Source organism: Panulirus ornatus, chromosome 2 (assembly GCF_036320965.1).
Source record: "Panulirus ornatus isolate Po-2019 chromosome 2, ASM3632096v1, whole genome shotgun sequence".
NCBI lineage: Eukaryota > Metazoa > Arthropoda > Malacostraca > Decapoda > Palinuridae > Panulirus > Panulirus ornatus.
In genome coordinates, this window is record NC_092225.1 from 72925523 (window position 1) to 72986863 (window position 61341).

The 61341-nt window shown below is 42.2% G+C and overlaps 1 protein-coding gene across 1 annotated transcript; it reads left to right on the forward strand.

Moving 5' to 3' along the window:
* Positions 1-1730: 1730 nt before the first annotated feature.
* Positions 1731-29467, forward strand: LOC139757174 (hemocyte protein-glutamine gamma-glutamyltransferase-like). The gene is made up of 15 exons (XM_071677304.1): positions 1731-1814; positions 4534-4645; positions 7795-7930; positions 14643-14806; positions 16285-16476; positions 18497-18632; positions 19838-20064; positions 20375-20558; positions 21046-21155; positions 21973-22114; positions 22680-22845; positions 23148-23328; positions 26298-26434; positions 26774-27011; positions 27715-29467. The coding sequence occupies exons 2-15, from the start codon at positions 4535-4537 to the stop codon at positions 27991-27993; spliced, it is 2403 nt and encodes an 800-aa protein (XP_071533405.1). The 5' UTR covers positions 1731-1814; position 4534; the 3' UTR covers positions 27994-29467.
* The last annotated feature ends 31874 nt before the right edge of the window (positions 29468-61341 follow it).

Sequence of the window (61341 nt, forward strand, 5' to 3'; positions counted from 1 at the left end):
TTGCACCTCTCAGCACATTAACATCCAAAAGTCTCTCTTTCGCGCGCCTGTCAATTAACACGTAATCCAATAAGTATACTTATGTGTATCTCGCTTTTTAAACCAGGTATTCCCAATCATCAGTCCTTTTTCAGCACATAATTCTAGAAGCTCTTCACCATTTCCATTTACAACACTGAACACCCCATGTATACCAATTATTCCCTCAACTGCCACATTACTCTCCTTTGCATTCAAATCACCCATCACTATAACCCGGTCTCGTGCATCAAAACCACTAACACACTCATTCAGCTGCTCCCAAAACACTTGCCTCTCATGATCTTTCTTCTCATGCCCAGGTGCATATGCACCAATAATCACCCATCTCTCTCCATCAACTTTCAGTTTTATCCATATTAATCGAGAATTTACTTTCTTACATTCTATCACATACTCCCACAACTCCTGTTTCAGGAGTATTGCTACTCCTTCCCTTGCTCTTGTCTTCTCACTAACCCCTGACTTTACTCCCAAGACATTCCCAAACCACTCTTCCCCTTTACCCTTGAGCTTCGTTTCACTCAGAGCCAAAACATCCAGGTTCCTCTCCTCAAACATACTACCTATCTCTCCTTTTTTCACATCTTGGTTACATCCACACACAATCTGAGCCTTCGAGGAGGATGAGCACTCCCCGCGTGACTCCTTCTCCTGTTTCCCATTTTAGAAAGTTAAAAAAATACAAGGAGGGGAGGATTTCTGGCCCCTCGCTCCCGTCCCCTCTAGTCGCTTTCTACGACACGCGAGGAATGCGGGGGGCATAGGGGACATAGTATAACAGGGACATAGTATAATATATATATATATATATATATATATATATATATATATATATATATATATATATATATATAAATATATATATATATATATATATATATATATATATATATATATATATATATATATATATATATATATATATATATATATATATATATATATTTTTTTTTTTTTCAAACTATTCGCCATTTCCCGCGTTAGCGAGGTAGCGTTAAGAACAGAGGACTGGGCAATTGAGGGAATATCCTCACCTGGCCCCCTTCTCTGTTCCTTCTTTTGGAAAATTAAAAAAAAAAATTGAGAGGGGAGGATTTCCAGCCCCCCGCTCCCTCCCCTTTTAGTCGCCTTCTACGACACGCAGGGAATACGTGGGAAGTATTCTTTCTCCCCTATCCCCAGGGATATATATATATATATATATATATATATATATATATATATATATATATATATATATATATATATATATATATATATATATATATATATATATATATATATGAATATAAATTAGAAAATATAAATCTTAATGTATGCTTTTATTAGCTGTAACATCTAGTGGTTGAAAAGTAACTTCATCCGGGTCAAGCGACTTCTCTGCACAAAACTGGTTTATTGGGGAGAATTCTAAGCCAAACCATATCTCGTGTATAACATTTTATAAGTCAATTTTCTAATTAATGGTGGGGAGTTTTTTAATTTGCATCTAATGAAGTTATGTAGTATTATAGGTGAGCCATTTAATTCATCATGTGCCCCAAATTATCATAGAATCGAGACAAAAGTGTCAGAGTAACTGTAGTAGTTTGACGTAGCATGTCGGGCTCAGCTTTACCCCAGCCAGTGTAACTGATCCCTTGTTCACTGGCTGGAACATTCCGTATATAAACCAAGCCGGACTTGGCAAACCCGCCCACGTTGCCACTGGCCTTCACCACCAACGCCCACACCCCATCGTCGTCGCTGGCACACGCCCTTCTAGTCATCAGGTGAGTCTTATCAGCACTAATTAAAGTCTTGACGAACTAATTTTACCATCATAGTAGACAAACCTAGATTGCCAACTCACCAGGTACGCAAACTTTACAGAATAACTAAAAAAGTTGGACGGTATTAGAGGTGTGGTAACCAAAAGAAGAAATCACCGAACTAACTTAATAATCATAAGTAAGTGTATATTCTAGTAATGTCATTCACATTATATATGCTTACCTTACGAGACAGAGCAAAGGAGTTCACAAAGCTAGGAAGACACACTGTGCTTCATTCTGTAGGTAAATTGTTAACCAGGTGAGAAAGTTTATCAACTATTCCAAATGACTGAGTACACAGTGGTGAAAAAGATGTGCTTTTTTTTATTAGTTAATAGGACAAAATGTTATCATCCTTGTGAGAAAGCTCATCTTTCATTCCCATTAACTAGATAATAGTATAGAGTGGTGAGGAATGATATATAAGTTACTAATCAAATGTGAGAAAGTTCATTAACCATTCCAACTCTTTGTATAAGATTGTAGACCAGTAAGGAAAGATATGTATATCTGCAAATCAATCAGTCGAATTGTTATTAGGAAAGGAATACAAAGTAATTCAAAAAGCAACAGACCACTGGGTCCTTGCGAGGCCGTTTGTGGTAGTGGAAGGGATCAGAGACTCATAGATTAATGTGGTAAATGATGACATACAGAAAATTCAAAGAAACAACCTGTTATTGTGACTATTGAGGTGCAGTAAGTCGTGGACTTGCGACACTTACCAAGTCTATTCTTAAACGTATCTATAGTACCGTTTTTAACCACTCTAGCATATCGTTCCATATCTTAACATTCCTGCTAAAGAAAAAGTACTTCACCTCGTTCGAAGTAAAACTTTTGCCAACGAGTTTGTATCCATTACTGGAAGTAAAATCAAACGAATCAAGTAACGTGAGAGATCAAGATTTTCAAAGCCTTTGATCATTTTGATTACTTTTATCGGATCACATTTTACATTTCTATTTTCTAAGTTGAACAGATTCAAGTCGTTTAATCTACTTTCGTAGATGTGGACGAACTAACGAATTGTAAAGAGTGTGGATTTTTTCCCTGGACTGAAATTCGAAGTTCTTACCTATGAATCCAAGAATTTTGTTCGCTCTTTTCACTGCTTCTGTGCATTGTATAATTTGTCTTAGGTCACCGAAGATGATTACATCTAAGTCATTTTCCTCATTTATTTTTCATAGTTCAACAGAATTTATGCTGTAACTTGCTTTTTCATTTCTTCTACCATGTAAAACTTTGCGTTAATGAATTACAAAATTCATTTGCCAACTATGATCCTAGTCCACCACTTTGTCTAAGTCAGTCTGAAGCTGTAAACGCTCAAGTTCATTTGTAGATGTATTTCCCAGCTTTGGAGAAATTTCATCAAATGTTCCAGCTCTCTGTATAAGATTGTAGACTAGTCAGGAAAGATATGTAAGTTTAGTTAATCTGACAAATAAGCTGTGAACCAAGTGAGTTGATCAGGTCAGTCATTATAAGAATATTGTATGAAGAGATTACTCAAATTCGTTTTAAAAACAATGATCCAACTAGATTCAGATTTTGCTGTAGTCTCTAAACTTCATATGTTTGTGGGAATTTGATATCAGGCATATTGAATTCCAGCTTCCGTGAAGTATTACACTATACCTATCCTGCATTATAGCATTAACACATTAATCGTCTTTACTTTACAGAAGCCTCGTGCTAGACGCCGTATTTTGTGAAATCTTAAGTGTTTGATCAAAGGACCCGTTTTCTGGGATCATGAGGCTGTTTAATATAAATCTTTTAAACATATCAGCTTGTTCACCAAATATATGAATTTAAATCGAAGAATAATTCTTTATATGATAGTGCAACCTTCTAAAGATTATGATAAAAATCAAGCTTACTTAAGTGGTTTTAAGGAAGTGCCACAGTTTTGTTCCTAAGTAGAATAAGCCGTTCGTATCATGTTACGATAATATTCACAAAACAAAATTGACACCTTTTTGAGCCCCAGCTGACCCCTTAACACGGAAGAGGATATCATCGTAACTTGACCCTTTTATGTTGTAGTCTCTTCTAGTGACGCATCTTTCTCCATTGTTGCTATCTCTTCCAGTGTCATTTCTGTATCAATTGTTGCTGTCTTTTTCACCGTCTTTTTCCAGTGGTGCTTTCATCTTAATTGTTGCCGTCTTTTCCTATGTCGGGTCTACCTCCATTATTGCTGTCTCCTCTAGTGTTGCTTTCATCTTCATTGTTGCTGTATCTTCCAGGGTCGCTTCTATCTTCTTTGCTGCTGTCTCTTCCAGTGTTGCTTCTATCTTAACTTTTGTTGTCTTTTCCAAGATTGTTTACCCTTAGCAGTACTAAAGAAATCGTTACGAAACTGGTGTAGTCGTCCTTATATTTTCTATCAGAGTAACCCACATGAATAAGGAGAAAATCAAGAGAATTACTTCTCAGTCGAAGGGAATCCACGTTGAGTCTAAAGAAACTCATGCGGTGGGTCTCCGGGATATCCAGAAACTCACATCGAAATAGGGAGAACCTGGCTTCCCTTTACATGAATTAATTCAGGATTTAACCCGAGCTGACGTGAGGCTCTAATTTGACTGAATCCATATATTTTATGTAATAGACAAAAGTTCTCAAGAGCAGCAACTCACACCCATTATATTGTTTCTCTATGTAGGATGCACCCGCCCGGCAGCAAGACCAGCCAGCAACAGCAGATGCAGCAGCAGCAAATGCCTCCTCCTGTCCCGCCCTTTTCCCGCCCACGGCCCTCCTATCCACCCCAAAATGTAAGTTTTATCTACTCTTAGTACCACCCAGCTTCAGGGTCATACGCCCTCAATACCACCCACTCTCAGTGCAGACAACCCTTACGGTCATACACTCAGTACCATTCAGTCTCAGTGCAACCCACTCTCATTACCACCCGTCCTTGGGGCTATGCACCCTCGGTGCCTTCCACTCTAAACCATTCACCTTCAATTTCACCAGTCCTCAGTTCCACCTACCCTCAGGAACATACATATTCAGCACACCTACTTTCAGCACAAACTTCCTTTGATGGTCGTATAGACAGTGAATGTGTGTTTGATCTTAGAAAGATAGTGAACACATGAGAGAAGCGTTGAGTACCTTGACTGGTAACTTGACGATGACGACCCTTACAGTGATAAGCCTAAAGCCCAGATACTCAATTAACCAACCATCTACAATGCTAAATACCCTCATTATCATCCACCATCAGTACCACACACCTTAGTCCCACCCATCCTCAATGCCACCCACCCTCAATGCCACACACACCCAGAAACATCAACCCTCAGCGCCACACACCCTCGGGACCGTCTGCCCTCAATTCCACACACCTTTAGAACCATCCACCCTCAATGCCACCCACCCTTAGTGTCACATACAATTAGCTACATCCACCCTTGGTTTGACATACCTTCAGAAACATTCACCCTCTGTGCCACACACCCTCAGTGTCACACTCCCTCAGCAACATCCACTCTCAGTGTTACACACCTTTAGGACCATCCACCCTCTGTGCAACACATCCTCAGAACCATCTGCCGTCAATACCACATAACTTCAGAACCATCTGCCGTCAGGACTACACAACTTCAGAACCATCTGCCTTTAATACCACACAACTGCAGAACAATTCACCCTCATTGCTTTACACCTCCAGAATCATCCATCCTCAATGCAACATACCTTCGGAACCATCCTCCTTCAGTATCGCACACCCTCAGAATCATCCACCATCTGAACCATCAACTTTCAATAATGCATTTCTTCAGAACCATTCACCTGCACCACTTACCCTCAGTACCACATTCACTTAGCGTAATACAGCTTAAAAGCCATATTACTCAAAACCATATCCCCACAATGCTACAGAATCTCAGTATCACTAACACTCATTACCATTCACCCTCAGTGCTAAACACCCACAGTACCACACATACCTCACTGCCATCATATATATATATATATATATATATATATATATATATATATATATATATATATATATATATATATATATATATATATATATATATATATATATATATTATCCCTAGGGATAGGGGAGAAAGAATACTTCCCACGTATTCCCTGCGTGTCGTAGAAGGCGACTAAAAGGGAAGGGAGCGGGGGGGCTGGAAATCCTCCCCTCTCATTTTTTTTTTAATTTTCCAAAAGAAGGAACAGAGAAGGGGGCCAGGTGAGGATATTCCCTCAAAGGCCCAGTCCTCTGTTCTTAACGCTACCTCGCTAATGCGGGAAATAGCGAATAGTATTTCCACACATCTCTCTTACCCTGTCATTACTTACTCGATCAAACCACCTCACACCACACATTGTCCTGAAACATCTCATTTCCAGCACATCCATCCTCATGCGCACAACTCTATCCATAGCCCACGCCTCGCAACCATACAACTTTGTTGGAACCACTATTCCTTCAAACATAGCCATTTTTGCTTTCGGAGATAATGTTCTCGACTTCCACACATTCTTCAAGGCTCCCAGGATTTTCGCACCCTGCCCCACCCTATGATTCACTTCCGCTTCCATGGTTCCATCTGCTGCCAGATCCACTCCCAGATATCTAAAACACCTTAGATATATACATATATATTCATTCATTTATTTATTTTGCTTTGTCGCTGTCTCCCGCGTTTGCGAGGTAGCGCAAGGAAACAGACGAAAGAAATGGCCCAACCCACCCCCATACACAATGTATATACATACACGTCCACACACGCAAATATACATACCTATACATCTCAATGTACACATATATATATACACACAGACACATACATATATACCCATGCACACAATTCACACTGTCATTCCCATCGCCACCTCGCCACACATGGAATACCATCCCCCTCCCCCCTCATGTGTGCGAGGTAGCACGAGGAAAAGACAACAAAGGTCCCATTCGTTCGCACTCAGTCTCTAGCTGTCATGCAATAATGCCCGAAACCACAGCTCCCTTTCCACATCAAGGCCCCACACAACTTTCCATGGTTTACCCAAGACGCTTCACATGCCCTGATTCAATCCACTGACAGCACGTCAACCCCGGTATACCACATCGATCCAATTCGCTCTTTTCCTTGCCCTCCGTTCACCCTCCTGCATGTTCAGGCCCCGATCACACAAAATCTTTTTCACTCCATCTTTCCACTTCCAATTTGGTCTCCCACTTCTCCTCGTTCCCTCCACCTCCGACACATATATCCTCTTGGCCAATCTTTCCTCACTCATTCTCTCCATGTGCCCAAACCATTTCAAAACACCCTCTTCTGCTCTCTCAACCACGCTCTTTTTATTTCCACACATCTCTCTTACCCTTACATTACTTACTCGATCAAACCACCTCACACCACACATTGTCCTCAAACATCTCATTTCCAGCACATCCACCCTCCTGCGCACAACTCTCTCCATAGCCCACGCCTCGCAACCATACAACATTGTTGGAACCACTATTCCTTCAAACATACCCATTTTAGCTTTCCGAGATAATGTTCTCGACTTCCACACATTCTTCAAGGCTCCCAGGATTTTCGCCCCCTCCACTCCTATATATATATATATATATATATATATATATATATATATATATATATATATATATATATATATATATATATATATATATATATATATATATATATATATATATACGTTTCATATTGTTATGAAATATCACTCAGGAACAGCTATTATGACAACACGCTAAAACATATGCTCCTGACTTCCACATTCACTTATGAAGCCCGACACACTCCCTTTTACTCTCTCGTCTACAGATACTAGAATACATTACCAAAAGCATAGGGAAGCACCCTCACTCAATCTACATACATATTCGTGACTCTAAGCTCAGGCGCTCACACCAATACACTATTTCCAGGAGCATGATTATGAAGATGGACGCGTCATTCAGCGGTACTACGCCCGCGATATGGCTATGCGAGCGTGTTTTGACATGATGCGACGTCGCTACAGCGAAACACCAGCTGATCCGGCCCAGAACTATGCTCCCCACAGTGAGTGAAAGCAATTATGTCGTACAAGGGAAGGGGGGAGTGTTACGCCTCCTGTGAACACAAGATGATGATGATTAGAATATAGAGACGGGAGGGGAGTGGTAGAAATGAAGGGGAAGTCTGTAGCATCCTCTACTCAGCGTCATTACCTTTAGTTGTGAGAACGTCCATGACAGTTTCTTATTCTCGTCCATGATGTATATCACTGAATGAGGTACAGTAGTGTTGAGAGCATATTATCCAGGACGGCAGGGAGAAGTAGGGGACTAATTCCAAAGCCCCTCCTGACGCTTCACTTCCCGACAGTCTCTTCTGCTCGAGGAAATATTGACGTGAATTGGTTAACTATATATTCTTCTATAGAGATTCCAGTGTTTGTGACTGTTGAATTTATACTCTTCCATTGAAAGATTCCGGTGTTTATGACCACATTTTTACATTCTTTTATGGAAGGAACCTGATGTTTAGGATTTAGATTCATACTCTTCTATAAAAAGATTCAAGTGTTTAGGACTGTTAGATCTATACTCATTTATAGAAAGACTCCGATGTTTAGGAGTATATCAAGAATCTTTTTTTTTTTCATGTTCACTGGTTAAATGTTTACGTGTAACTTATTATTTCAACAAGAAACATAACACACTTTATAACATTCTTGATACTAATAGATATCAGGCTAAAAGAGCAGAAATCTTTTCTGTATGATTTCTGGGATCGATTCGTTCTGTTCTCAGAATGGTTGTTCAGCCAGACGGTGCATGGTCCAAGTAGGAGTAGCTATTGTTACGATCGAAACATGGGCCTCCAGAAGTGGTTTCCCAGTATGCTAGTTAACTCCTGGGTTCACTGTGACAAAGCAATTTACATCCATGAAGGGAAATGTACGTATGATGTGGTAAACAAATATATGAAATATTTTAGATCCAACAAGACAAACACATGTGACCGCTTGAATATTTGATGCCTACCAACTATTACACAGTTACTTACTCACATGAATGTATAATTGCATCTTCTCTATTGATAGGGATTTACATATATATATATATATATATATATATATATATATATATATATATATATATGTATATATATATATATATATATAGTTCTTTCTTTCAAACTATTCGCCATTTCCCGCGTTAGCGAGGTAACGTTAAGAACAGAGGACTGAGCCTTTTTTGGAATATCCTCACCTGGCCCCCTCTGTTCCTTCTTTTGGAAAATTAAAAAAAAAACGAAAGGGGAGGATTTCCAGCCCCCGCTCCCTCCCCTTTTAGTCGCCTTCTACGACACGCAGGGAATACGTGGGAAGTATTCTTAATGCCCTATCCCCAGGGATAATATAAATATATATATATATATATATATATATATATATATATATATATATATATATATATATATATATATATATATATATATATATATATATATATATACATACAAATGGATTTGTATGTAGCATTTATGGATCTGGAGAAGGCATATGATAGAGTTGATAGAGATGCTCTGTGGAAGGTATTAAGAATATATGGTGTGGGAGGAAAGTTGTTAGAAGCAGTGAAAAGTTTTTATCGAGGATGTAAGGCATGTGTACGTGTAGGAAGAGAGGAAAGTGATTGGTTCTCAGTGAATGTAGGTTTGCGGCAGGGGTGTGTGATGTCTCCATGGTTGTTTAATTTGTTTATGGATGGGGTTGTTAGGGAGGTAAATGCAAGAGTTTTGGAAAGAGGGGCAAGTATGAAGTCTGTTGGGGATGACAGAGCTTGGGAAGTGAGTCAGTTGTTGTTCGCTGATGATACAGCGCTGGTGGCTGATTCATGTGAGAAACTGCAGAAGCTGGTGACTGAGTTTGGTAAAGTGTGTGGAAGAAGAAAGTTAAGAGTAAATGTGAATAAGAGCAAGGTTATTAGGTACAGTAGGGTTGAGGGTCAAGTCAATTGGGAGGTGAGTTTGAATGGAGAAAAACTGGAGGAAGTGAAGTGTTTTAGATATCTGGGAGTGGATCTGGCAGCGGATGGAACCATGGAAGCGGAAGTGGATCATAGGGTGGGGGAGGGGGCGAAAATTCTGGGGGCCTTGAAGAATGTGTGGAAGTCGAGAACATTATCTCGGAAAGCAAAAATGGGTATGTTTGAAGGAATAGTGGTTCCAACAATGTTGTATGGTTGCGAGGCGTGGGCTATGGATAGAGTTGTGCGCAGGAGGATGGATGTGCTGGAAATGAGATGTTTGAGGACAATGTGTGGTGTGAGGTGGTTTGATCGAGTGAGTAACGTAAGGGTAAGAGAGATGTGTGGAAATAAAAAGAGCGTGGTTGAGAGAGCAGAAGAGGGTGTTTTGAAGTGGTTTGGGCACATGGAGAGAATGAGTGAGGAAAGATTGACCAAGAGGATATATGTGTCGGAGGTGGAGGGAACGAGGAGAAGAGGGAGACCAAATTGGAGGTGGAAAGATGGAGTGAAAAAGATTTTGTGTGATCGGGGCCTGAACATGCAGGAGGGTGAAAGGAGGGCAAGGAATAGAGTGAATTGGAGCGATGTGGTATACCGGGGTTGACGTGCTGTCAGTGGATTGAATCAAGGCATGTGAAGCGTCTGGGGTAAACCATGGAAAGCTGTGTAGGTATGTATATTTGTGTGTGTGGACGTATATATATACATGTGTATGGGGGGGGGTTGGGCCATTTCTTTCGTCTGTTTCCTTGCGCTACCTCGCAAACGCGGGAGACAGCGACAAAGTATAAAAAAAAAAATATATATATATATATATATATATATATATATATATATATATATATATATATATATATATATATATATATATATATATCAACTAACAACCAGCCAGCGATAAACCAGTTACCTCATGTTTCGTGTCTTAACTGCCATAGCCATTATGAATCACTAGTGAGTCAACTGATTGGACGTATCTAAAATATGATCCAGTTCTAGGATGTTAGTTATATTCGACATTTAACTGGTAACATGCTGTAAAATTCGTTAGCTTTATGATTCTATAGTCTCACCTCGGCAGCACATTTATATTTTGCACATCACCTGGAGGTTCCAAATACGACCTCTACGTCATAGTGGAGCTGCTTGGCGGGCAATTCAAAGTTGAATCCCTCATTCATACAACTATTTAATGATTGTCTAAGAAGCAGGAGGAGTGTAGAAATAAACTAATGTTGTTTAGACATTCATAAAACTTACTTTATTACAGAACTGAAAATATTGTAATAAACTCTTGGAAAAGCGTAAGAACTATTAGACACATTGGCATTAAGCCATGACTTTTTCTGTGATTATTAAAGTGCTGACAGCAATCATCAGCCCTTATGTTGATATCTGCATGCCTTTTGATAGACATTTAAAAACTAACATTGTAAAGTGTAAATCCTATTGTTCTTGTACCTCCCATTGATCTAGTGCCACCCATTGTTCTAGTGTCACCCAGTGCTTTAATACCACCTTATGATCTGCTGCTATTGATTTCGTGCTGTACACTGCCCTTGTACTTCCCACTGATCTACTGCTACCTATCATTCTAATACCACCCATCGATCTAGTACCAACCGCTATTCTAGCACCGCCCACTGATCAACCGCTGTTTTAGTACCACCCACTGATCAACCACTATTCTAGTATCATCCACTGATCAACCATTGTTCTAGTACCACCCACTGATCAACCACTGTTCTAGTATCACCCACTGATCAACCGCTCTTATAGTACCACCCGCTGATCAACGACTGTTCTAGTATCGCCCACTGATCAACCACTGTTCTAGTATCACCCACTGATCAACCGCTGTTCTAATATCACCCACTGATCAACCGCTGTTATATTACCACCCACTGATCAACCGCTGTTCTAGTATCACCCACTGATCAACCGCTGTTCTAGTATCACCCACTGATCAACCACTGTTCTAGTATCACCCACTGATCAGCCACTGTTCTAGTATCACCCACTGATCAACCAATCCTCTAGTATCACCCACTGATCAACTACTGTTCTAGTATCACCCATTGACCAACCACTGTTCTAGTATCACCCACTGATCAACCGCTGTTCTAGTATCACCCACTAATCAACCGCTGTTCTAGTATCACTCACTGATAAACCGCTGTTCTAATACCACCCACTGATCAACCGCTATTCTAGTATCACCCACTGATCAACCGCTGTTCTAGTACCACCCACTGATCAACCGCTGTTGTAGTATCATCCACTGATCAACCAATATTCTAGTATCTCCCACTGATCAACCACTGTTCTAGTACCACCCACTGATCAACCGCTGTTCTAGTATCACCCACTGATCAACCGCTATTCTAGTATCGCCCACTGATCAACCGCTGTTCTAGTACCACCCACTGATCAACCGCTGTTCTAGTATCACTCACTGATCAACCGCTATTCTAGTATCACCCACTGATCAACCGCTGTTTTAGTACCACCCACTGATCAACCGCTATTCTAGTATTACCCACTGATCAACCGCTGTTCTAGTACCACCCACTGATCAACCACTGTTCTAGTATCGCCCACTGATCAACCACTGTTCTAGTATTACCCACTGATCAACCACTGTTCTAGTATCACCCACTGATCAACCATTCCTTTAGTATCACCCACTGATCAACCGCTGTTCTAGTGCCACCCACTGATCAACAGCTGTTCTAGTATCACCCATTGATCAACCGCTGATGTAGTATCACCCACTGATCAACCACACTCTAGTATCACCCACTGATTAACCACTCCTCTAGTATCACCCACTGATCAACCACTGTTCTAGTATCACCCACTGATTAACCACTGTTCTAGTACCACCCACTGATCAACCGCTGTTCTAGTACCACCCACTGATCAACCGCTGTTCTAGTATCACCCACTGATCAACCGCTGTTCTAGTATCACCCACTGATCAACCGCTGTTCTAGTATCACCCACTGATCAACCGCTGTTCTAGTATCACCCACTGATCAACCGCTGTTCTAGTATCACCCGCTGATCAACCGCTATTCTAGTATTACCCACTGATCAACCGCTGTTCTAGTACCACCCACTGATCAACCACTGTTCTAGTATCGCCCACTGATCAACCACTGTTCTAGTATTACCCACTGATCAACCACTGTTCTAGTATCACCCACTGATCAACCATTCCTCTAGTATCACCCACTGATCAACCGCTGTTCTAGTGCCACCCACTGATCAACAGCTGTTCTAGTATCACCCATTGATCAACCGCTGATGTAGTATCACCCACTGATCAACCACACTCTAGTATCACCCACTGATTAACCACTCCTCTAGTATCACCCACTGATCAATTACTGTTCTAGTATCACCCACTGATTAACCACTGTTCTAGTACCACCCACTGATCAACCGCTGTTCTAGTACCACCCACTGATCAACCGCTGTTCTAGTATCACCCACTGATCAACCGCTGTTCTAGTATCACCCACTGATCAACCGCTGTTCTAGTATCACCCACTGATCAACCGCTGTTCTAGTATCACCCACTGATTAACCAATATTCTAGTATCTCCCACTGATTAGCCACTCCTCTAGTATCACCCGCTGATCAACCGCTGTTCTAGTATCACCCACTGATCAACCGCTGTTCTAGTACCACTCACTGATCAACTGCTGTTCTAGTATCACTCACTGATCAACCGCTGTTCTTGTATCACCCACTGATCAACCACTGTTCTAGTACCACCCACTGATCTAGTACTAACAACTGCTCTAGTACTATCCATTGCCCTTCTACTACCCATTGATCTAGAGCCACACGTTGCTCTAATATCACCCACTGATCTAGTACTACCCACTGTTTTAGTACATCCATAGATCTAGTACCAGCAATTTTTCTAGTACCACACATTGCTTCCGTACAATCCATAGATCTAGTACCATCCGTTGTTCTAGCTCCACCCACCGCTAGTTGTAACAATATCCTAGTTTGATGTGTTAGTAAATCAACACCCACCCTCTTGATGAGTATTCTCATCTACTGAATGAAAGAGGAATCCAACCTGGTAAATCAAAGTTTGCTCTTACTGAATGAGAGAGGAATCCCATCACGTAAATTAGGGTTTGCTCCTACTGAATGAGAGAGGAATCCCCCCTGGTAAATGAGGGTTTGCTCCTACTGAATGAGAGAGGAATCCCCCCTGGTAAATGAGGGTTTGCTCCTACTGAATGAGAGAGGAATCCCCCCTGGTAAATGAGGGTTTGCTCCTACTGAATGAGAGAGGAATCCCCCCTGGTAAATGAGGGTTTGCTCCTACTGAATGAGAGAGGAATCCCCCCTGGTAAATGAGGGTTTGCTCCTACTGAATGAGAGAGGAATCCCCCCTGGTAAATGAGGGTTTGCTCCTATTGAATGAGAGAGGAATCCCATCACGTAAATGAGGGTTTGCTCCTACTGAATGAGAGAGGAATCCCCCCTGGTAAATGAGGGTTTGCTCCTACTGAATGAGAGAGGAATCCCACCACGTAAATGAGGGTTTGCTTCTACTGAATGAGAGAGGAATCCCACCACGTAAATGAGGGTTTGCTTCTACTGAATGAGTGGCCATACTTCTTAGAGCGCGTCTTCTTAATTTAATGAATTAGAACATCTACTTTATGACAGTCTCCTCCTACTGGATGACTGTGCTCAACTGCTGGCCCATATTCTTCCACAGCTCACCAGTCTGGCGTGCCTGCTGACATCCTCCGTGTAGAGTACGTTGACTTTCGGCCTGCAGAGAACGCCAAGGACCACCGCACTTTCCAATATGACCTTGTGCATGACCACGACAGACCCACACCAGTCTTCCGGAGGGGCCACTCCTTCCACCTGTCGCTGGTGGGTACTAAGGTTTTATAAGACGCTGAGACTCATGGTTTCTGGAACTGGTACTGCTAGGGGCTCAGACTCAGTGCTGCTAGGACGCATTACGTTTGGTTTAAAGTCTATGGGACTGCTGGAGACTGAGGCTCATGGCCCTTGGAAGGGTTAGGAGCTGGGACCCACGTCACTGCAATTATTAGGGGCAGTATTCTAGTGCTGATGATAATCGTGGGGGATGAGTTTTAGGACTAATGGCGCTGCTTGACACTATTTGTTATGATTAATGGAACTGCTAAGGGTTATCAGAATAGCAGACACTCTTCTGGATACTAAGCATCAAAAGGCTATATCGCTCTCATGATTAATGTGAATACCATGATAGGGTTTAACTGAAATAACAGATGATTATTGAGGAAGGCTAGGGGTGTTAAAGATGGCGAGACTCCTTGAACCGTGTAACCGAATATAGTCATTCGTTTGTTCATCTGAGCTATTTTCTTTTGCACCTCTTAGTTTGAAACAGAGAATACTTGTCTTTACTCTGACATCTTTTACTCACTTTTACTTAGTTTCATATATTTTTCTTTATATCCTTACCGTCCGCCATTAATACCACCCTTGAGTATCATTCTTTTATAATTTTTCTTCATTACCTTACTTCATTGCCTTTTGCTGTGACTGAATTATTTCTTCTTCTGTGGTCTTACCTTCCTTAACTTTCAATCTTTTCTGCCAAGCCACGTCTTGTCTTTGCTGCTAGTCAGTTTTATTCCCTTCTTTCCTTATATATGTTATGCTGCCCTTGTACGTGTTACATTGTTTTTATATCTGCTACTGTTTTCATATGTGTCACTGTTCTTATACGTGTTATTTTGTTCTAATATGTTTTACTCTATCCTTATACGTATTACGGTGCCTTACATCCGTTACTCTTTTCTTGTAAGCGTTGGTATGTCCTGATGTATTTTACTCTGTCCTCACACGTGTTACACTATCCTTACACTTGTACCTCTGCTTTTATACGTGTTATTATCTCATAATGTGTATGTCTTTCTCTATCCTTATACCTATTACTCTGTTCTTATACGTTTTACTCTGCCCTTATACCTGTTACTCAGCTCTTATACGTATTTTTCTGTGCTTGCATGTATGTGTTACTCTGATTGCCTCTCTGATTCTACCTTATTCTTTTCTTTCCCCTTAGCTTACCTTGTTCATTTCTTTCCTCTTGCTTTACTTTGATCTTTTCTTTTTCCTTACTCTTTTCTTTATCCCTTTGCTTTATCTTGTTCTTTTCTTTCCCCCGACTCTTCCCCGTTCTTCTCTTTCCTCTTACTCCACCTTCTCTTCTTTCCCTCGACTCTTCTCCGTTCTTTGCTTTCCCTTTACTTTCCTTTCTTCTTTTCTTTCCCCTGACTCTGCCCTGTTCATTTCACATCCCTGATTCTGTCTTGATATTTTACCTTTCGCTGACTCTCCTCTTTTACCGTCAGGTGACGCGGGAGAGGGAGTTTGACTGCACACGGGACCAACTCTACCTGAACTTCTACTTCGGGCCCAATCCGTCAGTGCCTAAAAGGACGCGAGTAGTGCTGCCTGTCACCATCCAAAAGGAATTCACTCGCGCCCCACAGAAGTGGGACGTCCGCATCCAGGCGCAGGAGGCCAACACCCTTACGCTGCAGGTGCTTCGGGGAGGCTAGGAGCAAATGCAAGGGACGCAGGAACATAGTGGGTTATGGCAGGTGCTGGAGGAAGAAGGGGTAGGAGGGAGGAGGCCTTGAGTATGGCAGGTGCTGGGGGGAGAACAAGGGGTGGGAGGGAGGATACCCTTAGTTATGACAGGTGCTGGAGGGAGAACTGAGTTATGGCAGTTGTTAGAAACTATGGTGTAGAAAAAAAGTGTTAGAGGCCAGTGAGGATAAACGCGTACATAACTAGACTAAGATATGATCATAAGTACTAGGGCCTTTAAGAGGCGAGGCTGAAGATTGAAAGAGATTTGGCTATGGTTAGGAAATCATAGTCCTGACGAACTGATAAAAGGAAAAGAATTCTTCTAGCGAGGGACACTTTGGTCTTTGATCGAAGGCACAAAGGAGTAAGAAAAGGGTCGTTATCCATCAGTTTTAAAGTTTAGGCAAGAGACAACAATGATAAAGGTGTAGGGAGAATGAGAAAGAGTTACTAGAGATGTCAAAAGGAGCCATGATTTGCATTTGGGATTGGTTAAGGGGAGCAGAGAGGATATGCCTCTTTAGTCGAAGCTAAACATGCAGTTACCAGGTCATCGGTTGCTAACCATTCATGTCAACCTGGGGTCTGCGTTGGTTAACATCAGGTGGGTTCCTGTCTCTACCCGTATTAATCATAAACATTTCGACCCATCTCATTTTGTTCCTCTGATTGTTAGAGATATGCGTCTGAAGATTTTATGGCACGCTGACATATCACGTGCACCTATGTGTACAATTACATAGACAATTTCGCCCGTATGACTGGTGATTCCCGTAAGTGTCTGTAAGTACCGTGCTGACAGCAAGGGAAATCTGTGTCTATTTCCTTTTTGCGTATAATTGATCTAATAGGTCTCTCTTGTTAACTGCAGTGTACGGATGAGGGTGTGTTGGGTCAACGGTCCTTGTTCTCTTCTAATTCCTGCTCACATAAGTTGTTCCATATAAAGATATGGTTGTCTAAGTAAATGTATCAGTGGTTGAAGTAAGCTAATGTTAGTGTGGTTAGCCGTAGGTGATGCATGAAGACTATAATCTCAGTAGTTAGCTACAGGTAAGTGATGAAAAACGTAAAGTACTAGAGAGAAACCGGCAGCCTAACGTAAGGAGTATCATGATAAGCATGTAGCTGCTGGAATCAGAGTCCAAGCTTCTTACAGTCAATGCCCACGCCGGGGAATGTGGTAAACTTCTCACAATCTGCGCCAAACGCCGGGAAATGCAGTAAACTTACAATCAGCGCCAACGGCGGAAAGTACAGTAAACTTACAATCAGCGCCAACGCCGGGAAATACTTTAAACTTCTTAAAATCTCAAGGGAATGCGGTAACTTTGCTCTCCCATATACTCATTAATAACTGCCTGATATATTTGATGAATCTTGTTTACTCAGTAGGATCTCTGCTACTTAGTTATTTTGGTGAGAAGAGGTGAAGCAATCAGCTTCAGGGTTGTTCTCTCACCTCCACCGCCTCTCCTCCCTCCCCCTCTCCAAATATAAAGTTGCATCTATCATCCAAAATCAGAGATGAGTATTCAGCTTTAAGTTTTATTTGTTTTTAATGGATGCTTGGGGTATCATTGTGGTATACAGCCTTAATACAGATAAAACCACATCCATATTCCTATAATCATTGCTCTTCAGCATATAAATGATAAGAATACTGCAGAAATGCAGAAGTACGACCAAAAGGAACAAATCTGTAGAGTAAATCCTTAAAAAGATAGAAATCAGAGTTTGTTAACAAAGAACAGCTACAAAGACAATCTATTTTAAAGGAATCGATTCACAGAATCTAAATATAATAATACGAACACAAACAAAAACATTAAGAAGATCATGATTAATGAAACACTAATGAAAGTTGGCAACGACACGGACGTTCACCAGCCCTGACGAGCCCTAAATTGCCCTTATTCTATTAGGCCACCTCTCTTGCCCTGACATGACCCCGTGTCATTCCTGCAGGTGCACATCCCGGCGACGTGCCCCGTGGGAGTGTGGCGGTGTGTGGTGGAGACGGCCACCAAGAACTTCCCGAAGAACAGGACCCAGTACCGCTCCCCTGAGGATATCTTTGTCATCTTCAACCCGTTCTCTAGAGGTCGGAATCAAAATTTATGTTTCAGCAATATAGAGCTAATCTACCATATCAGCAAAGTAGTTCTCATTAGCCATGTTAAGAATGTGACACTAAGCAACCATGCTAGGAATGTAATGCTAGTCAGCCATGTTAGGAATGTAGAGTTAGTCAGCCATGTTAGGAATGTGGTACTAATCAGCCATGTTCAGAATGTAGCGCTGATTAACCATGTTCAAAATGTAGTGCTAAGCAATTATATTGAATATGTAGTGCTAATCAACCATGCTCAGAATGTAGTGCTTATCAACCATGTTCAGAATGTATCGCTAATCAACCATGTTCAGAATGTAGCGCTAATCAACCATGTTCAGAATGTAGCGCTAATCAACCATGTTCAGAATGTAGCGCTAATCAACCATGTTCAGAATGTACTGCTATGCAACCATGACAGGAATGTAGTAGTAATCAAACACTTCAGGAAAGTAGCATTAATCAACCAGATCAGGAATATAGTATTAATCTACCATGTCAGGAATACAGTATCAGTCGACCAAAAGAGGAGAATGGCATTAATCAAATGCGTCAGTAATGTAGTATTAATCAACCAAATCTGGAATGTAGTACCAATAAACCGTCAGGAATGTAGTATTAGTCAACCAAATCAGGAATATAGTATTGATTAACCAAGTCAGGATTGTAGTGCTAATCAGTCATGTATCTTGATATAGTTTTGTATGCTTGAAAAAAATTGTTTCAGTGGTTCTGAAGGGTATCTAAAGCCATACACGTAATTACTCTTGGTTAACATCAGGTAATATACTTCCTCATCTCCTCAGTCATTTCTTTTCTTTCTTTTCTTCCCTCTTCTTCCTTCCTTAACCACATCCCTCCACCTCACCCACCAACGCCAAACCTCCCCTGTTTCATGATTCCAAATTCTTCTTGTTCGCTCGACATCCCCCCTACCCCAAGCCCATAGCTCCAGTTTACTATTACTAACTCGAATTCTTGTCTCTACTTACTAATTCCAACTGCTCTGCTTACTAACCCTTTTTCTTTCTTTTACTCATTAACCCCAAATCCCCCTCACCAGCCATCCCTAACCTTTTCCTACACCCTAAACTCCAGCGCTTCCCCTTATTCACTGACCCGATCCTCACCTAGTAACACCAAGTCCGACTCTCGTCCTCACCTACTAAGCTCACGTCACAACTCTTGGCTCCCAGAGGACGCGGTGTACATGGAGAACGAGGCTCAGCGAGCTGAGTACGTGACCACCGAGAGCGGAAAGGTGTACACGGGCGGTTCACGTTATAGCCACGGCCGCCCATGGGTTTACGGCCAATTTGACGACTGCGTCCTGCCTGTCGCCTGCCTCCTACTAGAGATGTCTCGCCTCCCTCACACTGAGAGGGGCAACCCCGTCAAGGTGGCAAGGGCAATCAGCTCCATGGTTAGTCAACAACATGGGAAATGTTATGTTCCATGTTCTTAAAAGAGAACAATTTTGGCGACCATATCTCCGTTCTATTATAAGCTAAAAATGAATTCTGTTCTCAAGCACTAATAGTTCAACATTCTCATTAAATAGAAAAAAAAGAAGTAAAAGTAGAGATCAGGGTTCTCCCCAACTATCTTTCTCAAGCGCAGGAAACTCTTTCATTGCAGCTCATAGTATAGCCAAAGCGAGAAAGAACCACTGATGTATGTCTACCAAAGCAGCAATAACACGACCTTTAATCCCTTGGTCTTCCACACACCAGATTCAGGCATCCGAGCGAGGCGACGATGGAATCTTACTGCCACATTATGAGGACGAGTACCAAGGAGGGCAGAATCCTCACCTCTGGACGGGATCAGTGAATATCATCCAAGAATTCCTCTGGCAGGGCGTGTCGCCTGTTAAGTATGGCCACTGCTGGGTCATGGCCGCACTTATGACCTCAAGTGAGTCATACAGAGATGGAGAAGTGAAGTTTGAAAGAAAGGTGTCCTGGGGTTAGGGTGTAACTGGGGAAGACCTAGGGTCACTGCAGATCCAGTCGCAATGCCATGACTTAGATAAGAATAGGGATAAAGGTAAGAGGGAAAGTTCTGGATATATGCCAAGGGAAAAATGCATTTAGAATAGGAAATTACAGTCAGAAGAAAGGGAAAGAAATCCTAATATATCCTCTGATGATGATATTTCATACTTGTTTCTAATACAGATGCTTTATTAACTAGTGAATAAAAGCAAGCAATTTGATTCAAAGACTGACTTTGGAGTTAAAGCTTACAGGTAATCACATGCACTTGATATTCAAAACAATGTTTCAGTGCCGTAGTTCGACTTTCCAAATAGGTCAATAAAATGAGTTTAGTCTAGCTTAGTAACTTAGCAGGTTGCCAGCCACTCACTTATGCTCGTCATTAATCTCGCTTTTATCTCCAGTGTGCCGTGCTCTGGGTATGCCCGCTCGCCCAACCACCGCTCTCACCTCTGCCCACGAAACACAAGAGACACTCACAGTCGATCGCTACGTGGACCGCTTTGGTGATCTGGTAAGGTTTTGATTACTTAGGAAAGCAAGTAGAAGGGCGTGATGCCTAGGAGTAAGCAGTGGGAAGATACCCTGACATAGGTATTCGGGAGTTACAGTAACTTTGAAGAGCCAGTGGGAAGGAAGCGTGACCTAGAACAGGCCCTGAAAAAGGATATCAAACGTAAAGATCTAATAACGGGGTATGTAGCCAGAAAGTAGTTAGTGATAATTCTTGTACCTAATATGAAAGGAACACTGGATCCTCGTGAATGGGTCCATGGTTCTCATAGAGAGATGATTGGGATAAGAGCGCATAGAACAGCTGAAAAGGAAAACACCACTTTTGAACAGTTAATAGATTGTCAATACTGATGATATTATTGCTGAAAGGAGGGCCAAAACAATATCATCATTGTAAAGTAAGCTAGACTCCTATGTAGCTAAGTGGTTAACACCACCTTTAAGTAGGGGTAATATCTTCGTGCATTTCCAGGAGGAAACTGAAGTGAACATTACAGCCAGAAGACTTGGAGAGGTAACAAACTGCACCTTTGTCAGCAAATAAGAAATCCTGGGATGCACAGAGGCTTTCTTCTAAATACTGATTATTCGTCGATTTATAAAGATGGTAGATTATTAGTTGGCATGTAGTAGAACAATAGATGAATAGGAAGATGATTATAATCATAACCATAGATAAGAGGGAAGAGATTGAAAAACACTCCGTAAAAGAGGATAGCACAAATTCTACGGTGCATGGCGGGATAGCCGTACAAAATAGACAGTCTGTATATCAAGTCTTTTGCCTTCATTAATATTATTTCTCGCTTATACAGATCGAGCGGGGGCCCGGGCGTGACCAACCTGATGCTGTGTGGGCCTTCCATACTTGGTGCGACGTGTGGATGGCGCGACCTGACCTGCCTTCTGGTTACTCCGGCTGGCAAACTACTGACCCAGCTCGTGCCTACCGCAACAGTGAGTACCCACTTCTGGGCAGTACTTTCTTCTTTAATTTTTTTTGTTTAGATTTAAAGCAGTATTATCCTAGATATTTGGCAGTTTGTTATTCATGAGCCACAGACATGTTATAGTTCACTATGACCCACAGGTTATTGGCAGAGTTCTCATCTAAAGCGTATCAATATTATGATTAACTAGTGAGCGATAATCCTACTATGATCACTTCTTATAAATCTTGGAAAACCTCTTCATACAATATTTAGATCTTAAAGAGGTTATGCAAACACCAGAACTGTAAGGAACCAATAATAATTTGCCTGTGTGGTCGCTCAAAAAAAAAATCTAGACCTCAGTTTTAGTTTATACTTTGGAGAGTTGAGACAGATCCAAAATTATCATAGACAAACCATTTTTATTTGCATATGTTACAGGCTAATGATAAGAACTTCCTCCAAATTTTGCAGTTTGACGAAACAATTCTTGCACTACAATAACACATAACACATAACAATAACACAGGAATATAACTGCAGTTACCCTGGATTTGTAATTACAAACAATGACGGTCTTCCTCCTGCAGGGCTGTCCACTGGATGCGGCCCATCATCAGTAGAGGCGGTGAAGAAAGGGGACGTCGGGCTCTCTCTGGACACCAGCGCCATGTTTTCTGCCCTCAATTCTTTCGTTAGGTACTACTATGAGGACGACGACTCAGAGTGGGGCTACACACCCTACATGCAACACAGGTAGGTCCGGTCCCATGCAACAACTCCAGTAATGTTGTGTCACACGAGATCTCTGTGATGTGTATTTCCAAGTGTTATCTTTATCAGATTCTGATGCCCAGATTGCCTGCGTTGTGATCCACCTTACCCAGTTGAAGAGATCTATGTGACTTTCACCCCCCTACCCTCCTAACATCCCCATTATAGACTAGTAAGTCCTTAATCACTTCGCCTGCAACTTTTATTACCACTACAAGACTCATAATCATCCACTAGCACTTGCCTACCTGTCGACTCTTTCTTATCTGCCTCATTGCCAGCAGGTTACCTGTGTGTCGTTCAGTGGTAACAAAGGCTGTTGGACGACATGACGACGATGGAGAAGCAGACAGCGAAGATGTCACGAAGACCTTCCGCGACCTAGAGCGCTCTGAGCCCGAGAGATTCACTGTCTTCAACGCATGCAGGGGCATGAGGAAGGATCATGTTTACTACGACTACCAGGTAAGGGGAAAGGAATGCAAGACAGGTGAACAGGGTCACGAACTTGACAGTAAAGTTGAGACACTGGTAAAGAATCTGAATGAGAGACTGCCATTTTGATGGATCTTTATTGTTATTGATAAAAGGCATCTTTAAAAACAGTAATACAACAACCATGCCTGCTCATTTTTCAACCTGATCAGTATATAGCTATTTTTCAAGTTGATGAAACTGAGCCTGTGACTTGTCCTATAATTTCCAAGTTCTCTCCCAGTTACAGATTAACACGGAGTAGTGTGTCTGTGAACTACCTCTGATCCCAGATATCCAACTATGTCTTTGCCTAATGTATTTCGTGCGGTCATGGGTACTCCTCTCTCTCTCTCTCTCTCTCTCTCTCTCTCTCTCTCTCTCTCTCTCTCTCTCTCTCTCTCTCTCTCTCTCTCTCTCTCTCTCTTGATTTTTATAAATCAGGAATTGCGTGCTTCGAGAACTCAGGAATAGCATGCGGCAGTTTCAGCCAGCAATAACAATTCAACCGTTGCTTCCAAGTGACTGCTTAGCCATATAGACTGATAAAGTCCAAGTGTTTGCAAAATAGCCTTTACAAAGTATAAGATACTGTTGCTGTCCGACATATCATGAATCATTATTACAATGTTAGATCATCTATTACCGTTACACCTGCAAAGTATATATAGAGTGTAATTCAGGTAATTATTCATGTGATGAAATATTGGCATAGTGTTAGAGAATGATAGAGAGTAGGCATTCAATGATCGCATGTAGTGAAATGAATATGAATGCACTGAGTATTTCTGGGAAAGGACAACAGGGATGTGTTTGTTACGTTCGTTGAAAACTTGTAATAATTGCCTGAGAGCGCGCTTGTGGGTAATCTGTGTTTGATTCTAACTCAATTTAGATCACACCAATTAAACCAATCTCATAGTTTCTGAATCACATTTCTCTTATTAGTTTCATCATTTTTGAAGAGGCAAACATATTGAACAGCTTATTCCATTAAAGTCAATATTTGGTATTGGTACCTTCTGTCCTACTCTTCTGTAAATGATAATATTTGATGTAGGTTCGCCCTGTTCTGCTCCTCTGTAAATAACATAATATTTGGTGTACGTGCCTCCTTTTCTGCTCCTTCGTGAAGAACATAATACCTGGTGTTTGTGTATCCTGTTCTATTCTATTAACAATATATTTTTTGGTGTAAGCACCCCCTGTCCTAGTCCTCTGTAAATAATACCATAAATCAAAAGGAAGGTATAAAAACATTTATGTTACTTTATATTGTCTGTCTTTTAGCTCTGTAACTTACCTGATCCTATGTTTGGCAAATGGATCATTTGCCAAACATACAGGCCTTACAACCTTATACTGATCAAGTGTAGTGCTATGATGATGGCCGATCCGCGGCTTGTGCATAATGGTGTCAGATTCTTCAAAGAGTGTAACCCATACGATAATGATTTCCTTAGATATGTCAAGTTGCCGCGCTATTTTCCCGATGGTTTAACCATCATCGATAACAGGACCACGTGTTGCTTGCCAAGTCTTCATACTGGATGGCACGACTTTAACTGGAAAAAACAACATTGAGTCTGTTTTTTGTAAATTAGGAATTGCATGCTTCCAGAACTCAGGAATAGCATGCATCAATTTCAGAATTTTAAGTCAGCAATAACAATTCAACCATTGCTTCCAAGTGACTGCTTAGCCATATAAGGCTGATGAATCTATGAATTATGTTAGTACCAACCCTACCGAAACCCATCAGACAATGGGATAAAGATATTCTCTTTTGTCGAATGTATATCTTGGCAAAAGTCATGTACCCATTTTTCGACCAACCTCGAGGAAAGGATGAGCAACTGGGAGAACTGTAGACCAACTGTTCTGGGCCTGACCCAGGACGGGCTTGTGCATGCGTTGTGGTAAGTAACGCTAACCATTACAACTAGGAAGCCTGTTGTGTGTGCAGATGTTTACGTTTCACCCACTAAGATATCATCAGGTCAAAAGATCCATGGCCGTCCATAGTACACCAATACAGTAAATATGGAAACTCCATATAGTGAGTGTCGCAAAATGTACTTCTCAAAACTGGGGGATTCTATAAGAACTACAGTTTGTTTGTTTTTTTTTCCTGGAAGTTGTTCCACATTCATAGGTGTCTCATTCGTCACGGTAAGGAGTATTTTTTTCCAAAATCTGGGTTCATACTTTTTACACTTCTTTCTTAGCCAGTGGAAGCAAAAACGTTCTCTCTTGTTTGCTGTCACCTTTCTATAACTAACCTTTTCCGTCGGCCCTTGGGTTGCTGTCCTGCCTCTGTTTTACATGTATCATATGGGCAACTGCTCTCGTGAGCTGTCTGCATTAGTCCCATCCTGGGACGCGATGTACGCTTTTGAATGTTTCTTACCACAGTTTCTGCGTGGAGATCTGATCTGATTTTAGGATATTACTTTCTTCCTTAGTAAAACAAAGCTGGGGAATATTGTTCTCATCCCTTCTATATGATGGCTATGATTGGGGCATGCTTCTGCCAGTGTTACGTCCACAAGTATAAGCAGAAGCTTAAGAGCTACCCAAGGTCAGAAGATCGTCGGAAAGGTCATACAATAAAAAGAAAACAGTGTCAGAGGCAGGCTAAAATGGCAATTGTAAGAGAGATTCAGATATATCGGAGAGATCAGTAAGAGTTGGATGGATATACTAGGTTGAGAGGAAAGATGCATTCGTGAAAAATGTACGAGAAAGAAGTTGATAATGTCACTAATGTTCCCACATCACTCTCCCTAACATCATCACCCATCTACTAACTCGCATTATGCATCCCTACCATCTTTCCATTCACACTACCATAACCTGTCCACCGACATCGATCCTGCGACTCTTCCATCTTTTTCTTATCATGATCAAACACCTGCAAACTTCTCATCAAACTAACGCACTCATCCTTCCACCTCCAGGAGCAGGGAAGCTACGACGTAGATTTCGAATTGGTGGAGACCAAGCAGGTGACGGCGGGGCAGAGCATGACCGTCACACTGCAGGTACATAACAACAGCTCCGAGACACGTACCGTCCAAGCCAACATCTCCACCAGGTGAGGCTTCCTAATGGATCTCCCTTACATAGATGAAATTATCTTTTGTTTCAATACGAGTGCGTTTTTTCCTTTGTGTTTCTTGTTTTTGATTATGTCTCATTCGTCTTTGTTGCTGCTTTCTTGTTTTCGTCATTCGCTCTAATTGCTATTTCTGTTGTATTTGTCTTTTCTTTTTTCCTGAGTCTCCTACGCAGTTTTCAAATGGATTTTGACATCAACGTTTTTTCTCTTTTCACGTTTCGCTCAGTTTCCACCTAAAATGCCAGCTTCTCCAAAGATAGCACTTCCCGCGTATGCCACCAGCGCCTAAGTGGTCTCATGCTGTGTCTCTTACAGGAGCGCCTTCTACACCGGGGTGTATGGGACTCACCTGAAGAGGGTAACGGGCCAGTTCACCCTGGCGGGTGGACAGAGGGACACTCTCACTCTCAAGCTGGACGCCTCCGAGTACCAGGACCGTCTTGTAGACATGGGCTTCATCAAGATCACCGCTACTGGCTACGTCTCCGAGAACAAGCAGTCATACATCGATGAATTCGACTTTCAGTTTGAGAAACCCAGGATGACCATCGAGGTGATGCTTCAGTGGGTCGTTGATGCATAGTTTTGTTATAAGATGCCTAAAACTAGAGTTTTTTTAGGTGAAAGTGTATCATAAATCTCGAGAAAATGGCCAGATATGATGTAGAATTAGAATAATTTTGTTGGTGTACAACTTAACAATTACGGTGGAGCGAAAGGATAAATTGGTGTTTTATTTGATAAAGTATATGAGAAATGATTTTTTGTAAGAGGTTTAAACTCAAAAAATCTAGTTTGATAAGGTCCTAGATTTAGCCATTTTTTTGTAATCTCCATTTTTAGAAAAGATAAAAATGAATGACTGAAGAGTGATTTGAGATTTCTGAAAGGCTAAAGAAAACCACCAAGGGTATGAGGAATATATGGTGAGCTCTATGACTATTTGATTAGTAGTAAGACGGAAGGTATTGTACCTTGACTAATGCCACTAATGAATATAACCAATTTCATAACAAACTACATACACAGCTTGACACTGACGTAGATGCTTCATAATATTCTATTCTCAGGTTTATGTTGACCTTTGCCCTATCCGTTGTTAAGTTCAAAGTTATTATTGCTATAAACATGCTTCTATACGTATCAGAATCATCAAGCCTCATTGTTCTTATATCGCTAATTTCCTTTTAAGTTCTTATTTCATACTTTAAGCCTCATCTTCTATAAGCACCAACAGCTCTTCCTCTTCCCATCAGGTGGCGGAATGTCAGGCTGGGCAGGAATGCACAGCCACATTCACCTTCAGCAACCCTCTGGACGTAGCGCTCACCGATTGCTTCTTCAGCATGGAGATCAGCGGAAGTTACAGACCAAGGACGGTGCGGGTGAACCGGGAAGTAAGGCCGAAGGAGACGTTTACCTACAGCCAGACATTTGTACCGCGTAAGGCCGGCGATCACCGCCTGGTAGCTTCCTTCGTGTCTCGTCAGCTTCGTGACGTAACGGGTTCACGCAGGCTTACCATCCGCGATTAGACTACCGTTAAAGTCCACGAAGGATACATTCATGAAAAATTAGCTGTAGAACTCATGGGATTTTGTTGGCGAAATCGTAGAATTAGATGAATGCTGCTGGAGAAGGGTAAACTCTCTAGAGAGATCTTGTCGTGAGTATGGTAGATTTTGAGGAATTTTCACGGATTGTAGAATTAGATAATTCTAATGACAAAGGCGCATAATTAAAGTAGTCTCGTTAAAGAAGATGTTAAAGTAATCTTCATCACAGACCCAGTTGGTATGAAGACAATATGATGAAGGACGGTGTTTGGGTCATCATTTACACACCATCATTACGAACACTTGAGGGGGTGGTCGCACAAAGGCAACGTCTGGGAGCATTTGTACCGAGATGGAAGTTGGTCGAGTTTTAAATGAATCCATAAATCCGCATTAATATCATACTTTTTCCAACGTGCACAGGGAAAGCATTTAAAAAAATTAGATGGAATTTTGTGAATGTGATAGACATCATTACATGTTTGTTCAAAGAGTTTAAGAGAAATATGGTAAGATACTATTTCTTCTGTTTTCATGTATATACCATATCGTATAGAATATACGTGGGATTATCATTGTAGAGAAAATTCTTAATAGAATTTCATCCTTGAATGATAACATTATCATAAACATGTATATGGTGAGTAGGCAAACACACGATTAAAGACGACATTATCTTTGAATCGAAGTGTGCGCTAAATGGCAAGAAAAATGAAATCGCCAAGAACAAATGGCCCATGAGAGATATATTCTATTCTTTTTGGTTTTGTTTCTTTTTTTTCGTTGAATAAGAACGAGTTTGAAAGATTTACACATCATCAAATTAAGTACGTCATATAGCAATTTTTACAAAATGTTTTTTCTCTGAAACGTAAAACAAAGCAGGGATGAATCATTACATCAAGTTATTGTTATAACACTGATTTGATTTACGAAAATCACGACGACGACCATACGCAAGTTACTGGACATCGGAAGACAATATTCGTTTTCTTTCAAGCACAGCCTTCCTCCATAGAAAACGGCAACTAGAGCATAAGCTTTGTATGTTAAACTCAGATAATAACAAGTAGATCTTGAAAGCTTGGAGATATGGCTATGGGGACGTTTTCTATGTGCTGTATCTGAAAAAAAGACAAAAAATAACCTGATGCCCTTTGGAAGTGTTTGATTATATTTTTTTTATATATCTAACCTCCCCATGGAGCCCCCATATCTCTGATCACCAATAGCAAAATGTGCCCGTCTTTAGTTTAGACAAATTATGGTTGTGGGTCGCTAGGTTTGCCATATGGTTGTGAAAATTAGAAGAAAATACGACTAATATCAGCCTGAGCGCCTAATTAGTATTCCCTGACCTGTGTTCTTGCTTAATAGTAACGAAAACGAAAGCTAATCGATATCTTGAAACGATGGATTGTGATAGCTGAGCAAATAAACATCTTCTGCAATATATCTCGTGTTTTGTTTATTCCATATATTTGTGGTGAGCTGGGCTTTAGCTGCTCTCCTCTTTCTTAGGACTCACCTTTAGCACTCAATACAGAGAAACCCCTACCACTATGGTTCTCATATTGCTGCACAAATCTCCTGCTGGGGTGTACAAACAATGGGTAAGGTTTACAAAACTTAATTTACAGCTGTTGCCAATACTACAACAAAACATTAATTTCAAACAACAAAAACACTTTACCCTAATCGTTCACATAAAACATTTACACAAAGTAAGAAAAATAATTCCTAACAGAGACACCTTACCCATACTACTCACAAGAGACATTTACATACAGTACATGGGTCAGTACTACCAACATGTACTTGTCAAAGCACTGCCGGAATGTCCTCCCAACACAGGAACGCTCAGACCTCTCCCCACTGCTACTTCCTGAAAAAAAAAAATTCAGAAAAATCCACATACAACAAAATGATAGAGAGAAAAACACATATCCAATCCCCACCCACCCCATCCAAGACACACACACACACACACACACACACACACACACACACACACACCTCTGTTGCAGTGGCTAGCAGTACTAACCGTTATTCATACACTAGCCGCCTGGGATCAAACCTGCATGGGTAGGAATCTTGGTCACGGCAGCCGATCCACAGTCCACCCAGAGGTTCATCCTCCTCACGAGGCTAGTCGCTAAAATGGCTTCCTGGCATAAGGTGTGTGTGTGTGTGTGTGTGTGTGTGTGTGTGTGTGTGTGTGTGTGTTGGAATGAAAACATGGTAAACATACACAAGGTAAAGAGACGGGACAAAACGAGTGTAAAACTTTTCCCGTATGACACAAATAGTAATCACACACACACACACACACACACACACACACACACGCCAGAAGAAAACATAAAGTTAAGTAAAAAAACTTGATAAGACATGTAAGGAATTAATTTTATAGTATGGGAATGGTGGATGAAGAGAATGGTTGAGGACATGGTTAATGGAGAGACCATCCATAAATTTCACATGCATTTGATTCTTCACCTGTTCTTATGCGACTTTTGTTTAACAGATGAATACAGTAGAAGAACAGAACAAGAACCAATGCTTTCTATACTCATGTTATGAATTATGTCAATCGTATTGGCTCGGGTAACCAAGAGAAATATTATTGAATATTCTCATATTGAAAACAAAAAGAATTGTAACATGAATATTACTGAAGACCTATACAAACTAGATAGTTTTGTCGTAGGCAGAATTTGTAAACGGTTCCCTGCCCAGTCCACATGATAAGATTTTATATCAGGTGTGATGCCATGACCTAAAAACCACCAACCGAAAACACTTGTTTACCAACTGCGTCGTAGCTCCGTCTCTTCTTTGTATATAAATTTCTATCTCATTCTTGTATCTCCCATGACAATGTGTTCATTACATTATTCTAGTCTGATATTGTACTGGGAGATCTAAGTTTCTACCTCGCCACCTCGGCAACTGCATGCATGCAAACATCATGTCATGTCGCTTGACCGTGCGTGTTTCTGCGAATCGTAGGTCTTAGTGTCCTACCCAGAGCTGTTGTTGGTGTTGGTAAGACCCATAGACCAAAGAAGATGCACTTAGGGGCGGTGCATGTGGGTCGGTCACCGACCCAGAGGATAAGCCTAGCATTGATTCTATGATGATGATTACGGTCTTGAAGCCTACTGTTGTTGGTGTTGGCCAGACCCAAAGACAAACTTAGGGACGGTGCATGCGGGTCGGTCAGAGGATAAATCAGAGTGGTGCAGCAGTGTGAATAGCAATAGCTGCTGAAACACGGAGCAAGTTAAAAAGACCGCCGGATGATATCCTTGGTCTTTTCGAAGACATCCTTCTCCATATGGAGCCGTCACGGCACATGCTGCGGCGCTGGGTAGACGACGCCTCACCGTGGAAGTAATAAGTCTTGTAAGGCTCTTCCTGGTGTGAGCGCGGCCTGCCTTCTCCCGTCGCCTTCAATGCAGCACATTTTTGGATGTCATGGGAATCGTTCTTAGTCTTCTCCGAAGTAGTCCCCAAAGAGGGGATTCCTCTTTTTTTCCTATATCTGCCCACAGCTTCTGACTCCTTCGGCGCGCCAATAACCAATGCCTCTCTCTTGAGCGACGACCGAAACGAAAAGGAGTCTTCTGAGCGAGCAGCAAATGAAATGTTTGTTGTTCTGCAATGGTAATATCGCAATCCTTGGGCGTTGCAAATGCTTGGCACGTGTGTGCAAAAGCAATGTAAAGTTGAATTCTGTTACAATAGAGGCATAGAAGTTGATGGAAAGAAAGAGAAAGAAGTATGGCTGATTTGTTTGAGGTGAGGTGAGGTCAGTCGGTCGTTTGCTTAAGAAGGTTTGTGAAAGTACGGAGGGGCCTGAGTTTCTACCTCGGCGCCTCGGCAAATACTTACATCATGTCGCTTGGCGTGCGAATCGTACTAGTAGTGATCTGCCCCAATGCCACAGCATTTACTTACATTTCATTTATGTGCCATCGACAGATTAGGTTACGTTAGGCTTGAAATGATAATCACAGAAAATGGTAAAAATTAGTCATTGTAGAAAATGGTTAGCTTTTTAGGGGTAACAAACACCTTATGAATTTTTTTATGGTTCAAGAAGTTGGGATACGTTACTCTATATACATAGACTTGTACATTTACTTACGTTATATTCATATGCCATCGACTTGTACAATTACTTACGTTATATTTATATGCCATCGACTTATACATTTACTTACGTTTTATCTATATGCCACCGACTCGTACATTTACTTACCTTTTATTTATATGCCATCGACTTGCACATTTACTTACGCTTTATTTATATGCCATCGACTTGTACATTTACTTACGTTTTATTTATATGCCATCGACTTGTACATTTACTTACATTTTTATAATATGCCATCGACAGGTTAGGTTAAGTTAGGCTTGAAATGATAATCACAGAAAATGAAAAAAATTAGGCACTGTAGAAAATGGTAAACCTTTTAGGGGTAACAAACACATGCTATGAATCTTTAGGGTTTAAAAAGTTGGAATACGTTACTCTATATATATCGACTTGTACAATTATTTACGTTTTATCTATATGCCATCGACTTAAACACTCACTTACGTTTTATATATATGCCAGCGACTCGTACATTTACTTACGTTTAATTTATATGTCATCGACTTGTTCATTTACTTACGTTTTATCTATATGCCATCGACTTGTACATTTACTTACACTTTATTCATATGCGATCGACAGGTTAGGTTACATTAGGCTTGAAATGATAATCACAGAAAATGGTAAAAATTAGTCATTGTAGAAAGTGGTAAACTTTTTAGGGGGTAACAAACACATGTTATGAATTCTTTGGGTTTTAAGAAGGTGGGATACGTTACTCTATATATATCGACTTGTATATCTACTTACGTTTTATTTATATGCCATCGACTTGTACATTTACTTACGTTTTATTTATAAGCCATTGACTCATACATTTACTTTAGTTTTATTTATATGCCAGCGGCTCGTACATTTACTTACGTTTTATTTATATGCCATCGACTTGTAAATTTACTTATGTTTTATTCATATGCCATCGACTTGTACATTTACTTACATTTTATTTATATGCCATTGACAGGTTAGGTTACGTTAGGCTTGAAATGATAATCACAGAAAATGGTAAAAATTATTCATTGTAAGAAATGGTAAACTTTTTAGGGGTAACAAACACGTTATGAATTTTTTAGGGTTTAAGAAGTTGGGATACGTTACGCTATATATATCGACTTGTACATTTACTCACGTTTTAGTTATATGCCATCGATTTGTACCTTTACTTAAGTACATTTACTTAAGACCATGCGCGTTTTACCTCAATGCCGCATTAGCAGCAGCGGCCAAAAAGAGGGGCGGGAGGTCGTGTCACCCGCCCCAGCCAATTGCGATGAGACGGTACGGGGAGACTTGAGTTTCTACCTCGGCGCCTCGGCAACTGCATGCATGCATCATTTCATGTCGCTTGACCGTACGCGTGCGAATCGTAGGTCTTGGTGTTCTACCCCAAGCTGTTGTTGGTGTTGGCCAGACCAAAAGACCAAAGAAGATGCACTTAGGTGCAGTACATGTGGGTCGGTCAGAGGATAAATTAGAGTGGTCCAGCAGTGTGATTAGCAAGAAGCTGGTGAAACACACTCAAGTTAAGAAGACCACCGGATGATTCTATGATGATGACGGCGGTGTTGAACATGCATACAATGATGTGTATGTGCTATGGGAAGAGGAGAGTGTAAGACTGGTTATATATATAACATTATAAGAACGAATGATTTTATGATGATTACAGTCTTGAAACCTTACTGTTGTTATTGGTATTGGCCAGACCCAGACAGACAAAGCATGCACTTTTGGGGCGGGGTGCATGCATACGAGTCGATCACAGAATAAGCCATGCATTTCACGGGCCGTGCATGAGAATACTCATATGTTTGTCTCAAAGATTGAACCATGCAAGTGTAAGTACAAGCATCCTCCTTCAATGCACATGCTCTGCTTGGTATGTGTACTGTTAACATATGCCTCGTCATCTAAATAGTGACGCTTATGAATGAGTTTAAGTGATTCCCAATGTCCTTATCTACTATCTAGCGCACCCACAGGCAGGAGATCGTAGGGCCTGCGCCAAAGAGAGGGGAAAGAAGATCCTGTTGAGCTTTGCTGCAGTCTGGTTAGGTTAGGTTAGTTTAGGCTATGTTAGGTTAGGTTAGTGTTAGTTTAAGTACAAGCATCCTCCTTTAATGCACATGCTCTGCTTGGTATGCGTACTGTTAACAAATGCCTCGTCATCTAAATAGTGAAGCTTATGAATGAGTTAAAGTGATTTCCAATGTCCTTATCTACTATCTAGCGAACCCACAGGCAGGAGAACAAAGGGCCTGCCCCAAAGAGCGGGGAAAGAGGATCCTGCTGAGGTTTACTCTAGTCTGATAATGTACGGGGAGATCTAAGTTTCTACCTCGCTGCCTCGGCAACTGCATGCATGTATGCATCATGTCATGTCGCTTGACCGTGCGCGTTTCTGCGAATCGTAGGCCTTAGTGTTTTACCTCAATGCCGCATTAGCAGCAGCGGCCAAAAGGAGGGGCGGGAGGTGGTGTCACCCGCCCCAGCCAATTGCGATGAGACGGTACGGGGAGACCTGAGTTTCTACCTCGGCGCCTCGGTAACTGCTTGCATGCATCATCTCATGTCGCTTGACCGTACGTGTGCGAATCGTAGGTCTTGGTGTTCTCCCCCAAGCTGTTGTTGGTGTTGGCTAGACCCAAAGACCAAAACAAGATGCACTTAGATCCGGTGCATATGGGTCGGTCAGAGGATAAATTGGAGTGGTCCAGCAATGTGATGATTGGCAAGAAGCTGGTGAAACACTCTCAAGTTAAGCAGACCGCCGGATGATTCTGTGATGATGACGGCCTTGTTGAACATGCATACAATGATGTGTATGTGCTATGGGAACCAGGGAGTGCAAGACTGGGTGTATATATAGGGGATAGGGGAGAAAGAATACTTCACACGCATTCCTCACGTGTCGTAAAAGGCGACTAAAGGGGACGGGAGCGGGGGGCCAGAAACCCTCCCCTCCTTGTATTTTAACTTTCTAAAAGGGGAAACAGAGGAAGGAGTCACGCGGGGAGTGCTCATCCTCCTCGAAGGCTCAGATTGGGGTGTCTAAATGTGTGTGGATGTAACCAAGATGAGAAAAGAGGAGAGATAGGTAGTTTGTTTGAGGAAAGGAACCTGGATGTTTTGGCTATGAGTGAGACGAAGCTCAAGGGTAAAGGGGAAGAGTGGTTTGGGAATGTCTTGGGAGTAAAGTCAGGGGTTAGTGAGAGGACAAGAGCAAGGGAAGGAGTAGCACTACTCCTGAATCAGGAGTTGTGGGAGTATGTGATAGAGTGTAAGAAAGTAAATTCTAAATTGATATGGGTAAAACTGAAAGTTGATGGAGAGAGATGGGTGATTATTGGTGCATATTCACCTGGGCATGAGAAGAAAGATCATGAGAGGCAAGTGTTTTGGGAGCAGCTGAATGAGTGTGTTAGTGGTTTTGATGCACAAGACCGGGTTATAGTGATGGGTGATTTGAATGCAAAGGTGAGTAATGTGGCAGTTGAGGGAATAATTGGTATGCATGGAGTGTTCAGTGTTATAAATGGAAATGGTGAAGAGCTTGTAGATTTATGTGCTGAAAAAGGACTGGTGATTGGGAATACCTGGTTTAAAAAGCGAGATATACATAAGTATACGTATGTAAGTAGGAGAGATGGCCAGAGAGAGTATTGGATTACGTGTTAATTGATAAACGCACGAGAGACTTTTGGACGTTAATGTGCTAAGAGGTGCAACTGGAGGGATGTCTGATCATTATCTTGTGGAGGCGAAGGTGAAGATCTGTGGGGGTTTTCAGAAAAGAAGAGAGAATGTTGGGGTGAAGAGAGGGTGAAGGGTGAAGAGACTTGTGTGAGGAAGTACCAGGAGAGACTGAGTACAGAATGGAAAAAGGTGAGAACAAAGGAGGTAAGGGGAGAGGCAAGTTGTTAGATGCAGTGAAAAGTTTTTATCGAGGATGTAAGGCATGTGTACGTGTAGGAAGAGAGGAAAGTGATTGGTTCTCAGTGAATGTAGGTTTGCGGCAGGGGTGTGTGATGTCTCCATGGTTGTTTAATTTGTTTATGGATGGGGTTGTTAGGGAGGTGAATGCAAGAGTTTTGGAAAGAGGGGCAAGTATGCAGTCTGTTGTGGATGAGAGAGCTTGGGAAGTGAGTTAGTTGTTGTTCGCTGATGATACAGCGCTGGTGGCTGATTCATGTAAGAAACTGCAGAAGCTGGTGACTGAGTTTGGTAAAGTGTGTGAAAGAAGAAAGTTAAGAGTAAATGTGAATAAGAGCAAGGTTATTAGGTACAGTAGGGTTGAGGGTCAAGTCAATCGGGAGGTAAGTTTGAATGGAGAAAAACTGGAGGAAGTAAAGTGTTTTAGATATCTGGGAGTGGATCTGGCAGCGGATGGAACCATGGAAGCGGAAGTGACTCATAGGGTGGGGGAGGGGGCGAAAATTCTGGGAGCCTTGAAGAATGTTTGGAAGTCGGGAACATCATCTCGGAAAGCAAAAATAGCTATGTTTGAAGGAATAGTGGTTCCAACAATGTTGTATTGTTGCGAGGCGTGGGCTATGGATAGAGTTGTGCGCAGGAGGGTGGATGTGCTGGAAATGAGATGTTTGAGGACAATATGTGGTGTGAGGTGGTTTGATCGAGTAAGTAATGTAAGGGTAAGAGAGATGTATGGAAATAGAAAGAGTGTGGTTGAGAGAGCAAAAGAGGGAGTTTTGAAATGGTTTGGTCACATGGAGAGAATGAGTGAGGAAAGACTGACCAAGAGGATATATGTGTCAGAGGTGGAGGGAACGAGGAGAAGTGGGAGACCAAATTGGAGGTGGAAAGATGGAGTGAAAAAGATTTTGAGTGATCGGGGCCTGAACATGCAGGAGGGTGAAAGGCGGGCAAGGAATAGAGTGAATTGGAACTATGTGGTATACCGGGGTCGACGTGCTGTCAATGGATTGAACCAGGGCATGCGAAGCGTCTGGGGTAAACCATGGAAAGTTGTGTGGGGCCTGGATGTGGAATGGGAGCTGTGGTTTCGGTCCATTATTACATGACAGCTAGAGACTGAGTGTGAACGAATGGGGCCTTTGGTGTTTTTTCCTAGCGCTACCTCGCACACATGAGGGGGGGAGGGGGTTGTTATTCCATGTGTGGCGAGGTGGCGATGGGAACAAATAAAGGCAGACAGTATGAATTATGTACATGTGTATATATGTATATATCTGTGTGTGTATATATATGTGTACATTGAGATGTATAGGTATGTATATTTGCGTGTGTGGACGTGTATGTATATACATGTGTATGTGGGCGGGTTGGTCCATTCTTTCGTCTGTTTCCTTGCGCTACCTCGCTAACGCGGGAGACAGCGACAAAGCAAAATAAATGAATAATATATATATATATATATATATATATATATATATATATATATATATATATATATATATATATATATATATATATATATATATATATATATATATGACCGAATGATTTTATGATGATGATTACGGTATTCAAACCCTACTGCTGTTATTGGTGTTGGTTAGACCCAGACAGACAAAGCATGCACTTTTGGGGCGGGGTACACGCATGCGGGTCGGTCACAGGATAAGTCATGCATTTCACAGGCCGTGCATGAGCATACTCTTATGCTTGTGTCAAAGATTAAGCCATGCAAGTGTAAGTACAAGCATCCTCCTTCAATGCACATGCTCTGCTTCGGTATGTGTACTGTTAACAAATGCCTCGTCATCTAAATAGTGACGCTTATGAATAAGTTAAAGTGATTTTCAATGTCCTTATCTACTATCTAGTGAACCCACAGGCAGGAGAACATAGGGCCTGCCCCAAAGAGCGGGGAAAGAAGATCCTGTTGAGGGCAAAAATGCGACCAGATGCGCTCCGTAAGTTTTCGCTCCTTACCTCTCAGCTTAGCGCGCACAGAGTGTCGGAGGGCAAAAATGGCCTCGGATGCGCTCCGTCACTTTCCGCTCCTTAACTCTCAGGTTAGCGCGCACAGAGTGTCGGAGAGCAAAAATTCCACCAGAAGCGCTCCGTAAATTTGCGCTCCTTATCTCTCAGGTTAGAGCGCACAGTGTCGGAGGGCAAAAATGGCCTCGGATGCGCTCCGTCACTTTCCGCTCCTTACCTTTCAGGTTAGCGCGCACACAGTGTCGGAGCGCAAACATGCGACCAGAAGCGCTCCGTAAATTTGCGCTCCTTACCTCTCAGCTTAGCGCCAAAGAGTGTCGGAGGGCAAAAATGGCCTCGAATGCGCTCCGTCACTTTCCACTCCTTACCTCTCAGGTTAGCGCGCACAGATTGTCGGAGCGCAAAAATGAGACCAGAAGCGCTCCGTAAATTTGCGCTCCTTACCTCTCAGCTTAGCGCGCAAAGAGTGTCGGAGGGCAAAAATGGCCTCGGCTGCGCTCCTTCACTTTCCACTCCTTACCTCTCAGGCTAGCGCGCACAGAGTGTCGGAGCGCAAAAATGCGACCAGAAGCGCTCCGTAAATTTGCGCTCCTTACCTCTCAGCTTAGCGCGCACAGAGTGTCGAAGGGCAAAAATGGCCTCGCATGCGCCCTGTCACTTTCCGCTCCTTAACTCTCAGGTTAGCACGCACAGAGTGTCGGAGCGCAAAAATGCGACCAGAAGCGCTCCTTAAATTTGCGCTCCTTACCTCTCAGCTTAGCGCGCACAGAGTGTCGGAGGGCAAAAATGGCCTCGGATGCGCTCCTTCACTTTCCGCTCCTTGCCTCCCAGGTTAGCGCGCACAGTGTCAGAGCGCAAAAATGCGACCAGAAGCGCTCCGTAAATTTGCGCTCCTTACCTCTCAGGTTATCACGCAAAGAGTGTCGGATGGCAAAAATAGCCTCGAATGCGCTCCGTCACTCTCTGCTCCTTACCTCTCAGGTTAGCGCGCACAGTGTGTCGGAGCGCAAAAATGCGACTAGAAGCGCTCCGTCACTTTCCGCTCCTTACCTCTCAGGTTAGCGCGCACAGAGTGTCGAAGGGCAAAAATGGCCTCGGATGCGCTCCGTCACTTTCCGCTCCTTACCTCTCAGGTTATCGCGGAGAGTGCCGGAGTGCAAAAATACCACCAGAAGCTCAACGTAAATTTACGATCCTTACTTCTCAGGTTAGCTTGCACAGAGTGTCGTAGGGCAAAAATGGTCCCGGAAACTCTCCGGTACTTTTCGCTCCATACCTCTCGGCCTATCACACGCATAGTGTCGGAGGCCAAAATTGGTCCAGGAGACGCTCCGTTCCTTTGCGCTCCTTATCTCTCAGCCTATGGGTTAGGTTAGGTTAGGTTAGGTTAGGTTAGGTTAGGTTAGGTTAGGTTAGGTTAGGTTAGGTTAGGTTAGGTTAGGTTGGTTAGGTTAGGTTAGGTTAGGTTAGGTTAGGTTAGGTTAGGTTAGGTTAGGTTAGGTTAGGTTAGGTTAGGTTAGGTTAGGTTAGGTTAGGTTAGGTTAGGTTAGGTTAGGTTAGGTTAGGTTAGGTTAGGTTAGGTTAGGTTAGGTTAGGTTAGGTTAGGTTAGGTTAGGTTAGGTTAGGTTAGGTTAGGTTAGGTTAGGTTAGGTTAGGTTAGGTTAGGTTAGGTTAGGTTAGGTTAGGTTAGGTTAGGTTAGGTTAGGTTAGGTTAGGTTAGGTTAGGTTAGGTTAGGTTAGGTTAGGTTAGGTTAGGTTAGGTTAGGTTAGGTTAGGTTAGGTTAGGTTAGGTTAGGTTAGGTTAGGTTAGGTTAGGTTAGGTTAGGTTAGGTTAGGTTAGGTTAGGTTAGGTTAGGTTAGGTTAGGTTAGGTTAGGTTAGGTTAGGTTAGGTTAGGTTAGGTTAGGTTAGGTTAGGTTAGGTTAGGTTAGGTTAGGTTAGGTTAGGTTAGGTTAGGTTAGGTTAGGTTAGGTTAGGTTAGGTTAGGTTAGGTTAGGTTAGGTTAGGTTAGGTTAGGTTAGGTTAGGTTAGGTTAGGTTAGGTTAGGTTAGGTTAGGTTAGGTTAGGTTAGGTTAGGTTAGGTTAGGTTAGGTTAGGTTAGGTTAGGTTAGGTTAGGTTAGGTTAGGTTAGGTTAGGTTAGGTTAGGTTAGGTTAGGTTAGGTTAGGTTAGGTTAGGTTAGGTTAGGTTAGGTTAGGTTAGGTTAGGTTAGGTTAGGTTAGGTTAGGTTAGGTTAGGTTAGGTTAGGTTAGGTTAGGTTAGGTTAGGTTAGGTTAGGTTAGGTTAGGTTAGGTTAGGTTAGGTTAGGTTAGGTTAGGTTAGGTTAGGTTAGGTTAGGTTAGGTTAGGTTAGGTTAGGTTAGGTTAGGTTAGGTTAGGTTAGGTTAGGTTAGGTTAGGTTAGGTTAGGTTAGGTTAGGTTAGGTTAGGTTAGGTTAGGTTAGGTTAGGTTAGGTTAGGTTAGGTTAGGTTAGGTTAGGTTAGGTTAGGTTAGGTTAGGTTAGGTTAGGTTAGGTTAGGTTAGGTTAGGTTAGGTTAGGTTAGGTTAGGTTAGGTTAGGTTAGGTTAGGTTAGGTTAGGTTAGGTTAGGTTAGGTTAGGTTAGGTTAGGTTAGGTTAGGTTAGGTTAGGTTAGGTTAGGTTAGGTTAGGTTAGGTTAGGTTAGGTTAGGTTAGGTTAGGTTAGGTTAGGTTAGGTTAGGTTAGGTTAGGTTAGGTTAGGTTAGGTTAGGTTAGGTTAGGTTAGGTTAGGTTAGGTTAGGTTAGGTTAGGTTAGGTTAGGTTAGGTTAGGTTAGGTTAGGTTAGGTTAGGTTAGGTTAGGTTAGGTTAGGTTAGGTTAGGTTAGGTTAGGTTAGGTTAGGTTAGGTTAGGTTAGGTTAGGTTAGGTTAGGTTAGGTTAGGTTAGGTTAGGTTAGGTTAGGTTAGGTTAGGTTAGGTTAGGTTAGGTTAGGTTAGGTTAGGTTAGGTTAGGTTAGGTTAGGTTAGGTTAGGTTAGGTTAGGTTAGGTTAGGTTAGGTTAGGTTAGGTTAGGTTAGGTTAGGTTAGGTTAGGTTAGGTTAGGTTAGGTTAGGTTAGGTTAGGTTAGGTTAGGTTAGGTTAGGTTAGGTTAGGTTAGGTTAGGTTAGGTTAGGTTAGGTTAGGTTAGGTTAGGTTAGGTTAGGTTAGGTTAGGTTAGGTTAGGTTAGGTTAGGTTAGGTTAGGTTAGGTTAGGTTAGGTTAGGTTAGGTTAGGTTAGGTTAGGTTAGGTTAGGTTAGGTTAGGTTAGGTTAGGTTAGGTTAGGTTAGGTTAGGTTAGGTTAGGTTAGGTTAGGTTAGGTTAGGTTAGGTTAGGTTAGGTTAGGTTAGGTTAGGTTAGGTTAGGTTAGGTTAGGTTAGGTTAGGTTAGGTTAGGTTAGGTTAGGTTAGGTTAGGTTAGGTTAGGTTAGGTTAGGTTAGGTTAGGTTAGGTTAGGTTAGGTTAGGTTAGGTTAGGTTAGGTTAGGTTAGGTTAGGTTAGGTTAGGTTAGGTTAGGTTAGGTTAGGTTAGGTTAGGTTAGGTTAGGTTAGGTTAGGTTAGGTTAGGTTAGGTTAGGTTAGGTTAGGTTAGGTTAGGTTAGGTTAGGTTAGGTTAGGTTAGGTTAGGTTAGGTTAGGTTAGGTTAGGTTAGGTTAGGTTAGGTTAGGTTAGGTTAGGTTAGGTTAGGTTAGGTTAGGTTAGGTTAGGTTAGGTTAGGTTAGGTTAGGTTAGGTTAGGTTAGGTTAGGTTAGGTTAGGTTAGGTTAGGTTAGGTTAGGTTAGGTTAGGTTAGGTTAGGTTAGGTTAGGTTAGGTTAGGTCCAAAAATTGTTTGTTGCTATGGTGTGGTATTAGGTGGGGGAGAGTGGGGTGGGCGGAGATCGCGTGTAGTGGAGGTTCAGAGTTCGGGGGAAGTGCTGCGTTTGTTGTTAGTGTTTCGTGTGTGGTGGAGGGGGGGGGGGGGGGGGTGGGGTAGGTTACTTGGATGGTAGGCGTGAGGGCTGGATTGGGGCTCGATTGTTGGATAGGGGGGGGGGAGGGGATCGAAAGTCGGATGTTACCGTATATTCTTTTTCTATTTTATTCCCATTTCTAATTTATATGAATTTAATAACACAATTTTATCTACCATTAACAGTGATGATTATGCACGATGTGCAAGGTACTGTGGTGATGATGTACCGTGTACAAGGCACTCGTGTAATAATGCACCGTATGCAAAGTATTGCGATGATGATGCACCGTGTGTATGGTTCTGTGGTGATGATGCACCGTATGCAAGGTGATGTGGTGATGATGCACCGTGTGCAAGGTACAGTGGTGATGATGCAACGTATGCAAGGTACAGTGGTGAAGATGCACTGTGCGCAAGGTACAGTGGTGATGATGCACCGTGTGCAAGGTACTTTGGTGATGATGCACCTTGTGCAAGGTACTGTACTGATGATGCACCGTGTGCAAGGTACTATGGTGATAATGCATCCTGTGCAAGGTATTATGGCGATGATGCACCATTTGTAGGTAATGTGGGTGATGATGCACTGTGTCTAAAGCAGTGGTGATGATGCACTGTGTCTAAAGCACTTTGGTGATGATGGGCCGTTTGCAAGGTACTGTGGGGATGGACCGTGTGCAAGGTACTGTGGTGATGATGCACCGCGTGTAAGGTTCTGTGGTGATGATGCACCGCGTGCAAAAAACTGAGTTCATGATGCACCTTATGCAAGGTTTATCTGGTGATGATGCACCGTGTACATCTTGTAATGGTGATGATTGACCTTGTGCAAGGTACAGTGGTGATGATGCACCGTGTGCAAGGTACTGTGGTGATGATGCACTTCCTAAGGTTCTGTGGTAATATTGCACCGCGTGCAAAGTACTGAGTTGATGATGCACCTTGTGCAAGGTACAGTGGTGATGATGCACCGTGTGCAGGATACTGTGTTGATGATATACCGTGTGCAACGTACATTGGTGATGATTTACCTTGTGGAAGGTACATTGGTGATGATGCACCGTGTGCAAGGTACTTTGGCGATGATCCACTGTGCGCAAGGTACTGTGGTGATGATGCACCGTACACATGGTACTATGGTGATGATGTACCACGTGCAAGGTTCTGTGGTAATTATGCACCGTGTAGGTACTATGGTGATGAAGAACCTTGTGCAAGATACTGTGGTAATGATACATCGTTTGCAAGGTACTCTGATGATGATGTACCATGTGCAAGGTACAGTGGTGATGATGCACCGTATGCAAGGTACAGTGGTGAAGATGCACTATGCGAAAAGTATAGTGGTGAAGATGCAAAGTGAGCAAGGTACTTTGGTGATGCACTGTGTGCAAGGTACTGTACTGATGATGCACCATGTGCAAGGTTCTGTGGTGATGATGCATCGTGTGCGAGGTACAGTGGCGTTGATGCAACGTGTGCAAAGTAGTTTGGTGATAATGTACCGTGTGCAAGGTATTATTTTGATGATGCACCGTGTCCAAGGCACTGTGGTGATGATGCACCGTGTGCAGGGTACAATGGTGATGATGCACCGTTTTCAAGGTACAGTGGTGATGATGCACCGTGTGAAGGCTATTGTGGTGATGATGTAGCGTTGCAATGCACTGTGGTAAAGATGCACTGTTTGCATGGTACTCTGGTGATGATGCACCACGTGCAAGGTACAGTGGTGATGATGCACCGTGTGTAAGGCATTTAGGTGATGATGCACCTTTTGCAAGGTACTGTACCGATGATGCACCGTGTGAAATATATTGTGGTGATGATGTAGCGTTGCAATGTACTGTGGTGATGATGCACTGTGTGCAAGGTACTGTGTTCATGATGCACTGTGTGCAAGGTACTGTGGTGATGATGCACCGCGTGCAAGGTACTGTGGTGATGATACACCTTGTGCAAGGTACTGTGGTGATGATACACCTTGTGCAAGGTACTGTGGTAATGACGCATCGTGTGCAAGGTACTATGGTGAAGATCCTCCGCGTGTAGGTTACTGTGGTGATGATGCACGTTGTGCAATGTACTCTGGTGATTAGGCACCGTGTGCAAGGTACAGTGGCGATGATATAACGTGTGTAAGGTACAGTAATGATGATGCACAGTTTGTAAGGTACTTTGGTGATGAAATACCGTGTGCAAGGTACTGTGGTAATGATGTACCGTGTGCAAGGTACTGTGGTGAATATTTACCTTTTGCACCGTGTGCTAGGTACAATGGTGATGATGCACCGTCTTCAAGGTAAAGTTGTGATGATGCACTATGTGAAAGATATTGTGGTGATGATGTAGCGTTGCGATGTACTGTGGTGATGATGGACTGTGTGCAAGGTACTGTGTTGATGATGCACCGTGTGCAGGGTACAGTCGTGATGATGTACCATGTGTAAGGCACTTAGGTGATGATGCACCATTTGCAAGGTACTTTACTGATGATGCACCATGTGGAAGATATTGTGGTGATGATGTACTGTGGTGATGATGGACTGTGTGCAAGGTACTGTGTTGATGATGCACCGTGTGCAGGGTACAGTCGTGATGATGTACCATGTGTAAGGCACTTAGGTGATGATGCACCATTTGCAAGGTACTTTACTGATGATGCACCATGTGAAAGATATTGTGGTGATGATGTAGCGTTGCAATGTACTGTGGTGATGATTCACTGTGTGCAAGGTACTGTGGTGATGATGCACCGCGTGCAAGGTACTGTGGTGATGATACACCTTGTGCAAGGTACTGTGGTAATGATGAATCGTGTGCAAGGTACTATGGTGAAGATGCATCGCGTGCAGGTTACTGTGGTAATGATGCACCTTGTGCAATGTACTCTGGTGATGATGCACCGTGTGCAAGGTACTGTGGTGAATATTTATCTTTTGCAAGGTACAATAATGATGATGCACCGTTCGCAAGGTACTGCGATGAAGATGTACCGTGTGCAAGGTTCTGTGGTGATGATGCACCGCTTGCAAAGTACTGAAGTGATGATGCATCTTGTGCAAGGTACTAAGGTGACGATCTACCGTGTGCAACGTAGTGGAGATGCCTTACCTCATGCAGGATAATTTGGTGATGATACACCGTGTGCAATGTACTTTGGTGATGATGCACGGTGTGCAAGGTAATGTGGTGATGATGCACCTTATACAAGGTACTGTGGTGATAATGACCCACGTGCAAGGTGCTATAATGATGCAATCTGTGAAAATTACTGTGGTGTTGAAGCACCTTGTGCAAGGTCATTTGGTTAAGATACACCGCTTGCAGGGTGCCGTGATGATGATGTGTGCAAAGTTTTGTGGTGATGATGCACCGCGTGCAAGGTACTGAAGAGATAATGCACCATGTGCAAGGTACTCTGTTGGTGATGCACCTTATACAAGGTACTGTGTTGATGATCTATCGTGTGCAAGGTACACTGGTTATGGTTTACATTGTGCAAGGTACAGCGGTGTTTATGCACCATGTGCAAGGTGCTCTGGTGATGATGCAACGTGTACAAGGTACTCGTGTGATAATGCACCGTATGCAAGGTATTGTGGTGATGATGCACAGTGTGCAAGGTACTTTGGTGATGATGCACCATGTGCAAGTTACTGTACTAATGATGCACCATGTGCAAGGTCCTGTGGTGAGGATGCATCGTGAACAGGTACAGTGGCGATGATGCAACGTGTGCAAGGAACTTTGGTGATGATGTACCGTGCGCAAGGTCAAGGTATTGTTTTGATGATGCACCATGTCCAAGGCACTGTGGTGATGATGCACCGTGTGCAAGGTACAATGGTGATGATGCACAGTCTTCAAGGTACAGTGGTGATGATGCACCGTGTGCAAGATATTATGGTGATAATGCACTGTTGCAATGGACTGTGGTGATGATGCACCGCGTGCAAGGGACTTTGGTGATGATGCACCGTATGCAAGGTACAGTGGTAATGATGCACCGTGTGTAAGGCGCTTTGGTGATGATGCACCGTTTGCAAGGGACTCTCGTGATGATGCAACGTGTGCAAGGTACTGTGGTGATGATGCGCCACGTGCAAGGTACTGTAGTGATGATACACCGTGTGCAAGGTACTGTAGTAATGATGCACCGTGTGCAAAGTACTATGGTGATGATGCACCACGTGTACGCTACTGTGATGATGATGCACCTTGTGCAATGTACTCTGGTGATGAGGCACCGTGTGCAAGTTACAGTGGTGATGATGTACCGTGTGCAAGGTACAGTAATGATGGTGCACCGTTTGCAAATACTTTAATGATGATGCGCCGTGTGCAAGGTAGTGGTGAAGATGCACCGTGTGTAAGGCACTTTGGTGATAATGCACCGTTTGCAAGGTACCAGGATGATGCACCATGTGAAAGGTTGTATGGTGATAATGCACCGCGTGTAAGGTTCTGTGGTGATGAGTCACCGTATGCAAAGTACTGAGTTGATGATGCACTTTGTGCAAGGAAATCTGGTGATGATGCACCGTATGCAGGGTACTGTGGTGATGCAACTTGTGCTATGTACTCTGGTGATGATGCAGCGTGTGCAAGGTACAGTTGTGATGATATACCTTGTGCAAGGTACTGTAATGATGATGCACCATTTTCAAGATACTTTAATGATAATGCACCGTGTGCAAGGTAAAGTGTTGATGATGCACCGTGTGTAAGGTACTTTGGTGATGATGCACCGTTTGCAAGGTACTGTGCGAATGGACCGTCTGCAATGGACTGTAGTGATGATGCACCGCGTGTAGGGTTCTGTTGTGATGACGCACCGCGTGCAAAGTACTGAGTTCATGATGCAACTTGCACAAGGTTATCTGGTGATGATGCACCGTGTGCAGGGTACTATGGTGATGATATAACGTGTGCAACGAGCAATGCTGATGATTTACCTTGTACAAGGTACAATGGTGATTATGCACCGTGTGCAATATACTTTGGTGATGGATTGTGTGCAAGGTACTCTGGTGATGATACACCGTACAATAGTACTATGGTGATGATGTACTATGTATATATATACTACATATACATATATATATATATATATATATATATATATATATATATATATATATATATATATATATATATATATATATATATATATAAATATATATATATATATATATATATATATATATATATATATATATATATATATATAGTATTCTATCTCCCCCATCACCAGGGATATATATATATATATATATATATATATATATATATATATATATATATATATATATATATATATATGTATATATATATATATATATATATATATATATATATATATATATATATATATATATATATATATATATATATATATATATATATATATATATATATATATATATATATATATATATATATATATATATATATACATATATATATATATATATATATATATATATATATATATATATATATATATATATATATATATATATATATATATATATATATATATATATATGTATGTATATATATATATATATATATATATATATATATATATATATATATATATATATATATATATATATATATATATATATATATATATATATATATATATATATATATATATATATATATATATATATATATATATATGTATATATATATATATATATACATATATATATATATATATATATATATATATATATATATATATATATATATATATATATATATATATATATATATATATATATATATATATATATATATATATATATATCCCTGGTGATGGGGGAGATAGAATACTTCCCACGCATTCCTCACGTGTCGTAGAAGGCGACTAAAGGGGACGGGTGCGGGGGGCAAGAAACCCTCCCCTCCTTGTATCTTAACTTTCTAAAAGGGGAAACAGAAGAAGGAGTCACGCAAGGAGTGCTCATCCTCCTCGAAGGCTCAGATTGGGGTGTCTAAATGTGTGTGGATGTAACCAAGAGGAAAAAAAAGGAGAGATAGGTAGTATGTTTCAGGAAAGGAACCTGGATGTTTTCGCTGAGTGAAACGAAGCTAAAGGGTAAAGGGGATGAGTGGTTTGGGAACGTCTTGGCAGTAAAGTCAGGGGTTAGTGAGAGGACAAGAGCAAGGGAAGGAGTAGCACTACTCCTGAATCAGGAGTTGTGGGAGTATGTGATAGAGTGTAGGAAAGTAAATTCTAGATTTATATGGGTAAAACTGAAAGTTGATGGAGAGAGATGGGTGATTATTGGTGCATATGCACCTGAGCATGAGAAGAAAGATCATGAGAGGCAAGTGTTTTCGGAGCAGTTGAATGAGTGTGTTAGTGGTTTTGATGCAAAAGACCGGGTTATAGTGATGGGTGATTTGAATCCAAAGGTGAGTAATGTGGCAGTTGAGGGAATAGATGGTGTACATGGAGTGTTCAGTGTTGTAAATGGAAATGGTGACGAGCTTGTAGATTTATGTGCTGAAAAAGGACTGGTGATTGGGAATACCTGGTTTAAAAAGAGAGATATACATAAAGTATATGTATGTAAGTAGGAGAGATGGCCAGAGAGCGTTATTGGATTACGTGTTAATTGATAGACGCACGAAAGAGAGACTTTTGGATGTTAATTTGCTGAGAGGTGCAACTGGAGGGATGTCTGATCATTATCTTGTGGAGGCGAAGGTGAAGATTTGTGGGTGTTTTCAGAAAAGAAGAGAGAATGTTGGGGTGAAGAGAGTGGTGAGAGTAAGTGAGCTTAGGAAGGAGACTTGTGTGAGAAAGTACCAGGAGAGACTGAGTACAGAATAGAAAAAGGTGAGAACAAAGGAGGTAAGGGAAGTGTGGGAGGAATGGGATGCATTTAGTGAAGTAGTGATGGATTGCGAAAAAGATGCTTGTGGCATGAGAAGCGTGGGAGATGGGTTGATTAGAAAAGGTAGTGAGTGCTGGAATGAGGAAGTAAGTTTATCAGTGAAAGAGAAGAGAGAGGAATTTGGACGATTTTTGCAGGAAAAAAACGCAAATGAGTGGAAGAGATATAAAAGAAAGAGGCAGGAGGTCAAGAGAAAAAGGTGCAAGAGGTGAAAAAGAGGGCATATGAGAGTTGGGGTGAGATAGTATCATTAAATTTCAGGGAGAATAAAAAGATGTTTGGGAATTAGGTAAATAAAGTGCGTAAGACAAGGGAGCAAATGGGAACTTCAGTGAAGGGGACTAATGGGGAGGTGATAACAAGTAGTGGTGATGTGAGGAGATGGAGTGAGTATTTTGAAGGTTTGTTGAATGTGTTTGATGATAGAGTGGCAGATATAGGGTGTTTTGGTCGAGGTGGTGTGCAAAATGAGAGGGTTTCGGAAAATGATTTGGTAAATAGAGAAGAGGTAGTAAAAGCTTTACGGAAGATGAAAGCCGGCAAGGCAGCAGGTTTGGATGGTATTGCAGTGGAATTTATTAAAAAAGGGGGTGACTGTATTGTTGACTGTTTGGTAAGGTTATTTAATGTATATATGACTCATGGTGAGGTGCCTGAGGATTGGCGGAATGCTTGCATAGTCCCATTGTACAAAGGCAAAGGGGATAAGAGCGAGTGCTCACATTACAGAGGTATAAGTTTGTTGAGTATTCCTGGTAAATTATATGGGAGAGTATTCATTGAGAGGTTGAAGGCATGTACAGAGCATCAGATTGGGGAAGAGCAGTGTGGTTTCAGAAGTGGTAGAGGATGTATGGATCAGGTGTTTGCTTTGAAGAATGTATGTGAGAAATACTTAGAAAAACAAATGGACTTGTATGTGGCATTTATGGATCTGGAGAAGGCATATGATAGACTTGATAGAGATGCTCTGTGGAAGGTTTTAAGAATATATGGTGTGGGAGGAAAGTTGTTAGAAGCAGTGAAAAGTTTTTATCGGGGATGTAAGGCATGTGTACGTGTAGGAAGAGAGGAAAGTGATTGGTTCTCAGTGAATATAGGTTTGCGGCAGGGGTGTGTGATGTCTCCATGATTGTTTAATTTGTTTATGGATGGGGTTGTTAGGGAGGTGAATGCAAGAGTTTTGGAAAGAGGGGCAAGTATGCAGTCTGTGGTGGATGAGAGAGCTTGGGAAGTGAGTCAGTTGTTGTTCGCTGATGATACAGCGCTGGTGGCTGATTCATGTAAGAAACTGCAGAAGCTGGTGACTGAGTTTGGTAAAGTGTGTGAAAGAAGAAAGTTAAGAGTAAATGTGAATAAGAGCAAGGTTATTAGGTACAGTGGGGTTGAGGGTCAAGTCAATTGGGAGGTAAGTTTGAATGGAGAAAAACTGCAGGAAGTGAAGTGTTTTAGATATCTGGGAGTGGGTCTGGCAGCGGATGGAACCATGGAAGCGGAAGTGAATCATAGGGTGGGGGAGGGGGCGAAAATTCTGGGAACCTTGAAGAATGTGTGGAAGTCGAGAACATTATCTCGGAAAGCAAAAATGGGTATGTTTGAAGGAATAGTGGTTCCATCAATGTTGTATGGTTTCGAGGCGTGGGCTATGGATAGAGTTGTGCGCAGGAGGGTGGATGTGCTGGAAATGAGATGTTTGAGGACAATATGTGGTGTGAGGTTGTTTGATCGAGTAAGTAATGTAAGGGTGAGAGAGATGTGTGGAAATAAAAAGAGTGTTGTTAAGAGAGCAGAAGAGGGTGTTTTGAAATGGTTTGGTCACATGGAGAGAATGAGTGAGGAAAGATTGACCAAGAGGATGTATGTGTCAGAGGTGGAGGGAACGAGGAGGGGTGGGAGACCAAATTGGAGGTAGAAAGATTGAGTGAAAAAGATTTTGAGTGATCGGGGCCTGAACATGCAGGAGGGTGAAAGGCGTGCAAGAAATAAAGTGAATTGGAACGATGTGTTATACCAGGGTCGACGTGCTGTCAATGGATTGAACCAGGGCATATGAAGCGTCTGGGGTAAGCCATGGAAAGTGTGTGGGGCCTGGATGTGGAAAGGGAGCTGTGGTTTCGGTGCATTATTACGTGACAGCTAGAGACTGAGTGTAAACGAATGGGGCCTTTGGTGTCTTTTCCTAGCGTTACCTCGCACACATGAGGAGGGAGGGGGTTCTTATTCCATATGTGGCGAGGTGGCGATTGGAACAAATAAAGGCAGACAGTATGAATTATATACATGTGTATATATATATATATATATGTCTGTGTATGTATATATATGTGTACATTGAGAAGTATAGGTATGTATATTTGCGTGTGTGGACGTCTATGTATATACATGTGTATTATGGTTGGTTGGGCCATTCTTTCGTCTGTTTCCTTGCGCTACCTCGCTAACGCGGGAGACAGCGACAAAGCAAAATAAATAAATAAATAAATAAATAAATATATATATATATTTTTTTTTTCTTTGTCGCTGTCTCCCGCGTTTGCGAGGTAGCGCAAGGAAACAGACGAAAGAAATGGCCCAACCCACCACCATACACATGCCTTGATTCAATCCACTGACAGCACGTCAACCCTGGTATACCACATCGCTCCAATTCACTCTATTCTTTGCCCTCCTTTCACCCTCCTGCATGTTCAGGCCCCGATCACACAAAATCTTTTTCACTCCATCTTTCCCCCTCCAATTTGGTCTCCCTCTTCTCCTCGTTCCCTCCACCTCCGACACATATATCCTCTTGGTCAATCTTTCCTCACTCATTCTCTCCACGTGACCAAACCATTTCAAAACACCCTCTTCTGCTCTCTCAACCACGCTCTTTTTATTTCCACACATCTCTCTTACCCTTACGTTACTTATTCGATCAAACCACCTCACACCACACATTGTCCTCAAACATCTCATTTCCAGCACATCCATCCTCCTGCGCAAAACTCTATCCATAGTCCACGCCTCGCAACCATACAACATTGTTGGAACCACTATTCCTTCAAACATACCCATTTTTGCTTTCCGAGATAATGTTCTCGACTTCCACACATTCTTCGAGGCTCCCAGAATTTTCGCCCCCTCCCCCACCCTATGATCCACTTCCGCTTCCATGGTTCCATCCGCTGCCAGATCCACTCCCAGATATCTAAAACACTTCATTTCCTCCAGTTTTTCTCCATTCAAACTCACCTCCCAGTTGACTTGACCCTCAACCCTACTGTACCTAATAACCTTGCTCTTATTCACATTTACTCTTAACTTTCTTCTTTCACACATTTTACCAAACTCAGTCACCAGCTTCTGCAGTTTCTCATATGAATCAGCCACCAGCGCTGTATCATCAGCGAACAACAACTGACTCACTTCCCAAGCTCTCTCATCCCCAACAGACTTCATACTTGCCCCTCTTTTTTTTATTTTGCTTTGTCGCTGTCTCCCGCGTTTGCGAGTTAGCGCAAGGAAACAGACGAAAGAAATGGCACAACCCACCCCCATACACAATGTACACACAAACACGTCCAGACACGCAAATATACATACCTATACATCTCAGTGTACACATATATATACACACTCAGACACATACATATATGCCCATGCACAAAATTCACACTGCCTGCCCTATTCACTCCCATTGCCACCTCGACACACATGGAATACCATCCCCCTCCCCCCTCATGTGTGCGAGGTAGCGCTAGGAAAAGACAACAAAGGCCCCATTCGTTCACACTCAGTCTCCAGCTGTCACGCAATAAAGTCCGAAACCACAGCTCCCTTTCCACATCCAGGCCCCACACAACTTTCCATGGTTTACCCCAGACGCTTCACATGCCCTGATTCAATCCACTCACAGCACGTCAACCCCGGTATACCACATCGATCCAATTCACTCTATTCCTTCCCCGCCTTTCACCCTCCTGCATGTTCAGGCCCCGTTCACTGAAAATCTTTTTCACTCCATCTTTCCACCTCCAATTTGGTCTCCCACTTCTCCTCGTTCCCTCCACCTTCGACACATATATCCTCTTGGTCAATCTTTCTTCACTCATTCTCTCCATGTGCCCAAAACATATCAAAACACCCTCTTCTCTCTCAACCACGCTCTTTTTATTTCCACACATCTCTCTTACCCTTACATTAATTACTCGATCAAACCACATCACACCACACATTGTCCTCAAACATCTCATTTCCAGCACATCCACCCTCCTGCGCACAACTCTATCCATAGCCCAGAACAGAAACTGTTTCTAGGTTACAGGATCGTTCATTTATGACGAATCCACTAGGTTCCGATGGCAAATGATCAACAAAAACCCAATAATAAAAGTATGGCGCAATTACCTCATACTGAGGACAGTCAGGGGAGTATCGTGCATACGAGCTCCACAGCACATTGGATGCAGCTGGGTTGCTTGAGATAGCACTGGTAAGTCCGTAGCCCTCACCTCCACCCTCACCAAAACAGCTCTGTTACTAGAGCGATGCACCTATGTTCTCTCACTATAAACCACAGGCTTGAGATTCACAACGCTTCCAATGCGATCATTGTTCGAATATGAGAGCTGTGAGCTTGCTGATAGACCTCCAAGACTTTGACTAGCGACTGTAGTGGTGATGATGCACCGTGAGCATGGTACAGAGGTGATGACGCACCGTGATAGCGGTAATGATGTGCTGTATGTGAGATACAGTGGTGATGATGCATTATGTAAATGATACAGTGATGATGATGCACTGGGTACTTGGTACTTTGGTGATGATGCACCGTATACATGGTACAGTGGTGACACACTGTGTACATGGTACAGTGGTGACACACTGTGTGCATGGTACAGTGTTGATGCAGCGTGCGCATGGTACAGTGCCGGTGCACAGTGAGTATGGTACATCGGTGATACTGCACCGTATGTATGGTACAGCAGACAGACAAACCAAGCAATTTATTTTCTTTCGATAGAAAAACATGGATGATCACTAACTTTCACCATTGTCTCCTCACTTATATCGTTTCCTCGTCGAAAACCAAATGTTCACCGTCGTTTCCACTCGATAATGAGCAGATATTCCATCAGCTGCCAAGCTGAACACATTCATATTAAAGAGTCTCTCTGCTTCACTCTTTTCAATTAGTATGTAATTCAATAATTCCTGCTAACAAGTTTTTCCCACTCACACTTGTGTATTTATGTATGTCCCGCTTTTAAAACTAGGTATTCCTATCACTAGCTCTTTATCCGCACACAACTCCGCAAGCCGTTCACCATCCCCATTCTCCTTGCTGAATATCCCAGGCCCCCTTCCCAATTCTACCCTCAACAGCTCCAATTCTCCACTTTGCATTCAATTTACACATAAATGATACACAGTGTATTGCATCAAAATTACTGACACACGTACTCAGCTACTCTAAAAACACTTATTTCTCATAATATTTCTCCTCATAACCAGCTGTATAAGCATTGATGATCACCCATCTCTCAATCCAATCTCATTTTTACCCACATCAGTCTGGAATTCACTTTCTTACCATCTTTCATATATTCCCAGAACCTCTGTTTCAGCAGTAGTGCTACCCCTTTACAAACCTTTCTTCCCCTTTACCCATAAGCTTTGTTTCACTCAGAGCCAGAACATTTATATTTCTCTCCTCAAACATGCCACCTATCTCTCCTCTCTTTTTTTTTTCTTAGTTACACCCATACACAACCAGACAATCCCAACTCTGTCTAACATAGATAACCGACTCCACTTTGAGCCTCAAGCATGAATAACAGACCCCACCTTGAGACAACAGCATAAACAACAGACTCCGTCTTGAGCCTGCATACACCACATTAAGCCTGCATTACTAATAACAGACCCCACCTTGGGCCTGCAGCATAGATAACAGATCCCAGCTTGAGCCTGCATCATAGATGACAGACCGTACCTTGAGCCCGCAGCATAAATGACAGACCCTACCTCAAGCCGGCAACATAAATAGCAGACCTCATCTTGAGCCTGAAACACAGATAACTAATCCCACCTTGAGCTTCCATTATAAATGATAGCCACCACGCTGAATTGCAAGATAAACAACAGATCCCACCTTGAAATTGCAGCATGAATAACAGAACTCACCTTGAGCCAGAAACATAAATCAAATGTGCCAACTTGAGCCTGCAACATGAATGACAGACCCCAACTTGAACATGCGAGGTAACTAACAGGACCCATCTAAATTATGCAACATAGATAACAGACCGTACCCTGACCCAGCAGCATAATTAACAAACCCCATCTTGAGCCTAAAGCATAGATGAGAGACCCTACCTTCAGCTTTCAACATCATAAAAAGACCCTATCTTGAGCCTTCATCATAGATAACTGACCCTAGCGTGGATCCTGCAGCAGAAATAAGAAACCTCACTATGAGTCTTCAGCAAAATTAACAGACCTGACCTTCCGCCTGTACCACAGAAAACTGACCCCATATTGAGCCTACAGCATAAACAGCAGGCCCCACCTTCAGCGTGCAGCATAGATAAAGAACTCACCTTATGTCTGCAGTATAGATAAGGAACCCTACCTTCAGCCTGCAACATGATTAATACACCCTACTTTGATCATGTAACGTAGATAACTGACCCCACCTTGAGCCAGCAGCATATATAAAAGACAACATCTTGATATTTTTTATTTTATATTTATTATACTTTGTCGCTGTCTCCCGCGTTTGCGAGGTAGCGCAAGGAAACAGACGAAAGAAATGGCCCCCCCCCCCATACACATGTATATACATACGTCCACACACGTAAATATACATACCTACACAGCTTTCCATGGTTTACCCCAGACGCTTCACATGCCTTGATTCAATCCACTGACAGCACGTCAACCCCGGTATACCACATCGCTCCAAATCACTCTATTCCTTGCCCTCCTTTCACCCTCCTGCATGTTCAGGCCCCGATCACACAAAATCTTTTTCACTCAATCTTTCCACCTCCAATTTGGTCTCCCTCTTCTCCTCGTTCCCTCCACCTACGACACATATATCCTCTTGGTCAATCTTTCCTCACTCATTCTCTCCATGTGCCCAAACCACTTCAAAACACCCTCTTCTGCTCTCTCAACCACGCTCTTTTTATTTCCACAGATCTCTCTTACCCTTACGTTACTCACTCGATTAAACCACCTCACACCACACATTGTCCTCAAACATCTCATTTCCAGCACATCCATCCGCCTGCGCACAACTCTATCCATAGCCCACGCCTCGCAACCATACAACATTGTTGGAACCACTATTCCTTCAAACATACCCATTTTTCCTTTCCGAGATAATGTTCTCGACTTCCACACATTCTTCAAGGCCCCCAGAATTTTCGCCCCCTCCCCCACCCTATGATCCACTTCCGCTTCCATGGTTCCATCCGCTGCCAGATCCACTCCCAGATATCTAAAACACTTCACTTCCTCCAGTTTTTCTCCATTCAAACTCACCTCCCAATTGACTTGACCCTCAACCCTACTGTACCTAATAACCTTGCTCTTATTCACATTTACTCTTAACTTTCTTCTTCCACACACTTTACCAAACTCAGTCACCAGCTTCTGCAGTTTCTCACATGAATCAGCCACCAGCGCTGTATCATCAGCGAACAACAACTGACTCACTTCCCAAGCTCTCTCATCCCCAACAGACTTCATACTTGCCCCTCTTTCCAAAACTCTTGCATTTACCTCCCTAACAACCCCATCCATAAACAAATTAAACAACCATGGAGACATCACACACCCCTGCCGCAAACATACATTCACTGAGAACCAATCACTTTCCTCTCTTCCTACACGTACACATGCCTTACATCCTCGATAAAAACTTTTCACTGCTTCTAACAACTTTCCTCCCACACCATATATTCTTAATACCTTCCACAGAGCATCTCTATCAACTCTATCATATGCCTTCTCCAGATCCATAAATGCTACATACAAATCCATTTGCTTTTCTAAATATTTCTCACATACATTCTTCAAAGCAAACACCTTATCCACACATCCTCTACCACTTCTGAAACCACACTGCTCTTCCCCAATCTGATGCTCTGTACATGCCTTCACCCTCTCAATCAATACCCTCTCATATAATTTACCAGGAATACTCAACAAGCTTATACCTCTGTAATTTGAGCACTCACTCTTATCCCCTTTGCCTTTGTACAATGGCACTATGCACGCATTCCGCCAATCCTCAGGCACCTCACCATGAGTCATACATACATGAAATAACCTTACCAACCAGTCAACAATACAGTCACCCCCTTTTTTCATAAATTCCACTGCAATACCATCCAAACCTGCTGCCTTGCCGGCTTTCATCTTCCGCAAAGCTTTCACTACCTCTTCTCTGTTTACCAAATCATTTTCCCTAACCCTCTCACTTTGCACACCACCTCGACCAAGACACCCTATATCTGCCACTCTATCATCAAACACATTCAACAAACCTTCAAAATACTCACTCCATCTCCTTCTCACATCACCACTACATCACCATTTCAAGCTAGAAGTTTCAGTTTTCTAAATAGTTTCTTACATTTTTTCATATGTATATATATGTATGTGTGTGTGTGTGTGTATATGTGCGTATGTATGTGTGTGTGTGTGTATGTGTATATGTGTGTATATATGTATATTATCCCTGGGGATAGGGGTGAAAGAATACTTCCCACGCATTCCTCGCGTGTCGTAGAAAGCGACTAGAGGGGACGGGAGCGGGGGGCCAGAAATCCTCCCCTCCTTGTTTTAACTTTCTAAAATGGGAAACAGAAGAAGGAGTCACGCGGGGAGTGCTCATCCTCTTCGAAGGCTCAGAGTGGGGTGCCTAAATGTGTGTGGATGTAACCAAGATGTGAAAAAAGGAGAGACATTTAGTATGTTTGAGGAAAGGAACCTGGATGTTTTGGCTCTGAGTGAAACGAAGCTCAAGGGTAAAGGGGAAGAGTGGTTTGGGAATGTCTGGGGAGTAAAGTCAGGGGTTAGTGAGAGGACAAGAGCAAGGGAAGGAGTAGCAATACTCCTGAAACAGGAGTTGTGGGAGTATGTGATAGAGTGTAAGAAAGTAAATTCTCGATTAATATGGGTAAAACTGAAAGTTGATGGAGAGAGGTGGGTGATTATTGGTGCATATGCACCTGGGCATGAGAAGAAAGATCAAGAGAGGCAAGTGTTTTGGGAGCAGCTGAATGAGTGTGTTAGTGGTTTTGATGCACGAGACCGGGTTATAGTGATGGGTGATTTGAATGCAAAGGTGAGTAATGTGGCAGTTGAGGGAATAATTGGTATACATGGGGTGTTCAGTGCTGTAAATGGAAATGGTGAAGAGCTGGTAGATGTATGTGCTGAAAAAGGACTGATAATTGGGAATACCTGGTTTAAAAAGCGAGATATACATAAGTATACTTATGTAAGTAGGAGAGATGGCCAGAGAGCGTTATTGGATTACGTGTTAATTGACAGGCGTGCGAAAGAGAGACTTTTGGATGTTAATGTGCTGAGAGGTGCAACTGGAGGGATGTCTGATCATTATCTTGTGGAGGCTAAGGTGAAGATTTGTATGGGTTTTCAGAAAAAAAGAGTGAATGTTGGGGTGAAGAGGGTGGTGAGAGTAAGTGAGCTTGGGAAGGAGACCTGTGTGAGGAAGTACCAGGAGAGACTGGGTACAGAATGGAAAAAGGTGAGAACAATGGAAGTAAGGGGAGTGGGGGAGGAATGGGATGTATTTAGGGAATCAGTGATGGATTGCGCAAAAGATGCTTGTGGCATGAGAAGAGTGGGAGGTGGGTTGATTAGAAAGGGTAGTGAGTGGTGGGATGAAGAAGTAAGAGTATTAGTGAAAGAGAAGAGAGAGGCATTTGGACGATTTTTGCAGGGAAAAAATACAATTGAGTGGGAGATGTATAAAAGAAAGAGACAGGAGATCAAGAGAAAGGTGCAAGAGGTGAAAAAAAGGGCAAATGAGAGTTGGGGTGAGAGAGTATCATTAAATCTTAGGGAGAATAAAAAGATGTTCTGGAAGGAGGTAAATAAAGTGCGTAAGACAAGGGAGCAAATGGGAACTTCAGTGAAGGGCGCAAATGGGGAGGTGATAACATCTTGATACGGCAGCATAAATAACATACCTCACGTTGAACCCAAAGTATAGATAACAGATTCCATCTTATTCCCCCAGCATGAATAACATACCTCACCCTGAGCCTGTAGCATAAATAACATACCCTACCTTGAGCTTGTAGCATAAGTAATAGGCCCCAAGTTGATCCTGCAGCATAAGTAACAGACTCCACCTCAAGTGTGCAGCGCAAATATCAGACTTCAATTATAGATAGCAGACCTTACCTTGAGCCTGCAGCATACATAACAGACCTCACCTTGACGCTGTAGCATAAATAGGGCACCCCACCTTGAGCCTACAGCATGAATAACAGATCTCACCTCACATGTGCAGCATAGATAACAGACTTTGCTTCCACCATGGTTAACAGAACTCACCTTGAGCCTGCAACATAAGTAGCCTGTAGCATAGATAACAGATTTAACCTTGAGCCTGCAACATAAATAGCCTGTAGCATAGATAACAGATTTAACCTTGAGCCTGCAACACAAATAGCCTGTAGCATAGATAACAGATTTAACCTTGAGCCTGCAGCATAAACAACAGACTTCATTTGCATTATAATAAGAACGCACTGTACTCTCAAGCTATTGCTTAACTTAGTAGGGTTTCTTGTTAATAATCAAGTGGTTGTTTAGGAAGTATCATCTTTACCGATAGTTTCTGAATGTTTTTTTTTTTCCTATTCTGCTCGGTAAGAAATTGTTTAGCTCTGCTCATGATAAACTTGATGTGATTTTTGATGATTTAGGAGCCACCAGACGTTTGTTGAGATCTGAAGAGGCAGTGGATCATGTGGCAATCTTAGGCAACCTGATGGGGCCGGTGTCTCGTGAAGCCTCCACTTTGCTTATACTTCATGATGGGTCCATCCCTGCTGGCCAGTTCCTGCACCAGCTCCTCTCCAGTCTCATCACCACTTCCCTTCAGCTGGTAGATTTGTCCACTTACCTCAGCCCAAGACAAAACTCCTCCGACTACTATCAAAGGAACCACAACTTGGATTCTGGCCTCTCTCTAATGGTGTTTACCGACGATAAGATGGCTGATGAGCTGATGACCAGGCTACCTGGAGGCTTGGTCCCTGGCCCACTGGTACTCCTCGCCCTCAGCATTCATCATAGCCACAGGTAAATCTCTTACTGAAAATATGTACTTCAACTAAAGGCAAAAGTAAGGCACGTTCATACTTTTCACTCAGGAAAGATTTCCTAGAAGTGATTACTCGAGAGTAATTACTTGGAAATGGTTATTTGAGGACGATTACTCTAAAGATGTTGAAGTAGTAACAACAGAACGTACACATAGTGCCTATACGGTATGTGAATAGATCCTGTAGCAGGTAATTTACGTAAATGAAATTATATTCTACTTAAGGATGGTAAAATCATTAGGTTCTGAGGAAAGTATACTACACAAAAGATGGTAACATCGTTAGGTTCTGAGTCAGTAGGGAGCTATTGACATACAACAAATGATAGAGTGATGCTTTTCTCTTCGTTGACTTCATGAGTCTACACACTGGGAAGTGTGTATATTGGTTTCACACACACACACACAAACACACACACACACACAACACACACACACACACTCAGCTGTCTCTCCCTTGTGGAAAACATCAAGAATAATGTTTCACATCTGAAAGTAACAGGAAGACACAGTCATCATCAGGAAGAATGCCTGAGTTGATACTACAAAGATATGAGACGGAATTATGCGAGTGCACAGCAGAAACAAGTGGTAGGGTTAGTCATTACAATACAAGGAGAAATAAGAGGAACATTCAAAAGAAAACTGGCGGAAAGGTTCACGTCAGTCCCTGATGAACCTGAAACCGACAGGCATGTTAGGTGCCTGGCGGTGCGCCAGCGGAAAGAAACGATACTATTTTTCTATAAAACAAGACAGGCGGTGAGCGCTACGCGCATGCTCTGACATTCTGGGAAAATGTTGTCGTATTCGTAAGTAGGAGGGACGCACGCTCTATCTCTGTCCTGAGAACATTACTGGCCAGTGTTAATGGCCGTCTCGCATGCACGGGCCTCCTGGGATCAAACCCGCATTGATTCGATTAGTGGCCACGGGATTCGCTCCGCTGTCTACCCAGCTGCTCATCCTTCCCTAGATGTTAATCGGTGAAAGGGAAGCCTGGCACATGCTTGGATATTGAGG

Bases quoted from the DNA above. Each gene is read 5' to 3' on its own strand.
- LOC139757174 (XM_071677304.1), top strand. From the start codon at position 4,535: ATGCACCCGCCCGGCAGCAAGACCAGCCAGCAACAGCAGATGCAGCAG. The intron at 18,633-19,837 runs GTCGGAATCAAA...CTTGGCTCCCAG, and splicing joins CTTCAACCCGTTCTCTAGAG to AGGACGCGGTGTACATGGAG. The intron at 26,435-26,773 runs GTGAGGCTTCCT...TGTCTCTTACAG, and splicing joins CAAGCCAACATCTCCACCAG to GAGCGCCTTCTACACCGGGG.